We start from the raw sequence: 72,089 nt of genomic DNA on the forward strand, positions 1-72,089 counted from the left end.
CGCCCGACGGTGATACAGCCAGCCCCGTCGCTGCCTCTTTGCGCCCCATCACTCGTGCAATGCCAGCCAGGATTAAATTCTTTACCCAAAGCCAGAAGACAGCTCCGCAGCTGACCTGGGAGTCGTACCTATGTCTTGCAATGCCCAGCGAGGCATTCTCCCCTTCTTTGCATGGGTCCAGTTTGAGAAAGGAGCTCCATATGGTTCAATAGGTGTATAAAATGGTAGAGATTTATGGATTCAGAATTTTATCCAGGCTGTTATGGTGATTTAGAGTTGGGTCAGAACCAAAACCTTTGATCACACACAGAGATTTGGGTGGTATTTGAAATCTGGATCCACTTCTGAAGTCTGCATCTGACTCATCTCTAGCTACAGACATGGTGGTTTATGGTTTTATTTCTATTCCAGGGGGACATTTTCATGCATGCCTTGTAGCAGGCAGAGGAGGTGGGGATCTCTGTATGATTTATATTCAAGGTAATGCATACATAACTACATCTCTATTTCTCTAGCACATAGCGAGATATAAATTTAACTTTATTCATTTGCTGCACTAGGAAACAATGCAGCTCCCTTGGCAACACACCAGCCACAGACAGGAGTTAGGTAGAAGAGAGATTCAAAGCCAGTCTCCTAATTGACTTTTTGAAGTCATAAGCCATTTGTAGCTGTAGCAGTAATAGCAGTAAATAGATCGGTTTAGGAACAGTAGAGAAAAAACCTCCAGCAAGAATCTTTATCTAAGTGAATGCTGGACCACTTCATATGTTTTCTGAAGATGTCCAAGAAGAAGCATTTCTTGTTTTGCTTTGTTTGACTGCTCTGCTAGTGAGACTGTTGAAAGCAAATTCCCAAACTTTTGATATTTTAAAAGGTTAAGACTTCTGTTTTTTTAAACCCAGTAATTTAATCTCTGTGTAACAGAAGATTGTATTACTCTGGAAGAAAAGTAATTTATTTAGCTGGGAATAGATGACCTCGTTGAATATGATTCACTTATCTGTGGTTTTAGGTGAACAGCTTTTTTTAAATTGATCAGGAGCACAAGCTGTTCAGCTGGCTCTGGCAAAAACAAAAGTTATTTTCTGAAAAAAGGTAACGGCTGCTTCTTTTTGTGGAAAATGTGAAGTCTAACAGGTGTAAGGCAGAACAAAATGAATGTGAAAGCAAGAACACATTTCCATATGCTATTTTGAGAACTCTGGGAGGGACTGAATCAGTTTCCACATGGAAAAGTAGCAGCACACACACCCGGTGGGATATTTCTGTTCTCCAACCAAGACACGCATCTTCCCAAGGGGATACAGCGATACCGAACCACCCTTTGAATTGCTGGGGTAAAACACTGAGGATGTATCAGGAGCCTGACATCCATTTCATGCAGGCAGCAGTGCCGGTGTGCACAGTGACAGAGCGAGCTCCCTCTTGGCTGCTCCCTCCTCTCCGTGGCCCAGGGGAGATCCCTCGGACCAGACTTGTTCCTCCTCTAGCTGACACATCCATGAGCAAGGTCAGATTTAGGGTCCTTTTGGGTTGCATTCGCGCATTTCTCAGCTGTGCCACAGGAACCTGCCTACTAGCTACTAACTCTGAGACACCCGGCTAAGCGGTGGATGCAAATTTACAGAAGGACCTACGTCACATATCTTGAGGCAGAAACATGTGGGCGAGCCAAACTTCCAGGAGCCCAGCTCCCACAGTGGAAAATCACTACTGTAGTGGAGGCACATGGTTCCTCACACCATGCACGGGGAGAGCCAGACACCCAGGAGGACAATGCTGGGAAGTCGTCATGCTGAGCGGGGAGCTGTCATCTCTAGCCACGAGGAAATAAGAGGAGAAAAGTGGGACTGCAAAGCTGACTAACTTCTCACACCGCTCTGATGGTGATTCTCAGCCGTACACCTCCTCCCGGAGCTCAGCCTTTCAGCCAGGTCAGTCACAGAGCAGTCACAGCTGTCCAAAAGGAGACATCATCTCATGCATTTCAGATGCCTTGGCATATCCAAGAAGGGGCTGGCAAAAAAAACCCAAACAAACAACATGGACATCCAGGTTACTCTAGAGCATTGCAAATAGAACCAGACATTTTCACTCAGGCAACCGAAGCTGACCCTTGTGCACTCCAGCAAACCAACCAACAGTGCCTTGACTGGTCCTTCAGAAAATCCCTTGAGAGCCGCAGAGCCGTGGCCTCACGAGCCTACCATGCCTTTCAGGATTGCCTCAAAGGCTGGGAGGGTTCCTGCTTAGTTTTGCCCTTCAACACCGAGTGAAGTGCTGTTGGCCTATGTTGATGATGGATTTAATCCCTCTAGAGACTGGGACATGCATTTTGAGCTGGCATTACAATAAAAGTACCTTACTGAAGTTAGGTTTAAGCTAATTCTTTAGTGGCCAACACTGAATCAAAGCAAGCTCAGAACAAACTGTAGCAATTTCCACTCTGTTCTTCTCACGCCTGCTCACACACAGCCTGTAAAACAGCACTGTTAGCTGGACTGGTGAGAACCTCTCGTCAAAACGAGCATTGCTGGACATACAAGCTTAGGTTACTCTGTCAACATGGATGACCAAATTCTGCTCGTTCCACATAATGAGAGAAATGTTACCAGTGTAAGCCTGGAATCGGAGAGCAAAACCTCTCCTCTCTGTATCCAGCAATGCCCTGCACCCCAGAAGTCTCTGCCATGCAAACTGCTGGATTTACAAGGATCAGCATGTTCCTCCAGCCCCCAAGGGTGCCGTTAATAATACAGTTAAGCAAAGATGAGAGCTAGCTGTTGCTAAAAGGCATGATCCCACTTTCCCCTTCTTCCTTACACTTTCCATTTGGCAGTAGCTCTCAACTCACCGAACAGTCTCGGGGCAGACAGGGGAGCGCCAGGAAAGTGGTGTGAGCGCATGCTGAGTGCGGGAAGAGCCACGGGGATGCCACTTTCAGGGACAATTAGCTATTAAATTATCTCAACATCAAGTTGAACCTCCCAGAAATAGCCTCGGACCTTTTTCAGCGCAACTTTCCTTTAACCAAAAACTCTGGTGAAATATCTCATCTCCCCCTTTCTATCCCAGTTGCTGGATGGAGGGTACCAACTTCTGCTGCCGCGGGCAGAATAAACAGCAGGTTTTAAGTGTGATGTAGCTGAAGAGCGCTTGTTTGTGAAGGAGGATTCGGGTGACGTTATTTATCACAGAGGTTTCTCACTCTCTGTTTGAACATCTTTTTAGCTTCCTTGACTTATTTGTGAAGGAATTCCAGAACAATCAGCAGAGGTAAAGCTGATAGCTTATCACCCCGGAACCATAAAGACACACGCATCCTGATATATAACAGAATAGAGAAAGGAAGTGATTTAGTCTGCTCGAGTGTGAATGCTGGTGCTCTACAGCTCACAGAAGCCAGCACATGTAAGAGACTTCCAAAGGCTGGTGAGTAATTCAGTGCTGACTTTTTCAGCTGTGTGGAAAACTACAAACACAGCAGCTCTGCCATACTTGTGAAAGATAAAATGAAAAGATATTGATGGCTGGTATCTGCAGCTGGGTTTGTTCTGCTATTTAGGTCCTGTTTCAAATGGGAAACATTTAGAATAGTATGTTAATGCCTCCATTGACAATATTCGCATGTCAAGGCTTGGACTATCAGCATACAGAGCAATTCTGACTCAGTTATTGTGCTTCTGAAAATGTCCTACAGGAAAGAGAGATGGCAATGCAGCATGTTTGTGTTCAATAGCTTATAGACACTGGAATTCATCCTGGTGTTATTAATCCAGAAAATAATAATAAAAAAGTGATATCAAAGCAAAAATATGGCTGTTCAAATTATCATTTTTAAGAGGATATTTGAAAAATGATAATCTTTCTTGCCTTAATGCCTCACTGGAACTCCTAAGTAATCATTCAGATTTCTAGGCCTTTATACTTTCATCTAATACCTTTTGTCTCTGTTCACTCTTTTTTCCTCTCTCTCTTTAGGTTGTACAGTTTCTTAGTGGATAAACTCAAACCACGCACAAATATTCTGAGTGAGACCAAGTCTGAAAATCATCTAGGACCACAGCAGCCCTGAAACATTAACAAGCAATTGTCTTCTTTCCCCCAAACCCTGTAATACAGCTGACGTGTCAAAATGAAAATGCCTTATGCTGTGAAGGCAGAGACATAAAAGAGGGCCGAGAACCTTCATACCCCCCAAAAGGAACACAGTCTTCCATGCAGGGGGGCTCCCACAGGTTTTAGTTTTATTTCTTCACCCAGTGCTTCCTGACTCAAATCCGTCTGTGCTCATACCAAGACCATCACCTCATCTTTCTTGAAAGGTTGAGATCAGCAATTTGGGAGACAGCTCAACTTGACTTTAATTGAATTTTAGGTTTACATCATTTCACATGAAAACTTGACTTTAAATTTCTTTTTTTCAACTCTGGAGATTGCAGAAGTCTGGGAAGCAAAGCATTATATTGCACTGCAGACTGAAATTTGCTGTTTTCACAGTAAATGAGTATGATGAATTGATGCCTGTGACTGTGGAGCCAGCTCACAGAGACACCATGTCTTCTTGATAAAGAGTTTGCTAATACTATTTGCAAGGCTGAAGCTTAGTCATTAACCATAAGCTTGATACCTTACATAGCCTTTTAGTCTCACATCAGGCTAAAAACACCAGAGGGGGTCAATTCTATCCACTAGATGGAACATTAAAACTTGCATTATAGTGATGCTCTCTTCCATCACTCTGGTCATTACAGGTAATTTTCAACACAACCACTCTGAAGTGCAATGCAACTGTTCATTAGGAAGAACTAAACAAAGCTATACTTTCGAACTGTGGGCATAGTGCCTTGCAGCACAACCCCAATTGCTCCCATAGGCAAAAGAGATTTTTGCCAGCTTTGGCTTGGACCCACAGTAAAATTCCAGCTACTGCATTTCCTGGTCAGTGAGTGGTATCAGCTCTACGTTATGTTGTTAGGAGTGTTGGACATATCGAAAGTTCCCCCATGCCTTTTTTTTCTTTTTTTTTTTTTTAAAGTGCGTGGGGGATTGATTTGGCCAAACACTTGATCTAGGTTTATATTCTCCCATGTGGAATTTCAGCTTCATTTTTAACACAACCTGCAGCTATTGCTCATGGCTCAACACAGACTTAACAAACAAACAGTTTAACAAACAAACTCTCTGTAAGAAGATTCACAGTTGAAATATTCAGAATGAAAGGGAGTGTGTAAGCCCATGAAGCACACTAGCCTTCTTTAAGGCATGTTCCTTTTCTCTCTCCTCCTAAATACACTGACTCTACTTGTCCTTTTCTCTCCTCAGAAGAGTATATCCCCTTGTCAGACTGTTGCAAAATTATCCGACTCAAGAAGAAATGAAAGAAGTGGGATTTGTGAACACTCAAGACTGCCAAGAAATGAGCTGAAGGTAGCACAAAATCTGTTAGGTTCCAAATATTTAATCTTCTTAAGATACTATTGTGTTACAGGCCAACACTTATTTACTGCTTCCATGATACTACAGTAACACCATACACCCTACCTGAGAACCAACTCATTTTGCTTTTAATGGGGACAGCATCCTAAGAAGTGTCTGCAGGCAGATTTAAACCTCAAACCATTGCGAGCATAAGGGAAGATCATCACCTGTTGCTGCTGCTGCTTCGGAGACTGCTCCTGGAGGAACTGCCTGCTGCCATCTATTGATGCACTGGGGGAAGGCACTGGACCAGCAAGTTTCCCACCCAGGTGCTTCAGTGAATATTTTCCCTGTTTGGGTTAGAAATCCCGTAGATCTGAGACGTGGAACTCTGAGAGGAATCCTTACTCGGTGGCTTAAGAGCAGCAGAATTAGCTACCATTGCTCAAGCCAAGAGCTCACTGCAGACAAACCTTAGCTACCTAGCCCAGCATGGCAGGGTTGAGTGATAAGCATGACTAAAAGCAGAGAGGTCACCCTCGCAGGATGGGCTAAACTCCAGAGCCTTAAACGCCATGAATATCCTTATTGCATCCTCTTTCCCTTCCACTGGAATGGGAAGCATTAAGATCTTGACTTTCAAGGGGCCCACCTTACAGAGCGGTCATGGTATCTGTTCACTGCAACTGCAATAAGGAATGGGATGAATTTGTGATCGTCACCTTCCTCCAGCACCCACAGCACTGAGGTTACTTGGCCTGGGTAAAGGTAGGAGCCTCCTAGCCCATGCTGGCAACACACAAAGGTGTGCGCAGCATCCCACGGGAGCAGCAAACTCCCATGGCATCTGCTCTGTGCGACACCGCTGCAGCTGCAATCACTGCGGGGGGAAGCTTTGCCGTTAGAAGAAAGCGAGGTGGTGGTGAGGCAACCCTTCCTAAAAGGCAGCTGCCTTTGTCACTGCAGTTGAGAAGCAGTTTTCTTCCAGGTAAAGGGAGAATTCAGGGTCTGTTGAGCCTGGTACTGGGTGCCTCAGCCCTAAGCAGCTCAGCACCCTTGAGGTGACCTACCCAGAGGCAATGCCCAGAGTGTCAGTCAGCTGTGACCCAAGCCAGTCCCCTCCTGTACGCTTACGGTGTACACTGGGAGAGCAAAAAAGGGTCACGCTCACCAACTGCATGCTGCAAAAATCACAGGGGTCAAAAAAAAAAAAAAAAAAAAGAAGCAAAAGCAGCCTTAGGGATGGAGTTTTAAGTATGGCTGGCACCTGGAAGGCCAGTAACCCTTGGGGTGAATGTAAATGGTGAGGACTTATTGGAGGTAAGTGCATCTTTGCAAGCACAGAGCACACCAAGGAGATTTATATGAGTTTCTTCAATGCTAGGCAGCAAAAGGATGGGAAGGTTTTAGTCTCTGAACAGAGGCTAGAAAAATTATTGCAGAGCATTGTAATGAAAGAAGCAAGTTTTAAAAGGGTATCTTTACTCACGATCTGATCCTAGTTAACCCCGGTAAGAAGAATGACAGGGATGTCTATGAGTTAGTCCCTGTAGATAACAATAGGTTAGAGAGGAAGAAGACAGGCAACCAAAGAGCTCTCATCCCACTGAAATGGCTATTTTACTTACTGTTGGCATCCTGCTGATTCACTGCTGCCATGATTTTCCTAAAACAAAACAGCTCTCCTCCCTCCCTCTCCCCTTATTCAGTTTGATACCGCTTTTATGTGCAGATTCGGACCCTGAAAGCAGGGAAGTACTGGCACCTGAGGTCCCCAGTGGAGATAACAAGACTTGGGTGGGAGTGGAGGGAGAATATGGACTCACACCTATTTTGTTTTGTAATATTTTAATAACTTCCTAATTTTTTTGAAGTGGCAACTAGTGCTTCCTCTGGCTATTGCCAGGGGATAGTTTTCATGAATGTTGTTGTATAGCTTCCACAAGATAGTGGGGCATCAGCAGATGACTCCTCTCTGTCCCTGGTTTTCATGCTATTTTATGAAATAATCACAAGGAAATTTTCAACATTATGAAACCTGGGCTTTGTCTTTTGAGGTGCAAGTCATATATGAGGGGCAGATGAAGCAGATGCAGCGGAGGTGAAACGTTCACGACTCTTGATTTTTGAGCCTAAGGATAGGCTGTAAGAAAGGGCAACTGAAACTATCAAATAACAATTAAAAACCTGCACCCTCTTGTTTGACAGGGGGGCCTAGACTTCATGTACACACTCTTTTTTACTTTGTGATTCACCTATTTCTATTAGATTGCCTTTGGTATGTGAACACAGAGAAAACAGGTTGGCAATCTGTCTGGAGAGACAAATAAATTTGACAGGTTACCTAAGGAGAGTCCTGTATGTTCTAAGTGTCTGCAAGTTTAGGCTCAGTAAAAAGATTTGTTTTACAGATTAATTTCTTGAAGGATGAATTTTGAATTATGGAACCAGCCAAGGCTTTTTTCTTGTGATTTAGGACTAACCACTCAAAGATCTCATCCCATAACTTAGCTCTGCTAGCTGCTATCTGGTGCATCGAGTGACCATTGATTTAGCATTTCATTTTGGATTCTCGTGTTGTGTTGATGTATGCTCAGTATGCCCCTCGCCTCCACGCAGAGAGGTATTGCACTGATGGCTCCTTTGATCAGCGTTACATACGATTTGAAGAACTGCAAAGGAAAAACTGACATAGAGTCAATCTACAGCATGTACTACTTACCAACACTTTCAAAAGCATGACAGTGAGAAATACTGCTTTTACCTCTCCTGTTTTGTTGATTTAGGTGGTTTCAGCTTGTTGTTTGAACAGTGTATGGAAAAGTCCACCATGAATAATTTGGTAACCTTTTTATTTCAAGGATGAAAGAATGGTCATGTAACTCCTAAGTTGCATGGGTGCATTTAAAAACACTACAAGTATTTAGAAAAGTTAGAAGATTAATTTCTATTCAATGTTTCTCTTTTATATGCTTTTGTGAATATTTATGAATTCCACTTTGATAATACAATATTTTTCTAGAGACTCAGTGAGAAATTTGAATGCCTTATACACCGCTAAGGCTTGTAAATCAACTTTCAGGACTCACAGCAGACAAAACTGTGGGTCCTTCAGCTCATATTTTGTCTTAATTGTCAATCTTTCTGTCTCTTCTTGGCAAGTGCTTTCTCTCACAACATTCAGAGGCAGCAACATTTCTTTTTTTGCAGACCTGCAACAGAGCCAGAGGTGTGGAATAGTAAATAGCACACGATAAAGCTATTCCAGGCCCCTGGTAATCTGGTCATGTTCTCTACTGCTCTACCTATTCCCTTGTGAGGTTAGGGCACATTGTGTCTGCAGGTGGATCAGCAAGGACACTTACACATAGAGCAACCTTTAGCAGAGGACTAGATCTCTGAAATGCTCTCTACAGTTTCCTGCAAGGACACAGTATGTGCATCTATGTTACGGAGTATTAGTTTGACGCAGAAGGTCAAAGGGAACAAAAAGCTTATGCCAGCAGATTTTATAACTACAGCTTGTAAATGAAATTTTAGTGTAAACAGAATAAGAGAGTGACTTAATTCCCAAAGATCCAGCCCAGAGACCTCACTAATGTGGTTAAGAGACTTGAGCATAGTTATGTCATGCTCAAAACCAGAAAAATTAAACAAGCTGTGGGTAAAGTATTGCCTGGGACAAGGAAATCTGGAAAGAAACTCTTAAAATTTCTCTAATCATGACTTAGCACCTTCCACTAACAACTCCTTACACCTCGGGTGTACCAAAGATCCTGGGAGCTGCCTGTGCACTCCCATTTCCATCCAGTCACAATACCAGAACAACACCATTATGAGACAGAAAGTAGCTAAAGCCATTTAAAAGCAATAGCTAAGATTAAATTGATTCTGCGTGTTTCCACAAGTATACCACTTCTTAAGCACTAAATTTAACTGTGTCTAACAAATGTTTCAGCAGGTGCCCTGGCCATCTAAGTCCTGTGTGTAAAACAGGCACTGGTGTCATTTGGATTTAGTACTTTGGGTGCCTCTCGATTTACACCCAAATAATGATAAGGGTTTCTGATAACCATCAGCCATTTTTAGACTCCATCAGAAAAAATATATCCGCATCTTCTTTACATGCATTTTGGAGACAATGTAAGGTGCTAGACTGAACTACTGGCCAGCTCAAGCGTTCTAGCCACAAGACAGCACCAGGTGTTATTTTGATTTAATATCCAAAAATGGCCCTGGCACTGGAGGGTCCACCCCAGTGCAAGAGGTAGGTCCTTGCACATTGAAATGCCTGGACTGTCACTGTCATTTCTGCTGACAGCCTCCTGCGGAACAGAGAACTTCAACTGACTTCCTTATAGGTCAAAAACACGTATGGATGTTAATTACATTTGGTAACTATTAGTTGAAGGTGGCTTATATCAGTAACCTAGAGGCTCACTCATTCTTCAGCAGTTCTCTGAACCATTCTGTTCCTTCTCCCACAAATAATTTGCAAATGCGGAAGGCAACACCGAAAGAAATACATTAGCCACAGCTGCAACGAGGGAACTTCGCCATCCTCTGGCCTGGTTGCAGTATGAAGAATAATACAGCATAGATAAACACAGCAACTCTTATGGTTTGATCAGAGCTGTAAGAAGGACTAAAGGCACTGTGCAAGAACAAAAAAAGAAATGTTTCTGCTACATGAGACTTTCCTCATATTTTTTCCATCATTCAAATCAAATATAAGCACAGCACACTTGTGTATGGGTCCTTTTTTAAAACAAATATAACCCTTCTAACCACATACAGCAGGCCAGAGTCAGGAACAACACACTGATGTTGCCTCAAAATGGAAATCAGAGTATTGGCATAAATGTAATTGAGCCAAGCCTTACTATCTGGATTTTCATCTCTGGTCTTGTTGATTGCTAATACATGTAAACAGTGGGAGATGACAAGGTTTGCTGGCAAGTAGAAAGCACAATGTCAGAAGTCCAAATGATGGAGTTGGAGTCATCAGGTAAGAAAAACTGGCTCCAACAGGGTTAAATTTCTTCTTTCCACCCAACTCATAATAACTAGAAGGGGAAATATAGAAAAATCACTACCTTAAAGTTTGTTTAAAAAATGTATTTTTTTTTCTGATGATGTTGGTCTAACCATGAGAGCAGTATTTACGTTATAGCTGTTTATTATCACACAGGTACCAGGATGAACCGTACTTCAAAAAACAGAGAAGACTATTACAGAGGTAACATATGCCTGTTACAATGACTGTGATGAAGATAAACCCCTGGACTTCCAGCAGCACTGGTTACTTGACGTTATCCTGGTTCCACTACTGAAGTAAGATATTTTAAGGCTAGTTGTAAAGTCTTGAGTAGGAGTGGAACTTTGAATATACTCCATATAGTACACAGAAAACGACCTTATGAACAGTGGTTAAAAACATGAGTTAAATCTGTGAATAACCAAGGAACATAACATAACAGCAGTATGGTGTTTACCTGTCTCTACTTGGAGTAGAGACAATGTGTAAACTTCATTTAATAAATCTAACCACAGGTAACCTCCCTTTGTATATGAAAGTTAACAGAAGACTGATTTCTCTCCCCAAAACAAGAAGCATGTTTTGTAAGCATTGGGACACACATTCTGCACAGTCTGAGCAGAACGATTATGGCACTTTTTCCACTTTGCTCATCATCAGTCTGTCCCCCTTCCTTTACAGTGAAATGCCAAAAAAAAGCAGAAAAAGAAGGAACAACAAATGAAACCACTACAGATATTTGTTAAATTTCTGTATTGTAGACACTATCTTTGCTATAAACAGGTATGTTTGATTCCTTTGGGCAAACGCATTTTTTGTTATATCCACAGCCCCTACACTTTTTTTTTAACACCCCCTCCCTCCCCAACTTCATTCTTTTTGACAAAATCTTACTGGATGGCTAGAGGCTTCATGGATAATTTCATCCTACTTCAAGGATCGGTTTATCCCACCCATAATCCCAGATTATGGTATGAAACCCAAGTTTTCCTACCTCAAACAATGGTCGACAGCTTGACATTGAAAAGTCTTGGGCTTCCTGTTCTCTCCTCACATCTCTGAACTTAAAATTGAAAGGATGAAATAGATGAAACTACCTTTTCCATTTCTGTAAGCAAGTGATCTACTGTATGGAAGAATAAACTTCAGAAAGTATTCCAGGGGGGGAAAAAATGTTAAAAAAATACTGTGGGTAAACACTGTCTACTCGATATCGTGGAGCTATAGCTGTGTGATTAGTAACAAAATACTATTGTTAAAGCAAGGACCTGTTGCCTAAAACCCTGCCGTGCGTGAACCCCCAGCACCTTCCACTCAAGCCATACTGTCTGCACCTCTCTGTCCTTGCCTCTCTGATATATTAGGCTCAAGAAGCACCCTCCTGTCTGACTCCAGAAGTAGCTGTCTGTTCATTCAGAGACCTTTAGGAACCTTGCCCTTTCCCCAGGGCTTGTCAAGCACCATCCGCCAGCAGTGGGTAAACTGCTTTGCTCACAGTTATCTCTGCTGCTAATCACACAGCATTATTCATGATGTTGACCTTGGCAGAGTAATTTCTGTTTAAAATAAAGCAGTGGCAAGCATCCCACACCATTCCTCACTAAATGTACTTCAAATTTCTTTGCAGACATCCATCCCATCCTTTTTGGTTCATATATATGTATACACAGGCCCTGTTATGTATCTGCTGAGATGATTCTGTCAAGTGCTGCTCATCCTCCCGTCTATTTTCGAAAGCAAACAAACAGAAAGTCACTTCCCCTCTCCCTCAGAAAAGACAGAATGAAAAACAATGGAATGGATAAACCGCTACATCCTAACAAAGGATTAGAGGTGTTGCATTTTTATTTTCAGAAGATAAAATGCTGTGACTTACTGGAAATTTCCTATTCTGAAGTAATTACTAAGCTAGTAATTTTTTTCAATACTTCAGACAGGATAAAAAATAGCTTATGTAAAACACGGCAAATAGAGCTTATTGTACAATGAAAGAGGAGACTTTGAAGAGAATCGTCTTTAGATTTAATCATTCAAAGCAGGATTAATAATATGCCATTGGCTGCTGAAACTAACTGAATAACAAATGGTAATTAGCAAGCAATCTTTCAGTATTATTCATCAATAACAACTCAGTTTTATAAGGCCCCTGTGCACCTTTTGCCTGATACTGGAAAGCTTCAGTGTCCAAAAAACTCTATAAAACTAAAGGTTTGATGAAATGCCAATAAAAAGCTATGCCAATGACTTCAGTAGGAACTGGATTGGATCACCTTTGTGCAGGAAACACTTGAGCTGGTGTAGAACTACGGTATTAATTGTTACAACTATTGACTGGGAAAGTAATTGGTGCTGAGGGCAATTAACACCTTACAGAGATGACCTATATGTGAAGAAGTATTGAAAAGTGCAATAGAAACATACAGTTAGATACAAGGTTTGGTGAAGGAAAAATGCAGTGGTGATAAAAAAAAAAAAAAAGGCATTTCATAACATACAATTCATTGGTTAATATTCTTTTTATCAGTTTTGGAACAGCCTCTTTTATAAAGTTCTTTAAATATGTCCATTTTCTAAGAGAGGATATCCATCAGTATCATCTGAAAATATATTCTAAGATAAAACGCCTTCTTTATATTTCTCCTCTGCAATTCATAGACTATCTCCAGTAAGAAAAAATCACTCACAACCTATTGCTTCTTCATGATGGAGGAAGGAGCTGGCAATAAATATTGTCAGAATGAGATCATCTGTCCTTTCAAATCCAAATTTACGGTTCACTATCTGTCCAAGTGTAGGTATAACTAAAGATAGAACAGGTCCAAATGTAGCAACATACACGTCTGGAAGAAGAGTTTGCTAAAATGCTGGTAGAGTAAATTTTTACTCAAGAGTCTCATAGTTCACCATGACTTCTATTTAGTCATGGTGCCAATGTAACGCTGCTCTTCAGAGCAGACTGGGATCTCCAGTAGCATCTAAGAAAGATGTTCAGTCATCACGACAGTGCCATCCTTTACCCCTCCACGGCGGCTGTCAGCAAGGCGGCAATTCATCTAACACAAGCCAGGCAGCCAGCAATTGCTGTGGCTTTACTAAAAAATGCCGGTTTTGACGGAAAGTTGAGTTCTGCATTGCATGGCCTCTAGCTCAAGTCAAGGTAAATGCTGAAGAAAACACACAAGGCCCTACTGATTTGCATTTGTTAAAGCTTTCCTGCCAGCCTGGATCCATAACTGCCCCTGAGACTCCTCTTCCCGCTCCCGACAGAAACTCCTCAGCTCTGACACAGACCCTTCGCCTCTCTGTTTCCCCCACCACCTGCTTTTCTTTCTGGACAAACCAGGGCTGGGTATTTCCTGCTCACTCCCAGAGCCAGGGAACTTTTCTCACTGGAAAGTGGAGGAGTTCCCAGTGCCATACACCACTGAACACGTTGGCTCAGGCAAGTGCTACAGCTTCTGACGTAGCTCACATCCTACAGAGCCTACCACTGAAAGAGTCCCAATGCCTCTCCACCATCACATTCTTCTGAAGATAATGGAAGTATCCTGGGTTCAAGTCACTTCTCTAGAGGCATCTAATGCCCTAGGCTGTTCCAACCCACTTCCAGCTGCCTCTCAGTTAAGGTGCAACACTTCCAGAGGTTCTATGTCACATCTGGCAGCCCCACGTGCATCTCTTGCAGAGGTCGCTGGACACCTCTGTTCAGGCAACTGAATTGGGCTGCCCGGCTCCATGCCTTATCCTCTCCCTTTCTACTTCTCACTGTCAGAAAATTATCTCTGGTGGGATTTGTCCTGAGCAGGAGGGGGTTCACCCTCTGGAACTTGCTCTCCATTGTTCTCTGAGCATCTCTGACCACTCAGCTGGGCAGCACACTGTGTAAGAGGTGGGGCAGGTGGGAAAAGCTCCCTGTCAGTATCAGCAATGATCTGGGTTTACAAAAATGCAGCTCAGAAAGCCAAGTGCAGCTCAGTAAATATTTTCTTCCTAACAGGGCCAGTTTGGGTTTGATTAAGTAGGGTTGTACCCAGCAGAAGCACAAGTTACATGAAGGAAGCAGATCTATCCCAAAGAGCCTAAATTCTGTGACAGAGGGTTTGGCCATGCGTGCGTTCATGGAACTGGCTCCCCTCTCTGAGTCTGCATGACGTTCACCAGCACACACCAAAGGCATGTAGAGTAAAAAGCGTGTGCTGGTGAACGTCATGCAGACTCGGGGAGGGGAGACAGTTCCATGAACGCAAGCAAGTTTAATACTGGATGCGTCGCTAATCCTTAAATGTGCTCCCGACTTTTCAAGCTGACTCAGTGTCGATATAGAAAGACACAAATCTGCCAGACTGAAACCCTCCCACTTCACTCAAGCTTTTGCCTTCCTGAAAGAAGGCAGGAATGGAAAGGATGGGACGACATGAAGGCTCTGATGGACATTACTGGGCTGTGTCACACCCAGGTGGTGTACATGTGGTGCCGGGTACAATGTTATTACTCAGAGAATGAAAAATTAAGACTGTTGGGCTTTTCATTGTTTAGCAAGGGTACAGTCAGACTATCACTGGCTTTCGAGTTAACTGCGAACGACTCAGTTGCTGTGGTCTGAGAAGCTGACTCATCATCTGAAGGATTTTAACCAACCATCTGCATGCTTCTGACTCATTGCAACTGAGGAATAAAACCTATATATTTAGCTTAATATGTTTTGCTTTACTGTGGCACCAAGTTAGGAGTGTATACACAGGCCAGGTTAAGGCAATTCAGCTTTCCATCTGCAGATTGATCATCTGTTCAGCCGTTAATACTTTCAGACATTCAGCACAGCCTACAAGGAAAAGTTTATAAAATATTTTGGTCCCTGAGCATTTTGTTTTCATTTTGTGCTCTGAAAATCCCTCTTTAAATCAAAGATATCCCCTAAGCCTCAGACTCCTAGCTGGAGCTCCGAGGAAAGCTGTTCAATTTGCAGAGAGAGGTTTGAGCTTCTACGCTGTTTTCCATTGAATATTTTGCTGGCAAGATTTTGACTGCTGTTTGTAAATCCTCACAAGCTTAATTAGTTTGAGTCAAGCCTAGATTTCTTTGGTTCAGTGAGCGTTCTTGAATAAGAAGCAGAATCCTAGTGAACTGTGGAATTATATAGCACAGCTCCCTCTAGAAATAGATTGAAATTCCATAACTGGCGTAGGGTTACATATGTTTGTCAAATGGCCAGATTTGGGGGTTTTGTTAAAGTTTTCTTGGTAGAAAACACCTCAGATACATTGAAGCTTACTACAAATTTAGATTTTCACATTTCACATTACTAAATGTTCAAAGGTTAGACTCTGTTTTTATTTCCAGAACAGTTATTTTTAGCTTCATTCTTCCTAAAAATATGTTTAGCATTAAAATCAAAGCCAAGACACTGAGAAATATTTTGTTTCCAGGTAAAAGAACATTTTCCTCACAAAACAAACATTCACTCAGGCACAAAGAAAAGAAATTATTGGCTCTTCAGACAAAATGTGCAGCCTTAGGCTATTGTGCCTTTTTGTTCCATTATGTCTGCAGCAAAGCTTAAATTGACCAGTGATAAAAAGACACTTTTTATTTTGTTTATGATCAAGCCAAAGTATTTTTCTACATAAATGGATAAAAAATACTTGCCTAATACAGTTGAAGAGGTATTTGGGAGTTCTGGATTGCTTGAATATGATTGATTTTCCTGTTTTATCCTTATCTTCCTCAATAAAATAGTAATGTGGACATATATCAGCATAATTCATGTCTGGCCATTCTCAAGGCTCTAAAGAGTTCTATAATGTTTCCCCTGAAATCAGTGTATACTTTACCAGATCAGCCGTTTGATGTTTTTATGTATAGCTTAAGGATTCCTTTGCCCAGTAAATCCCTTGATGCTAGCACCTATTTGATAGACTTGTATCACTTTGGCAGGTGTCTAATTCTATTACAGAGACCAAAACCAAAGAATGGTCCCCAAACTTTACAGTGCAGGAAATATAAGAAATGGGAAAATCAGATTAAGCAGCACCTAAGTAACAAATAATAAAATGACATATAAAATGAACTATCTATCTTTTGGATTTTTTTAATGTATAGCTGTTGGTTGGGGATTTTTTCCGCTGTATCGAGGAAAAGCCTAGCTTTTGGAGGTACTCAGGAAAAACAATGATATGGAGCACAGGAAATGTATGTTTTGTGGGCAGAAGGGCCTCACAGCCAGAGGGAACCATGCATGGCAGAACATGAGATCACCACTACCTAGAAGCCAGCAGAGGACAGTCACAGTCCTGTGGCTTCCATTCTGCAAGGGGTCTGGTGAACAGTTTGAAATTATTGCCTACCCTGAAAATGCTGGGCACCTAGCTAGCAGGCTAGGATTCAGTCTGCACTTGAACCACTGGCTTCCTTCAGGGGTTTACCAGAAAGAGAGCTAAACGGGAGCGTCTGAGCACATGGGAGCCCACTGGTATGGAGCTTAGGGCAGCAGTAGTCCATCTCATCCGCGGATGGGTGGAGACAAGGCCCATGTCTTAGCTGCTGTCCAAGGCCCCTTTATGTCTTACACTATTTTATGTAAAAAAACATGTAAAACAGATTCTTCGAATGACACGATGAATGAGCACAAATGTTTCACGGTAATTCATTCTGAGCAATACTTCCCTCAGTTCGAACATGCTCAGCTTGCAGTTCACAACCACAGGCAGGATTTGCAAAGGTCCTCTTGTCCTCAGTGGTGACAGGGGAGAAGGCAATTTTGAAATTTCTGTGCTGAAGGCAAAGCTCAGGATAAGCAACAGGTTGAGAGTCACAATGCTGACATCAAAAATGGCCACCAGATATATCACAAGGTCTGATTTTTCTTTGCATTTTTGCATTGGTAGTTTTAGGATTTGGTTTTTGTGCTTTCTTCTGAAAGATGGAGGCTATCTTTAGAGATGATGAAGATCAAATAATTCCTTGAGCATAGGCTATCACAAAAAAGTTACTCAGGACAAAGACCAAATATTATAGAATCATAGAATCATAGAATCATTTAGGTTGGAAAAGACCTTCAAGTCCAACCATCAACCATGCCCACTAAACCATGTCCTGAAGTGCCTTGTCTACGTGCTTTTTGAATACCTCCAGGGATGGTGACTCAACCACTTCCCTGGGCAGCATGTTCCAATACCTGACAACCCTTTCAGTAAAGAAATTTTTCCTAACATCCAACCTAAACCTCCCCTGCCGCAACTTGAGGCCATTTCCTCTCGTCCTATCTCCACAGCCACCTGACAGAAGAGACCAGCACCCACCTGGCTCCAACCTTCTTTCAGGTAGTTGTAGAGAGCGATAAGGTCTCCCCTCGGCCTCCTTTTCTCCAGGCTAAACAACCCCAGTTCCCTCAGCCGCTCCTCATCAGACTTGTGCTCCAGACCCGTCACCAGCTCCGTTGTCCTTCTGTGGACACACTCCAGCACCTCAGTGTCCTTCTTGTAGTGAGGGGCCCAACACTGAACACGGTACTCAGGGTGCGGCCTCACCAGTGCCGCGTACAGGGGAACAATCACCTCCCTGCTCCTGCTGGCCACACGATTTCTGATACAAGCCAGCATGCCATTGGCCTTCTTGGCCACCTGGGCACACCTCTGGCTCATGTTGACCAACACCCCCAGGTCCTTTTCTGCCGGGCAGCTTTCCAGCCACTCTTCCCCAAGCCTGTAGCGCTGCGTGGGGTTGCTGTGACCCAAGTGCAGGACCCGGCACTTGGCCTTGTTGAACCTCACACAATTGGCCTTGGCCCATTGATCCAGCCTGTCCAGATCCCTCTGTAGAGCCTTCCTACCCTCCAGCAGATCAACGCTCCAGCCCAAATTGGTGTCCTCTGCAAAATCACTGAGGGTGCACTTGATCCCCTCATCCAGATCATTGATAAAGATATTAAACAGAACTGGTCCCAATACTGAGCCCTGGGGAACACCACTTGTGACCTGCCACCAACTGGATTTAACTCCATTCACCACAATCCTCTGGGCTTGTCCATCCAGCCAGGTTTTTACCCAGCAAAGAGTACACTTGTCTAAGCCATGAGCCACCAATTACAGGACTTAATACAAAATCTGAAGGAAATGTCAAAACTGCACCACTTCCTGGAGGGTCCCTCTTGCCTGAGGGAGCCTGACGGACCAGTTGTTGGTCCTTTTGCTCCCTGCTACTTCTTTTGCCAACACCTTCCTCCCAAGGACAGTGTCTTTCTGGATTTAATAAACACTTGAATGGCTTCAGCCGTATACAGTCTATCCTGAGCTGCGGATGACTGCTCCAGCGTGTCAGGCAGGACCTTGAACCACCCACCGCTCCTGCTCAGTGACTTAGCCTCCACAAACTGTTTGGGGCACCCAGCTGGAACAGTCCTTGGGAATCCTTGTCCATATTGCAGTCTCCTGGTAGAGTCCCTGCTTAATCTTAGGAAGGAGACATTAATATTCTGCTCTTTTATTTTTCAGGGCTGTGAATTCTGGTGTGGTGCCTGCAGGGGCTACTTCTCAGCATAAAATATCAGGAGGCTATACAGTACCCTTGAAATTTCCTCTTTAGTGGCAGAAGGGACCCTGCTAGGGAAGTCAGAGATGACCAGCAGGCTGACAGCTACACAGCTCTTCAAGATCCTCCAGGAAAAAAGCTTCCTATCCATGCAAGTCCAATATCTCAGCATAATCTCTTTTGCCAGATGTTAACTAATCAGCCCAGTCAGAGCTGTACCAAGGTATTTTGGCATTTGAGCTCACTCACACCCTCCTCAGGCTCTTTCTAGCTACTGCTACAGTCTCTCTGTCCCTCTCTGTGAACAGCAGCAGCAACAGCCAGGAACTCACAGGCAATGACCGTCCTCTTCCCACATGCATTGGACGGTGCCCTCTTCATGCTGCCCAGCTCTCTTCAGATTAAATGGTTCCTGCTACACAGCATCCATTTCCTCACGGTGGAATATGACCTGGTGTCTAGGAAGGGGAATATAGTACTATGACTTGTTGTGAAGAAGAGAAAAAGATGGTCTGGTGGACTCATATGCTAGCACTGTCCCTCCAGAAGATGAGACCCATACACAGGCAAAAATTTTTTTCTGGACTTTAGAATTTGTTCACTTAAATGTTTATTATAACCTCCCCTGTTTTACTGTCCCTCTCCAATATGCTGCCTTTGCCTCACGTTCGCTGCTTCCCCTTCCATGTCCCATGGGTGGCTGATTGCATGTGCTCACAGGCACATCCAGGGGCTTAAAGATCTTATGACTCTTGGCAAACAAAATCAAATATACATGTTTGCTTCCTGGTTGGACAACCAGGATCCTTACCTGCTCCCAGACACATACCTTCCTCTACTATAACACCTGACATGCAATTAGTAGCTTTTGTAATGCTACAATATTGTGAAGAACTGCATGTGCGAGAGCATATGAAACTTGCAATCTTTTGTTGTAACACCACTTTCTGTGGTCTTTAGGAATGACAAGTAACTAAATCTGTTCGGTTCAGGGTGCCTTTTTGCAACATGCCTCTAAATGGCCCACTGGAACAAAGGTATGAACATTCAGTTTACAAAGATGAAGACACTTTCAGGACTGTGTGTTATATTTCTTGGAATGGCTGTAATTAAATGGAGATGAGGTGCTTTTAAAAAGCTCAGCAGAGAAATTACATTTAGCTGTCTGTGCTTTCCTAAAGCAGTAACCTGATAGACTTTACCCTACTTGTAGCCAGAATTTAGACTACCAGAGACTCATACAACGTTTACACATGGCAAAGATCAGAAACCAGCTAAATTATGTTGTTGGGAGCTGAGCTAAAACACAAATCTATTTAATGAGCTTGAAGAATGGCCTGTACTTGTTCAGAGAAACCTGCTCTTCTGTCTCCTTGAAGGGTTCTCAACTGCCTTGGCAGACTGATCCCTACCCCCACTCCAGACTAGGTTGGATAATTTGAAATGAGCACATTTCTGCCCCATTTACACCATTGTGCACTAGAGCAGGTGAAGGCTGATGGTGGGACATCCTGGGCAAAGAATGCTGCGGGCTGCCCTGGCAAGTGCAACGGCACTGCTGTTTCATCACTTGTGTGATGTTCGCAGTGATTAAGTTAGCAGCAGGTCGGCGCTTTTGGGGGGATCTTCCTTGGGGATGGACTTCATTGCCCATCTCCAACTGCCACTTTTCCATATGAAAAAAAGCACAAGGCCTTGTGAACAGGCGTGCTTTGCCTTTTAAGTGCATAACAGGACTCACTGTCCTCCCTCCATTAATCTTACTCTTTTCTTCTACTTGCTTCTTTTTTTGTGGAACCCCTTGTTCTCTTCTTCTTTCCTGCTTATTTTTTCTCTGTCTTTAACCTTTTGCCTTGCTAATTGATTATTCTTTCTTTGTCTCTCTTTCCTTCCCTCCTTGCCTCCTCTTTGACAGAAGGTGACATGCTGCTCATGCTGGGAGCATCTACCAGATGACTGTGAAAACAAGCTCTGGCTTGTAGACTGCTGGAGGAAATGACAGATGCCCCTTCCAAAGTGACTGCCACACAAGTGCCAAAAAATAGAGAGATGAAAATCAAGTCATTTTCAGGCAGAAAGGTATCATCTTACCAGGACCTGAACAGCTCACAGGAGCCTGTATGCGGTAGAAGTATGAAGCTTTCTGCTCAGGCTGCTCCTCTGGTCTGGCAGCTCTTCTGCAGCAGCCTTCCCAGGTACATTTCCCCTTGACAGACTGAAGATTTTGCTTCAAGGTATCCAAATTTGACCTGTACCAGGTTGTGCAAATAGGGCAATGCATCATTAAGTACTCATATCTTGCTATTTTCATAAACAGATTTCTGAAATGCTTTATCAAGATCAGCATCCTCCTCCCTGCTCTGCAGAGAGAGAGAGACTGACACACAGCACAGTGCAGTGACCACCTCTGTGTCACACAACGAAGCAATGACAGAGTCCATACCTCATGTGTCCCCAGCCAGGGCTCCCCAATAATTATGATGATGATATTTGGTTTTTAAATTCTCTTCTACAGAGGCACCATTTACATACTGCATGATCTAACTAGACATCAATTAACAGCCTAAATGGTCACCCTTTCACAGTCACGTGGCAGCTACATGCCAGTCTGTTTCTGAAAGGGCCAAAGCAAACAATTTTTGCTTCCAACTGGTATTCTTTTGTTGTTTTAATAACATCAGTGCTTTAGAAATGTGAAGGGTCAAAGTCAAGACCTTAAATGCATTTGCTGGATATTAATTTCCATGCACCCTCCATCAGTAAGGGCTGTTTTGACACACCTGACTAGAATGGTGACTAGATTGGTTTGGTTTCAAATGGCTGCCTTGGGAGCCTGAAGAGCTTAAGGCTGATTAGAACTTAAGCAGAAATTTTTAAAGCCGCTAAAACTGCCAACACCTTAGAGATGCTTTTGCCTTAAATGTTTACATGCATTTTTGGTCCAGTAAGTGGTATAATATTAGCTACTTTGTCTACAAGGTATTTATATTAATGTTGGATGGTTTTAATGCTGCATTTAATTTACAACTGAAAGTTGTGGAACAAGGAATGGTTAACAGGAAAGCAAGACCAGTTCTGAGAGCCCTTCCCCTTTTAATAAAGTTTGCTATGGTAGCTATTTTATGCCTTGTGATTATAAAGGAGAATATGAATAAGAGTGAATGAATCTTTCATATAGTCCAACCCTGGAAAGCACCATTCTGCTCATCTAGTTTGACCTCCTTTGTTTGAAAACAAAACAAAAATTGCAACAAAACCCGCAGGCCATAAAATTTCATCAAGATGTTGCTGAATCAAACCCATAATATTGACATACTAGAGACAAGATAAAAGATAAATTCTGTCAAGTCTGCATTTTACAATAGCTAAGGTGTGGGGAAATGTTTTCTTCTTGATAGAAATTGTCTTTAAAAGGTTTGTAACACCAACCCTCTGCCACTTCTTCCTACACATTCAGCCTTGTGTTTGGCCCATCACGCAGGAACGGGCGCTGTGTTACAGCACAGCCTTACCATCTTTCAGTAAGAGGTAGAGAGGACTCCTCTCTAACACAGCAATATCTGAAGATCCTTTCAGGCAGCTCTGTGCTTGTCTGAGCAGTACAAGAAGCTGCATGAAAAGGCCAAATCTCCTTCAGGTTTATAAAAGTTTTGCATATACCAATATCAGCTACATCAGACTAGTGAAGACACATTATAGATATAGTCTGCTATGGAAAAAAGTTGGGCTTATATATAGTGGCTGTGCCTCTGAAGTGGTTAGGCAAGTTACACCTTCCAGATTCAACTGGTCCCTCACCCCCATGCCCCACAGGAGTCTGCAGCTTGCTCAGCTGTGCCAGTTGAAGGGAGAAGGCTTTCTAAGCCAAGTCTTGCCAAAACAAAACCCTAATGCTTTTTCTGTAGGAGATAGTTTGAGCACTATCGTTTTTTTCTTTTGCTGCAAAGCCAATTTAGAAGACTTTTCCTCTCTCTGTCCCTCCTTTCTGGAGTCCAGAAATTATTTCCTTCACTCTTCTCCTATGTTACACTGAGACAACTGCTTAGCATGTCATCCTCTAAACCATATCAGTAGAATGATCCAGATTAAAAATGGATCCAGATTAAAACCATGCCACAAATAGACATTTTTTGAAGTCTGGTATATCTTATGGTCTGGCATACATGGCATCCACAGAAAAAGCTGTATCAGCACATTAAAAGGGTGCTGGTGAACTGCAGAATGGAAATGGGAAGAAGAGGGAGAGCTATGGAAAGATCATCAGTCCCTTGGCAGGCAGAAACAACATCCATGGGATACCAGCCCTGTCCTTGGGCTGCCTGTGGTCTCCTGTAAGAGGCAATCCTGTCCCAAGAAGCTCCTGCTTCTCTCTTCTTCCCACCTTCAGATACTTGGTCCCTCTCCACGGTGTCAAGTGCTCATGGAGCTGCGCTGGGAGCTGGGCCAGGCAACTGCTCCCAGTCAGAAGTAATCCTTTTGTACCCAGGGGCAGGAACTCCTAAACCAGCATGTCTGCTAAAGAAACTATGAAATGACTACAACCTGGATTTGAAAGTGTGTTTTGTTAAGCCAAATCATTCCAGAGATTTAAAGAGGCGTCAGGTAAACAGCTCAGCTCGTAGTGACCTCCAGAAAGGCAAGGGGCAGAAAGACTGGAATGAGCAGCAAGGACAATTACTACACCTCGAGCACAGTCACACCAAACGTTTAATAAATAATCTAACTTCCTTTCCATCTCCATTTTCTTTTCCTGTCACTTCTTTGTCAAGCTGACAAGAAATAGCAAGTATATTTAAAACTAATGTCCCAGCTGAAACAAGTTAGTCATATCCTTTTACTTAATTATGCTACTGACATCCAGCTGATCAAAATCAGATATCCGAATCTGGGCCCAAGACTATATCAAACAACATATTGAGCAGAGAAGTCCAGTTGCTCATAAAAGGCAGTTTCCTGCAAAACACAGTAACACAACACACTCCTTTCTGAGAAAGCCTCTTTAAATACTCTGCAGAAACACATACTGTACTTCCATAAGAAAAGGGAATGTCATTACTTAGAAGAGCTGTGTCAATATTATTGTTCTCAACAATAACACATAGGGCAGATAGACATGAATGACATGAAAAGTTCTCAAACACTTGTCCTGTGCAATGTATCAAATCCCTTGCATCTTTCAGAGTCTCACAGAACAAAAGCCAAGAGTGTCTACTCTGAAATGACAGGTATCTCATCCACCTACTGAAAGGGAAATATTTCCATTATTAAAAATCTGAAAAGGTATGTCATGGGCTTGCTACAAGTAGAGTACAGAACACTGGAAGCCCCAAGAGGGCAAGGAATTTTTGAAGCGGGAAGTGTCTGGAAAAGTCAGCAGGAGAACAAGATCCCATGCTGCAGTAAGGGACAAAAAACCCAACATCATCTCCAAACTCAAATCTGGTGACAGCATAAACCAGCGTGCATGAGCAAGATATACCAGCCAGATATAAGTGCACACTTAAGTCCTCAGAGTTCTTGTCCACAGCATGCTGAATTTATCCTCTTCCTGTGTGACATACATAGTACGAGTCATGGATCTTTCTGTAGGAATAAAAGAGTCACAAGCTGTTTCAGGAGTCTTAAAAGGACTTAAACACAGTAGCTGATTTGTCCTTCTGTCCTTCCCTCTGATTTAATAGGGCCTTTCACACTTTAGTTTGAGTTACCTTATTCAGTTAACAGATGGAATATCAATGCACTTTCATTGAAATTACTTGGCAAACAGAAGGCTGCCCATTGCATTTTTTTTTACCACATCCTATACATCAACTGTTATTTTCACCTCTGAACTATTAACGTGCTTTTTCATTTCAGATGCCAGTGTCACACCTATAAAAATGGCCAGGAAGGACAAATGAGTAGTGACAGGTATGCACTTAGACCTTTTATTCTGTCAAATTCGTTCCAGCAACAGTTGATTTCCAGAATCAATACTGACTGACAGCCAGTCATTCTAAATATGAGCATCCTCATGAATCAAATCTTACTCCATATCACACTACATCTACACAGACATCATAAGAAAAGCAAAACCCTGAGAGCTTCAATTAGGCACATCTGTGATTGATGTGGCTAAGTTCACTGTATGCGCACATGTACTTGCTGAATAATTTGTCCTTAGCACACTTTCCAATTTCCAGGGGAATGCAGAAGCTTTAACTAATCCATCTACATGTTTGCAAGACTGATAATACAAGCCTCTTTACAAGAAAAGAGGTGTTTCCCCATCCTCAGCTAGAGGAGTTATCAAGTCTTGAGCAAAGCAAGGACATTGCATGTCTGTCAATACTTCTTGCCAATGTCTAGCGATAATAACAAGGTTCTGACCTTGAATCAGTGTCGCCAGTCACCAGCCAGTGGCAGCAGAGCCATTTGTTCTGAGTTTTGTACAAAAAGCCAAGGTTTTGTACGAGTCAAATGCTTGAGAATACCTGCTGTTCTTGGACTGAGTGTAACCAAGATGTCCCACAGGAGGTGGCAGTGGGATGCAACTTCCTCTTCCAAATCACTCAGCATGTCCCTCCAGTGCCCTAGGAACCTAAATTTGCTTGATACCTTTCTGTGTGACGCCTCCAAAGCACGTAAGAGTGCCCAGATGCAACATAATTGGGAACGCTCAGCATCTGTGCCTGAACCCCAGCTAGATCTCAATTTGAGGTTGAATTTGGGCATTGCCAGGCTGTGTGTGGAATTCCTAAAGCCAAGGTCCTGCTGCAGAAAGGGCAGAATTAGATATTCAGCACATGATGTGCTGAGCCTGGGACAAGCTTAATCCAGCTGGCCACAGGATGATGTGAAATCCTGCCTCGCCTCTGGGCCTGCAACCAGTACTTCAAGCATCCTTCCATGGCCCTAACCTGGTTGGAAATGCAAGACTGAAAACATCTCCTGGATTTTGGATATCAAGCTGTCCTAGTGGCTGTTAATGATATTTTCCTGAAAGCCACAGAGGTCAGGTCTCAGGGGCAGGTTTGTCTAATCATTATTCCAAGACAACCCAATCGCCCAGGCAGGAATGTGAGCCTCTAACTGTGGACTCCAGAGTCCATTCAGGTGAGTTTCCCAAGCTTTAGACATCCAGGTACTTTATTGGCTCTAGTAATTATTATTTTTTGTTGATGCAGCAATGAAAGGACCATCAAGCCTAATTTGGAACAAAGCCCATTGTAAACAAGGCCAGAATACATCTGCTAACATTTTTTCATTACTACTTTCTTACATATTTGTTGAGCGAGAACAGGCAGTACCTTAACAACCCTCCTGAGCATCTTTAAGTTTCTCATTTGTACTGAACATTTAAAAAAAAAAAAAAAAAGGGACTAACTGAAAAAAAAGAGCAAAAGCAGTCACTGACTTTTCTGGAAATTATTCTGATTCCTGGGTGAGTGAGAAGGGTTAAGTAAAGAGGCTAGATTATTAACAATTTTCACCAAGCAATGAAATTAAGCCCTGAGCTTATATTTAGCCATCCTTGGTGTTCAGCCAAAAAAATTAGCTGTAGCTTCCATTTAAGGTTTGGTGCCAATTCTCTAGGTTAGATACTGCATTCTTCCTTGATAGTGTAGGCAGTACCAGTAAAATCAGTTCTTGCTATTCCATCTAAAAAGACAGTCACTGCACTGAACCTGATTACTTGCATTCCCAGCTACCCAGGACATGTCAGGAGGACACTGGCTATGTTGAATAAGCAATTAATTCAATGCTTGCACTGAAAATGAGTGGCTTTTTAAAGCCGTGTGATTGACTACCTGGTTTTTGCAGCTTTCCAGCCTTTCAAGAGGAAAACAGTGCTGTTACCTATTTTAAGCACTGTGTCATTTCAGACAATTGCAAACTATGTTAGCAAGCTGCAGTGCAGGCATATTCAGAGGTTTCACACAATTACTAGAGGCCACAGAGCTTTGATAATTATTTTCACTTTTCACCTGCTCTACCAGAGTAGCTGAAAGAGATTAATTTCACGCTATAACTGAATTCCCAAAGGAACCAGAAGCCTCTGATTGCACACACTGCAGCTCAAACACAGCAGCTCATTCATACACTCTAGAGGGCTCTGGGGAATAAGACCAGCACTGCCACATAAATACGCCATTTACACCTGCAAATCAACGGGTAGCATTAACACACTTGGAGATCAATCCTATAGTGGGACACCACAGCAGACCTTTCATTTGTTCATTTTTACTGTTTTAACATACAGCTTAATGTAAAGAAAACCTTTATACTCAGTCAGGCAGCATATTTCGAAGCAAAGTACTTTCCACACTGTGTAATTACATCATGGAACTTGTCGCCCCGGAACACTGAGGTGGCCAAAAGTGCAGGAGAGTTCAAAAGGGACTTTGTGCAGGCTAAGTTCAGAGGCGGCCGCTCAACATGACAGTCCAGAGGCGACTGCTTTCTCAGGAGGTTCACTAAAGCGCTGGACCTGGGAGGAATCATCCGGGAAAGGACCATTTGCTGTATATTCTGATTTTATGCACTTTCCTTAAGTGTTTGCTACTGCTTGTTGTGGGACACAGGGCTACTCAGGGCAGACTTCTGACTTAACCCAACATGGCCATTCTTACGTTCCCCTATACTCACCAGCGCTAATAATAATTCTGGGTGGCACGGATGTTGTACAGTTTTGCTCAAGGTAACCTCCCTGCATCTGATATCCTTCCTGTAACCGACAGAATGTCTGTACATGGAAGTGGATATCGAGAGTGTTTACACAAGTTAATTGCAGCCAATAGACCTGACCAGACCCAATCTAAGTGACTTCCTTCTCTGTCCTTCCTCCGATTTCTTGCTATCATCTCCCCCACAGGGCATATGCCAGAGTTATATTTCAGACAAGGTAATGTTATCTCTGCTTCCAAGAGAAGTGTTGTTTGTATTTTTCTAAAAGAATATAAGTAAGTGAGTTTGAGAATCTTTCTAGTAAAGCACTGATCAAAACACACTCCAAAGGCTCTAACAGAAAGTCTTATTCCCCATTTGTTTCATATGAACTGTATCAGGCTTAAGCACCTGGTTGTTAAGTTAAAAAATTTTTAAAAAGAGTTCATTAGGAAATTTGACTGGTTGATGAGAGAGGATATTTTCCCCTGATTTTCCATATAGGGTACTGAAGCAAGAAATGGAAAAAGGGAAACACAAAGAGCAACTGTCTAGAGGGTAGGCAGCCTTTCTGGGCTTGTAAACTAGGTTCATATCCAATCCCTTCTTGCACTGCGACTGACAAGCTGTTGTAGTAAGTCAGGTCTTAAGATGCACCAAATTCCTAGCAGTTCCCCAGCTGATTTGCGAGGCTTGTAGGGCACATCTTGAGCATCAGACAAACGGTACTTGGTTTTTGTTTAAAAGAGACTCACAGCTCCATTCTGTATTGGCATTTTAAACCCTATTAGGTTAGGATTCTAATGTTACTTTATGGCATTGGTTGACCCCTGCCAAATCATCCACATTCATACATTAAAGAAAGAGGAAAATATTACTCTTGGCTTACAAACTTCAGAGAAATGGAAACATATTTAGAGAAATCTTTAAGACACGTTTTGTAATATAGTATATCCTGCAAAACTTACAGGATAACAGTTATCCTGTTCTCTAGTCCTGACAGGATCATTACACATAGGTATTTCAGTTTATTCCACTTCCAAGAGCCTCTTTTCATATCAGGGAGGAAATTTCATTAAATCACAACCTTCATGTGCCAACCATAAGTATCAGCTGGCTTCTATTTTCCTTGAAGTGCATTGTAAGTATAATAGTAAATCCTTACAAATACCAAGGGATTCGGGGGCTGCTCCTGGAAGGTGCTAAATGTCTTCATTCCTTTGCATGTCAAAGAAGCCCCTACCATCTATCAAATGCAATGCTGAAGCATTGCTTTCTTTTAGTGTCATTATTTTTAAAAATGCAGTTGTACGGGACTTCAGATACAGTCAGCTCTGCTCTGTTACTTATTGGCAATTTATCTGGATTACAGACTAACCTCACCGCAGGTGGAGACACATTATATGGCTCTGTGCAGAACCAGCTTAGTGCTAGTTTATTACCCCAGGGACAGCCCTGCTTGAGTACACCTGTATTGCTGCACCTTACAGCCTGGAAGCAATGCTTTTGGGTGGAAGCAGTCCAGCTAGTAAACACCACTGCTCTGCCAGATTGCAATTAGTCCCCTGAAGAACCATGGAGCTGTCTTTGCTCAGAAGTCCAAGAAATAAAATATTGAAAACCAGTAGAGATACCACTGCGTACAAGGCAACACATCTAGGGCAGCTCCAAGCAAACTGGCTAGTGGCCTTGGGGCAAAAAGGAAGAGTTGGGGCAAGGAAGAAAGAAAAGTGACATAAGGAACAGTAGCTCTGACTACTACTCCACCCACGATGGAAGGAAGGAGGCTGAAAACATGACCATAGTGACAAGCTCTTCTGCTCTCCAAAAGGGTTTATTAGCCTGGGTGCAGGGTCAGATGGCACCAGCTTGGGTTCAACATCCAGGCAACACGCTTCTGAAACCAAAACCTCCAGATTATGTGGCATGTATTCACCAGACTGTCTGTGCGATGTACACTTTTGAGTTCAAGACTTCACCCCAAAGTTCAGTTGTTCTGAAGACTGCTGCACCAGGCTCTATCACACAGGATAGACACTTCCAGAAACCCAGGCTTAGGGGCTCAGCCTTGTCCTTATCTCCCATTGTCTGGGCAAAAAGGGCTTCCCACTCAGCACGTCGGGTGTAGGTTTTGGTGTGGCACCTACCTCTGCAAATGCTGAATGTGACTGGCTCTGGGCTTCAGATTCCACTCTGAGGGTGAAGGACCTAAAAGCTGGCATTGACATCCCCTATGTGCCTAAATCGTTTTTTAGCTCTGGCTCCCACTACATAAAGCAAATGCATTGTGCTGTACTGGCTATGCAAATACGTTTGTATCAGTTTAGAGCTAGCTATTGACAGTAGCTACAGCTGATGGTGATGGGGTAGGTAGCCTAGCCTGTTATCTTCCCAGGTGGCAGGAACTGCTCAGGTGGAAAACCCAGGTCTCCTTCTTCCCCAGAAAAGCTGACTTCTGGGGTTTCATGTTTGCTATGCAGAGGCTTTTTTGGCAACCACTTTCTACTCTTCGAGGCTGCAGTCTGCCCTATGTGCTCTTTAACTTCAAGTTTGGATCTGATCAATTCCTTATCAATACCTAAGAGCTTCCTCAGTCCTGCTGGCAGTAGAGATTTTCCCCATTTTTGCTTATTGAAAAGTGATTTTCTTTACCTGTTTTGGTAGCCATGCCTTTAGGAGCTGGCACCAGACAGGCCAGTTTTGTTTAAGCATAGCGCATACATAATGTGAGGGACCAGTGGGAACTGCTCTCCTTTCCATACTAGGTCGATGGGCAGCGAGTCCTGTGACAGTTTCACTGACGCATGGTAGCTTGCCAAAGCAGCAAGCTTTGAAGACATACTGTAAATGGACAGCTCTGCCTGCCTGTCTTCTCGGCAGGTGCAAACTTTAAACAGAGACAAAAATTAAGAGAAGAGTTGTCATATAGGAGATACAGACTGCTTGATGAGAAGAGCCCTTTGAAAATGGAAAACATCTGAACACACTCAAGTTACTCATTTAGGAAGAGGGAATGCATGTCCCTTTGAATAGCTATGGGGCTACACAGCAGTGACTTCAAAAGATCTAGAAACCATAGCAGACAACATTTATTACTGAGCTCTCATTGCAGTGCAGGTATAAGGAGGACTAGTGCAGTCTCTGTATCAGAAGCAAGGAGCAGAGCAATCTGAAAACTTCTGCAACACATTTTTCCACCCTGATTGAAATGCTGAATTTACCAAAATCAAGAGCTTCACGGAAGGATGGCCAGTTGAAGAAATCAAAATACATACTTTGATTGATACATACTTTGTCTGATAATTCGCTTTGTGAAAAATTAAGAACTCCAAAATAGAATGCAATTATAAATCTCCATATTGAGCTTCAAATTTACTTCTGCTGAAGGAGAATCTTTCTGCACGCAGTTTTCTAAGGGAGTGCAGATCAGCAGTGGGCAATGATTTTGCAGCTGCATAAAGCATTAGTGAGACTGGTACAGTAACAAAATATAAAGCTTGAGTATCTGTATTTTGAAAACATGCAAGAAAATTGGAAAAGCTGTTAAAAAAACAGAAGTCATTTGAGAGCATCAGAAGATAGCTTTTAGTGAGAAATGAAGGCTTTTATTCTGAGACTGTTCAAATGAGCAAAAGGTGACTTGCTTATGGTTCCAGTACTGCCATGGGAAAAAGCAATACTTGAAAGGCCCTGCAGTTAGGGTAGAAAAGCATAACAGGAACCAATGGCTTGAAACTGAAGCCAGGCAAAATCCGATTAGAAATAAGGGGAAAAAAATTAATATGGACAATGGGATAATATTTAAACAAATAGTAGTGGAAATGATGGATTCAGTCTTTTGTTGTCTTCAGATCAATACCACATGCTTCTCTGGAACACGAGCTTTAGCCAAGCAGAAGTCCGTAGGATCAATACAAAGGTAATGAATGCAATTTAATGGCCTGCAACACACGGGAGGTCAGACCAGATGATCTAATGGTCCCTCTGGCTTTATAATCTAGGGACAATCATGTAAGATCAAAGTATACAGGGCAGAGTAATGAAATGAGTCAGGAGTGTGTATGGCAGTCTTTGCCAGGACTACTGTGCTTCAAAATTAATAAGTATGGGACTTTCTTTTTTCTTTTGTGCCTGTCCATCTGTTGATTTTGTTCCTCCATCGGAAGATATTTTGTGGATAGATTGCATCACTGACTGTAAACGTTCTTACAGAATTCTCTGGGTGGGGCATCACTGGGGTCATATTGGGACTTCTGTTACATTTATGATCATAATTTCCAGGTAAAAGCCTGCTTTTCAAATTCATATTTTCCATTTTTGGTCTCAAGAGAAATTTTTAAATGATTGAGGGAGGCCCATTGTCCTGGTTTTGGGCTGAAATCAGGAGGCAAACCATTCATCTGTAAGAAGATACTTGGCATTCTATTTCACTGCCAATTCAAAAAGCTAAACTTTCAGGTAGCAGGTCCATGGAGCAAACTAGCACTGCTGAACCATTCTGCATAACAAAATAGGAGCAAATGATCACTAGAGAGTAGTTTTGAATATTTACAGTACAGAGCGCATCCTTCTTTGAATTAAACTACTGACAGTTTTACGGAACACAACAAATCTTTTCTGTGAATTTTAGGCAGAAATGGTTGTGTAGCAGTATTTTCTTGATATTCCACAGAAGAAACAAAGAACTCTAGAATTTAACTTGAATCAATGGAGACTGTGGCTGCGTGGGAGATGTGTGGTCTCATGTCTGAATAGCATCCTATGCTGTGACGTCCTGATTCGTCTTAGGATGAGTCTAAACAAGCTAAGCAGAGGTACTTAAGCACTTTTCATTAAAGGTAACCCGACAAGACAGTTTGCACACTGTGTCTCTATGATATGGAAACCAGCTGAAAGATAGCCATAGCCCCTTATCTTTTAGGTTGAGGGCTGTTCAGGGTAAAGATGCTACACAGTGTGCAGGAAGACAAGGCTTCAACCAGCTATCATCGTGGCCTTCTGGTGTCACCATGTAATACTTTAGTAATTGTTTAAATAATTTTAAAACTGTTTTGCACTAAACACATTGATTATTTGTTCACTTCTTTTTACTGAAAAGTTATTTACCTGAAGCCCTAGTAGAGAAGGTTTATGGTATGGGACATTAAGCAAACTATATCCCACACAGAACAGTAATGAAATTATAACTTTACACAGAGCTGACCATTAATTTCAGTATGCAATAATCACTGGGGGTGTAACACTACCTTTGTGAAGGATTCAGCTTTTTGTAAAAGCACCAGCTGGAAGTGATTTTCAGGTGCAAAGCTGATTAGAGAGACATGTGATTTAGCGAGCTACCTGCTTCCTGATGTGACCTTTGGCAGGTTGCTTGAGATCAGACCCATAAAAGGACAGAGGCATGGCTGTGCCGGTTGCTCAGCTCCCAGAAGGGATTTCTTGAACCAGCTGGAGCGCATGCCTATACTACCCACTAGGCAAACAGTTGGCTGGCTCCTGTCAATCGGCAACCCTGAGCAGGGCTGCACCTGAATTAGGCAATGGGAAATACTGAAGATCTGAAGCTCTTCTACCAACTTGTAGCCTCAGGTTAAATATCATCAGCGCCTGCCTTCATTTGGATGCAGGGAAATCGCCTACTCTTTTTACAGATAAGACAGAGCCAAGGGACAAAGCAATGATACTGATAGAGCAGTCAAGCAACTAGAGCACTCGGAAAACAGGAGACTCATTCAATGCCTTCTTCTACTGGAATGGTTTCCAATGTGTATACCCCACCTGTCATTTACCTGAGCCACCACAAGAGCTGTGGTCTACTTGTGGCCCGTCTCTGTCCCCGCTGTCAGAGCCGGGGCTCTGTATCACAGCGCATGCAAACTTCAAAAGCACACGACCCCACAGCATGGTGAGAGAAGGGCCTTGCTGGGCCCAGGTCCCACTCCCAGCCCTGCTGCTGTATTTTAGCCATGGCTACTGACACTTAATGTCCATAGAATCACTTCTAATGCAACCTCTCCTGGCTGTTCTTGAATGTCAAACGGTCACGACTACTGCCCATGGCAGTGCAGAACACGCCTAGCCCAAGGCAGCCTGAGGACATTGAAGGGGGGGAACTTCCAAGCTGCCCCAGGGAGGAGATGACACCTAAGCCAGCGGCAGCTTGGGAAACGATCGCACCGGGCACGCCACTGCCTTCACTGGTGAGAGCGCTGGTGTCCACAGATCCCCTGATGGCTCAGCAGCTGGGTGACTCAGTCTGGCTTTTAATGGAAATAAAACCTCATAATCTGATCTGTGTGGGGATCTGTCTCTTCCTCACTCACAGCTTTTGAGCTGAACTTTCAAATATGAGCCAAAACAGACAAAGAAATATAATTTTCTAGCATAACTGAGCTCATAAGAAAAGGCAGCTGGGAAGAGGAGAAACAAGAGAGGAACTACTAGGTCTTTGACTGGTCATATTTTTTGCATTACAAGAAGTCATACAGGTTTAAAGGTACTCACGTCTTCAAAACTCTTTCCTATTCTGTGATGGAAAGTACTGTTGGATACATTGATATGATTTGTTTTTATCCATCTCTCTGCCAAAGGTATTGGCTTTCTATCACAAAGAATTGGCACCTTCACCTCAACCTTGCATGAAATACTGTATTTTCAAGTCTGGAAACAAATGGAAGGAAATTAATGGGAATGCTTAATTCTTAATAATATTGATGTTAAATAGAAAAATATATATTTTTGTCCATGTATCACTCATACAAAATTGTAAATAATCAAACAGGTTTTTTTGGTCCTGTAACACAATTATACAACAAAAACATTCAAGAACAGGCATTTGTACTTAAATTTAGTAGTCAATTTGTTAACTCTTTCCTGCCAGTCATAGTAGATTACCTGTGGATATAGAGATAGATATAAAATCATCTTGGAGCGTATTATGATATAAATGTGTATGGCTGCAATAATTCATCTTATCTGATAATCAGCAAGCTTCTTTCAGCTGCTACAGCTAGGAAAGGAAATGTAGTGTCACGGTTTTGTTCTGATTAACTCACAACATGTTTACCAGCTAAGGTTTGCATTTCACTGTCAGAGGAGATTTGGTTGTTTATTTCACTGAACAAAGAATTAGCTTATTAAACGCATTACAATACTGTGTATTGATCTTATGGAAAAGATTAGCATTGATTAACAATATAGTATATTTTTCATGTTATATATGTTCCTCACATTGTGTAACAGTTTAGGATTAATATATTAATTCTGAACATTCTTGTTTCCATATTACAGAAGAGTAATTACCGTATCCAAATCACTGCCAACACCTCCCATGAAAAGGGCTTCTCCAATCTAAATCCGCACCATTTCCTCAGACTAAACCAGCACCCAGTGTCCCTTCACACCCACTGCAGCTCCCACAGCTGCCCATCTGGTGCTGTGTCTCACTTCTCCCACCTTAGTCCGTATACACAACTCATCGCCCTTATTGTACCCCGTGCCAAAGCAGGCTCTAGCAGCCCCCTGAAGCAGAGCAGTGCTGCCTCTTTCCCTCTGACTCTTTTTGGGTTTTTTTCTGCTTCTTGTCCACATGCTGGGCTCCACAACCCCTTCTGGGGCTGAATTTCATCTAGCAAAGGATCTGGGCTTCCAGCCCATCAGAGATCCAACTCACTTGTCTCATGTTCAACAGACCGCGGCTTTTCCAGAACAGAGCCATTACGTAATTCCAGCCAGCTTTCTTCAAGCAGTAAGCAGTTCAGCTGCCAAGAATACTGCGCATGTAAAACGTCAGCAAAATTAAATGAAGGTGTCAAACTTGATTCAAATTAGTTCTCCCTTGATGACTTGTAGAGAGCTTTAGTAGTAACGCAATTTATATTCAGAGACATCCTTAACCTAAAGTAAGAAAAGCCACAAGCCCTGAGTGTCGATTGAGGCCCCAGGTCCATTCCAGCAGCAAAATGATGGTATTACGAGTCAGTAACATCTCGACTAGATGTGTCGCATTCCCTACATAGCCTGTAGTTGATGTTGACAGGTATCTGGACTTAGGCCTCCCGGGTCTCATGCCAACCTACAGATATTCTGCTTAATCACTTATAAATGACCAGATTTCTAAGGCCAGAAGCAATCATTGTAATGATCAAATGACCTTCTACGTGCACAGGCACGTATTGTATTTCAGCAAGTGACCCCCATATTAAGGTCCTGACCACCATTAAGCTCTTAACCAGAACGCCTCTGTACTAGAGCTGCAAGTGCAGTTAGACCTACTAAACTTTCACAGCATGTAATACCTTATCATAGATGTTATGAATTGGCAACGCATACACGATTGCCTGTGGTAGATCTAAGACAAAGATCTGAGAACGTATTTTTCTATGTCATTTTAGTTTAAGTAGACGACTAAAGGGGCCAGATGGCAATTTTGTATCACCGGGTGTGCAGCATACAAGCAGGTTCTCTGCTGCTAAACTCTCTTCTCAACTTCTTTACCTCGGCCTAGAGTTCATGCCTGGGCACGTCAGTCTGCAACGCAAGATTCTTGTTTAGATTTTCCATGACTGACGATTCTCATGAGTCTGTTTTCAGAGTTCCTGTGAGTGAGTGCAGTAGTAATAGTTTCCTCATTAGAAATGTCTCTTTCTACATAACTGCTATAGATGCAAATACATACTGAGAGACATACTTGGCGATTATGGAATTAATTTTCCTCTAGGCAATAGGAAGACCAAGACTTAAAAGCATAAAGGGCTTTTTTTGTAAAGGGCTTTTTTTTTTTTTTTTTTTATTAAAAAGAGGTTCTCTGAGAGTTTATATTTCATTCCCTTCAACAAACTGTGGTGTACTGGAACTTGCTGAAAATTAAAAATCAGTAGGTTAAGAGCAAATAAATTAAAGTAACTTAATGTCCACCCATTATCTACATTCCTATTGAAATAACTGACTTTTTCTGTTCCTCAAAAAGTAACAAATATTTTTAGAAATTATCAGAACTGTGTACTGGAGTTTTTCTTCTGTGACAACTCGTTACTAACTCATGAGTGATTTGAGAAGGAAATCCTCCTACGACAAAACAAGACAGGAATAATGCAGCACCATGTCTATCATTAGCATAACAAAAAAAAAATCTTAAGTACAAACTCAATTTAAAAAGCGAAATTAATTACACTGCACGGAGGAAATTTCTCCAGAAAGGGTCTCGAGCTTAGAGCAATCACTTTCAGCTCTGAAGTAGTTCTGCATAGAAGCAAGCAATTATTTTGACAATTTTTCTATCATTTTTTGGTAGCGTTGTGCCTTCATAGTCAAAAGAGGGCCAACTGAAAACTCGCCACTGAAAACTCGCCCCACAGGCTGCCCGGATTTGACGCGTTAACTTTGGACAAGGCTCTCTTCCCTTACCTCGGTACGCTGTGAGGTACCAAGGGAGGGCAACCCACAGAGCAGCCTGACTCGGGGGTCGTGAAAAGTTTCTCCCCAAAGCCCCCGGCTCCCTTTCTCTCCCCGGCAGCCCGCTCGTTTCAGGGGACGACCGTGAAGAATCACACCCCGTGTTCAGGATGCCCGGGTCTGCGCTGGGGGCTGCCCGCACACACCTCCCGAGGGGAGCTGCCGGCAGCCCGGGCCCCGTACCGACCGCCCCGGGAAGGAGCAGCCGCACGCCGGCGCCCACCCCGCCGCCTGCCCGCCCCCGCTGAGGGGAGCCTCGGCACCGACCCCGCGGCCCGGGGCTGCCGCTCTCCACCCGAGCCGCCACCCAACCCGACGGCGTCTTCCCCGAGCCGCAGAGCCTGCAGCCGCCTCAGCCCTTCCTCCCCCCTCACAGATTTTAAGGACTGATCCAAGAAGGCGCCGGGAAAGACGGTCCCCGTGTGTCCCCCGCGCCACTTTCCTGTCAGGAATTAGCCCCTCAGCCACAGAACCGCCTCCACAGCAGCCCGGGGGGGGAGCCCGCACCCCTCCCTGTCAGAGACGCCCCACCTGCTCCGCCCGCCCGCCCGGCCCCCCTCACCCTCCGGCGGCCCTTTCCCGCCGGCCAACGGCCCGCCTCGCGCTGGCGGCCCGGCGGCGGGAGCCGGGTGAGGGGGAAGAAGGAGGAGGAGGAGGAGAAGGAAGAAGAGGAGGAGGAGGAAGAAGAGGGGGAGGAGGGGGAGGGCCGCCGGCGACCGCGCGAAGAAAAGGAGCGAAGCGGCCCCGCGCGGGCGGGAGCCCCGTCCCGCGCCCCGCTGCCGCGCGCCTCCTGCCCGGCTCTCTGATTGGCCGGCCGCTCGGCCGGGGCTCCCCGGCGGGCAGCGTCTGATTGGCCGGATTGTAAAGCGATGTCTGTAGGGCGCCTGGCGGGAGCGGTAAGAGCCCCCCGCCCGCCCGCCCGCCGGGCCGCCCGCCGAGGTGAGGGCGCGGAGCCTCCCGCCGCCGCAGGGGCCGGGGCAGCCTCCCCGCCCGCCGCCTCCTCCTCCTCCTCCTCGGGAACCTAGCCCCGAGCTGCCGCGCTCCCCTTCACGTCCCGCCGGGGACGGGAGAGCGCTGCCCCGGGGCGGGAGCGGCTCCTCTTTAAGGGCCGGGCTAAAAGGGGTTTTCTCGCTTTGCAGATGGAGGTGAGCGTCCTCGCCCTGAGGGACCTGGCGAGCGGCCGGCCGGGGCGGCGGGGCCGCGCTGAGGCGGCCCAGAAGGTGAGCGGGCGGGCGCGGAGGGCGGGCGGGCGGGACTGGCCCCCTCACACGTTAATCCGGCTCTCCCGGTGCGGAGCACCGCGCCGGCCCGGGGGGGCAGCGGGAAGATCGGGGGGGGCGGCCGGGACCGCAGAGGGTTTGGCCTCCTCCCCCCCCCCGCCGGCTGGAGGTTGTTGGGGTGCGGAACCCTGGCCTGGGGGGGGGGGGGGGCTTGGAGACGGGCCGGGCCGGCGTGTGCCCCCCGGATCGTGTCCCTCTCGGTCCCCACGGCAGCGTTTGGGGTGCTGCCCACGGGACCAGGGCAGCTGGTCTGTCCTGCCATGTGGGTCTGTCCAGCAGCATCTTACCTGTCGGTACCTGGAGCACAGGGGTGTCCGGCGCTACCCTTAAGATAAAAAGACAATCTGCTAGAAGAACCGTGAGTCACACCACCGGTGTCAGTAAGTGAAGTGCTTACACTCTGGCATAATTCTCAGGGAAACAGTTTTTAGCTTTCATGTAACGAGCAAAACTCCCTAGGCGATCTCGAGCATCCCAGTGGCTACCGTTGGGTAAAGTGGAGAAGACTTTTGTACAGACTCACCGTTCAAAAGCTAAGCAGCACCAGGCTTGACATGATGTGAGAATAATATAGTCGTGTTATTTAGCAGCAGTCTGAGCGTGCTGATGCACATGTCCACTATGCTTGCCTTCTGGCCTGGAAAAGTATGCCTGTAACCATACCCTGGTGTTCCCAGGTCAAGAGGCTAGGCAGTGCCACTCAGCAAGGAACAAGCTTATCGTTCCTCTCCTGCCTCACCAGCCAGGAGACAGGATACCTAGCCTCAGGCATACCTTGCTCAGTAACGTCTCCTGAACTAGACCCAGTTCATGACCTGCTGTCCATGCTCAACCTGAGTCCTCCAAAGGTCACATAGTTCTTCTCAGACTCAGTTCCTATTATCTCAGATATTTGTTTCAGTTCTGCTGACACACTAAGTTCATTAAGCCAGTCTTTCCTGTCCTCTTGTATTTGGTAAGCCATCTCTGCTTGGATCAAGGTGAATCTTGTACTTCTACCAACTGCCCGTGTGGTTTTGTGGAATACGGCTAGGAGTTCATAGAGCATTGCAGCTACTGAAAAAAAAAAGGGAAGAGGGGGTAAAAGCATTTCTTAGCTTAGTTGGCAATTATGAAATTCAAGAAATGAAGATCTGAAAGGTTGGTAGTAGACATGTACTTTTCTTGTAGTGCCACCACATTTTTCATTGTGATATTTGCACAAACATGAAAATTTGAGGTAGTGGAACAGCAGGTTGCTTCAGCTGCCCTCACTGCAGTTCCATTAGCACCAGCCGTAGTGAACAGGAACTTGAGGGGAAGGTAGACTTTCTCCATTACAGATGAAGTGTTGATTCACTGCCAGATGTGAAATTGCAAGAATATATTGAGTGCCAACAGTATGTGAACATATATTCCGAGAAGTACCATGGCCTCTAAATTGACCCCTATTTATCACAGTGGAGTTAGTTACAACTGGCTAACCGTTAATTGTAAAAGGAGATATATTTATTACATCCTTTTGGGTAATTCATAGGTGAATGTATGCAGAAGCCTTCACCATTAGTGCTCAGAGCACAATGCTTTCGATGTGCCAAATTCATTTCCAGTTTGAATGCTACAGAACTGCTCCTGGTAAAAGCCAGCCTCAGCTGCTACTAGAACTTCTTTCTGCTTTCTACCTAGGCTGATATTTGGAATTGCCTATTTAAATATCTATATCAGCTAGTGATAGCTGAATTGCTCCAAATAAACAGTAAAACTTAACTTAGGACAGTTCCTACAGCAGACCAACAGTAACATAACATTTTCCTCCAGACTGTATTCCATTTCAGAATTGGACTTCTTGCAGCACAAAATAAAATACATAATAACCATATCTAGCCTCAAAGTTGTCATGTTAGATTTTTAAAACTCATTTTGAAAAAAATGTTAGCCTGAGCAAGAAGACTTGCTCAGTTTGAGACCAACACCAAAAAAGCCACAGCTAGGCTGAAGAACAAACAACTTCAAGCCTGATTTATAGTTTAAAAGCAGTTTGCTGTGGTTCCGAAGGCTTCACTCCCAATTCCAGCAAGTTATAAGCTCTGCTAGCTTTCTGATGATAATCTGTCTGCTTTCTCTCTCTCATTTCACTCAAGGTGAATGCAATCATTTCAAGGGACTAAATCTAGAAACCACTGAGCCATATTAGCTAGAGTTCCAAAAAACCAGAGTGTCCTGTTTGTAGAGTACTAAGGAGCATTAAGTGATAGCTGGACTATCTAAGATCATTGATCTCCCTGGGCAAAAAGCAACAGTACAACTTTCTGCATGGGCCTTTCTGGAAGTCCTGCTCCGTGCCAGGTTTAGGATACCTGGGCCTCAATTTTTTATATCCTGCAAAGAAAGCCAGTATGGCATCCTGTCTACTTCATTCCTTTAATCTTCATTAGGTATTTGCACTAACAGGCAAGAGAGAAGTAGTGTCTCTTGCTACTCAGAAACAGATGTCTCAGCTCAAGGATACCACTGATGCTTTCTTCAGTCAGTCCCTTGTAATTAGTTGGTCTGTGGTGACAATTCTTGCAGTAAAAGGAAGGAGAAAAATTGGACCTGAAGATGAAATACGAAAAAAGTTTGATTGCAGCTAGGGACTGGAGGGAGTTGAGCTTCATTCAAAGAATGATAAAAATCAGCTGATGAATTAGACTTTTCCTTCTAAGCAGCTCTTAGCTGTAGTCAAGGAATGCAGTTATGGAGATTTTCTTCATTGTTTTGAGCAGCAGACAGTGCAGATGCAAAGCTTGCTTTACTTGCACATGAGGTGACATCCACTTGAGTTTGACATTTTATGACAGTCTGAGCTTCATCCCCAGCATGGCATTTCACTGGGGACCTTTCAAGCAGAACACCCTGTTTTGCTAAGTGTAATGTGACCAATGCATTATTTCAGTTTCGATCCAATCTGGTGATTTATGTTCGTGTAAGAACAGTCAGAGTTTAAAAGCCTGAAAGGCCACAAGTTTGACTGGTTGACCTCAGGTTCTGTAATTCAGGGCAGTATCTTATATATACTACCTCCAGTACACTAGCATGCAGAATATTTTACCACTTCCAACAAAGGCAGAAGAACTGTGCTAAATATAGCTATGAGTGCCAAGGCATGAGTCACTACAATTACCTTTGTAAGAACAATGAAATTGATTGTTGAACTGGTTTCTTTCCTGTTGTGTCTAAAGAACTTTTTGTTTTTAATAGGAAAATATATTTGATCGATCCAGGATGGCACCAAAGACTCCCATTAAGAATGAACCAGTTGATTTATCAAAGCAAAAAGGCTGCACCCCAGAAAGAAATCCAATTACACCTGTTAAGCTCATCGACAGACCTCAGCCTGATCCCTGGACCCCCACTGCTAACCTGAAGATGCTTGTTAGTGCTGCTAGCCCTGACATGAGGGACAGGGAAAAGAAGAAAGAGCTCTTCAGACCCATAGAAAACAGTGAGCAGAGTGACACACCTGATTTGTTACAGGTGAGACTCAGAACATGGTTAACTTATGTTCAGTTAGGATTCAGACCTTCCTTAAGTTGTGCCTCAGTTTTCTTCCAACTGGTCCTTTGCTCCTTATGGAAAACTGCAGAATTGTAAAACATTCCCAAGGACAGTTGCCTACACAGCACTGACTGAGTAGCAGGACTTTCAAAGACTAAAAGTAACTGCCTTACTAGTAACTGACCTGAGACCCCTCAACAACCTGAATATTACTTAAAAGGACAGTGAAGGAACTAGAGCTTAAATGTGTCATTTTTCCCAATTTAATTACTTCTGATGCTATTTTCTGAACTGCATTAGAAAGAAAATTGCCAGATCATTATGACAGGCAGCGTTTTCAAAAGCAATTCGACAATGGAAGGGCACGTTTTTCCATATACTTTTGAAATCCTATACCTTGTCCACAACAGCCCATCAGAGTGGTCAGTTGAAACCTTTCTCCCCCTTTCCACCTCAGCCCCCGAGCTAGTAGTCAGACAACATGCTCAAGTGTTAGGAAGATTTTTACTTGTCAAGGCTCAGGCAATGCGGGGGCTGATCTCTGTCCTTGCTTTAGGAAGTCAAGAGGATGATGTCAGGATGTAATAAGCATCATTACAGTTTTCCTCCTTCAGACTTTTTTTTTTGTTGTTCCAACCACTGCTTTCCCTCTCCTGGATTATTTCTTATAGAATATCCTTCCTTGGTGACATCAGTGAGTGAGAAGAAGATAGTTCTGGGGTCCTCCTACTGAGAAGCATCATTTGATAGGTGCAGGTCACTCTCCAAGTGTAGATTTTACAGCATCTACAGTGATGGTAGTCTGAAGAATTCTCCAGCTTAGATAGTCATAAAGGAACAAACAGTTCTCTAAAGATAATTCCTAACATTGCTTCCAGTAAGTAAAAAATAGTCGATGTTAAATGTTAGTTCATTACCACTCCAAGCCTGCTAAGATCATATCGCATTTCTGGGGTGGCTACTATAAAGAGTTCAAATATCTTCTAATTAATAAAACTTATACTTAATATTTTTCTCCACACAGAAAGTTAACTCACAAAAGATGTAAAAGTGTTACTGTAAGAATACTGCTATTTCCATACCATATAAAACTCAAAAGAATTCAATCAGAGCAACAGCCTGCCACAAGGTCACTTAGTCACAACCAGCAAAGGACAGTTAAGATCTCATAAGCAAGGAAACGTGTGTTTCAACAGCTGCCACCACTCTCAGCTTTTCTTTGCCAGAAGGCAAGATTATATTTTTTTCCCTCCTTTTTTTGACACAGAAGCAAAACCCCAAAGTGCAGAAAAAAACCCTCCCTCGTTCTCATTTTGTAATAAATAAACATACCTCTTTATACATTCTTGCCATCACAGTTTTATTATTTTCTTTTTCCCTGCAGGGACAGAAAGACCATATTCAGGTCATCCTACAGAGTTCACTTAAGCTAACAGCTTGACTGAGGTTAAGGTTCAGAGACTGGGTGGTGCCTTTTATAGTTTCTTAGCATCGTCCGCCTCCCTCCCCAACTCCCAGTTTCTTAAAGTTATAGAGGCACTGTAAAGGGCAGTAAAATCTCTTGAAAGAGGTGTTGCAGGAACTCTTTGATGGCTTGTATATCTTCTGGTTTATTAGATCCAGAGGTGTTTGAAGGAATATTCCTCCTCCTCTCAAAAAGAAATATTTCTGCCAAGTAGGATCTTACCATCTGATAGTCTTGGGTGGTTGGTCTTACTGTTTTGTTTCCTTATGCGTAACCATTGTTGTATGATCACGCAGATAAGAGTTTTTCTGTGTGATGAACTAAAAAGAGCTTGCAAGCAAAAGTGTGTCACCCAAGTACTCTGGTGCTTGCAAGGAGTCCATGGTTTTTTTTCCTTATTAGAAAGTCTGAGCTTAAATGTTGCTAACATTTGACATATGCCTCACTTGGCTATGCCTTGCTTCTAAAGCTCTGCACTAAAGGGTTAACATTTATTTTTTAACAGTATGATATGGTAGACGACTGCACGGTTGATGAATTTGAAAAGCAGAGGCCCAGCAGAAAACAGAAAAGCTTAGGACTCTTGTGCCAAAAGTTTCTAGCTCGCTATCCAAGTTATCCATTGTCAACTGAAAAAACTACTATTTCTTTGGATGAAGTGGCTTCAATCCTTGGTATGTATACCTGCAAAAATGGGGTAACTGATCACCTGGAGTAACCCAACAGGAGGGCCTTCAAAAGATCATCCTTCTTACAGAGTACATTCACAGTCTGCCTTTCCCTGGGTCTGGATGTTCTTCTAATCATACTAATCAAGAGTTGGAAATGCCTAATATTCCTAAGTGTCTTTACTGCTTGGTAGTGCTACCATTTTGAAATCTGCTTTCTGACTTTTTACGAGACAGATCTGTCTATCAACTCTGTTGCTTTCTTAAATTTTCAATTTGCTGAACACTGAAGGAGTTATGAGTTACAAACCCTCTGAAGGAGGACTTACAAACAACAAATTTTGTCAAAATGGAATGTCTGGGGAAACAATTGCAAACTAGTAGGTGTAGGAAATCAGTTGGGTTCACTGCCTGACTTCAGTAATGTGCCTGACATTATATCTTCCAAGATCTCATGGTTCATCAAGGTTATCGTAGCTTTAAATATTGTCTTGTGAGGGGAGGTTACCAGGAGACCTGCAAGAGTAGAATGAGAAAATGCGTTATATTGAGGTGGCAAGAAGGTATCGAGTAGGCTATTTGCTGGGTCTGCTGTTAGGTTTGGTCTTAGCTAAAAGATTAATGAAATATCTGAGAGAAGTATTAAAACTTGTGAGAGAGGACTTAGCCAGGTCACACCAATAACAAAAAGATCCAGGTCCTTGGTGAGGTTGTCTCTTAGCTAGGAAGGGCTTTACAAAATTAGACTTAAACTAAATAAATATTGTATCTACTTTTAGAACTCAGGTATTTTACAGAAAAGAGGTAGCAAAAATGAAATGTGTCTGTTTTCGAAAGAAAGAGAACAGAAGAGTGATGTCCTCTGTGACTCTGGTAAGAAAGTCCTTGAAATACTCATTTATTTGCTTTGGTAATGGGAAGTGGAAATAGGAGAGAATTCAGATGAAGTAAATAGTTAAATAAATTACTTTTTAAACAAATTGTTCTTTTAGCTTTTGCAGTTACTCCTTTCTGTGTTTGCATGTGATGCTCGTTCTCCAACCTTGTACAGCTGAACATGAGTAGAGCTTTATTCTGTGTTGGGAGTGGCGTTACCTTGCTTTACTAAATACTAGAAACTTTGTTTTAAAACTTACTGTTGGGGATTTTACCTCCCAGAAGAGGGTGCATTTGTTCTTGTCCCTTTGGTTTTCGCTTCCTTGCTTGCCTCTATCCAGTTGCTTCAGGGACCACTAAACTTTTCACTGATGATGTTGCTGCTCTCTGTGTAACAAATGACGGTTGCAATACAGCTTTTGCTGCTAATGTATATTGCTTTGTTCACTGAAGACCTATGGAAAGACCACAAAGGGGGCTATGCTGCTGGTGCCTGACAGACACCAGGATATGTGTAGCACTCTTGTTTTTCTGGCGTATGTTTCACTCCAAGATCTCCACATGCTTGGAAATACTCATTAATTTTTTATCCCAATATCCGTTTGAGGCTGGTAGGTATTATCCATATTCTCCAGATGGGTAAACAGATGCATCAAGGCCTTGCCTTCCACAGGGAAGTCTTTCAAAACTTTTCCCCTTGGCTAGCACTTGTTCTGCTCAGCTGATGTTAACCGTTATGGGATTTCTGGTGCAGATGATGTCACCAGTGTATAGTGCACTGTGTTATATATAACAGCCATGCTTCAAACAGTGCTGGACACGAGCACTTGGGACAGTGAGCAGAGCCACCAGCCTGTTCATATTCAGTCCCCAACCTTGCTCATGTCAGTCAGGCTGAACCCAAGTTGGACATATTTCATAGATTTCCTGTTGGTGCAGACCCAGCCAGCAAAAAGGACTCGTTTCTGCTGCATTTGGGAACAGTGGGTCTCATTCTCCACTGCTTTGCACCTTGTGAATCCTTTGATGCTCCTTTGCTTGGTACATGCTTAGCAAGTAATTGCGCCATGGGAAATGCAGGTGGAGGACCATGCTCCCACTGGTTCCCGTGGGAGTGGGCTTTTGTGTCTACCCTGTGTCAGTGCCAGGCTCAGACCCTTTCCTGCCCTCTTTTACACACAAGCTTGTGTACAGGTATGTGTCTGAGCTCTGAAGCTCTCTGACAAAAAGAGCCAAAGTGCTCTTAAAACCTCAGAGCAGTCTGGGTAGGTCTGAGTGAGTGGGGCTTGGCAGACTACAATCAGTTCTTCTAAACACAGTGTAGGTGCTTTAAGCTGAAGCTATGGCTGGGCCGGCAGTTAAGAAAACAGACGAAGATTATCACACGATGGGGCTGGCCATACATAAGTCAGTTCTTAATTGTGCAAATTTGGATGGATCTAATGTAATGTGTCCAGATGAACAGTGAAAAATGTGTTGTGAACACTCAGTATTAGAGAACAGCCTAGCCTGTTCTCTGTTCCGCTTCTGCTGAAGAGCACATTAAAACTAGATGAGCATCTATGTCTTTTTTATTTCCCCCCCTTAAAACAGGAGTTGAGCGGAGACGAATTTATGATATAGTGAACGTCTTGGAGTCATTGCACTTGGTTAGCCGTGTGGCCAAGAACCAGTACTGTTGGCATGGCCGGCACAACCTCAGTCAAACTCTGAAAACACTTCAGGAAGCAGGAGAGCTGCAGTATGGAGAGCTAATGACCTTCTTCCAGCACAAGGAGCAGGACTTGGAGTACAAATTTGGAGAACGGAAAAAGGAAACTATTCCAGATTCTCAAGACAGACCGTTACTGGACTTTTCAGAATCAGATTGCACCTCTGGTAAGATAACTGATGTGTGTGATGCGATACACAGACACAAGTCTCTTTCTCCAGTTTACTATGTGACTTTTCCCCTTGCTTCGCTTTTAAATTAAATAATAAAAAAATACTCTTTTCAAAAAGCTGCTGAATTCACCACGGAGTTGACAGAATCCTTCCTTCTATCCTGTCCCTAGCATAGTTCTCAGCATGGATTTTTCTCTCTGTCCTACAGACTGGCAGGAACTTATGCCAGACACTTCAGTTCTTCATTTCCGACCTGTATCTGACAGTAAATGCTTTATCCTGACAGAAGGTGCCATCTTCCATTTGTCTACTCTTTGCATGCTGCCTATGTAATACAGTGTTTTAAGTTACAAAGTCCTTTGGAGTCACAAAATTATAGTGGCACAAAACTGTGTAATGTAACATAGAATCAGCTTTGGAATCTGACTTTCTAAAAGCTATTTCTCCAAGCTTTAATTTTTATTGCTTTTTGAAGAGAGACTTCTGTTTGCATTACTCAGTTATTTGCTGCCTTTCAAAAGATTTCTGCTTCCTGACAAGGAAATACTTTACCCCTTTTGTGTGTGAGAAACCTACTTGCTAGTTTTCTGGCTGTGATGGATGACATATGCTAAGAGGCTTGGATATTATTTGTAACACAGCATCTGCAAACAGCAGAAAGGACAAGTCGTTGCGGATTATGAGCCAAAAGTTTGTCATGCTGTTCCTTGTCTCCAAGACCAAGATAGTCACTCTGGACATCGCAGCAAAGATACTGATAGAAGAGACCCAGGATACAGTGGACCACAGCAAATTTAAAAGTAAGCTGGCTATTGGAAGGCGAATCAATCAGTCAGTGAGTAAAGAAAACGGGCATGTTTGGACTGACACCAGTAGGTAACAGCAAGAGCAGGTCAAGAATCTTTCGCTGAAGTACGGTTTGGGGTTTTTTTTTAATTGTAAATGCCAGTTTGTGAAAACAGAGCTTGGGGTGGGGAAGAGTCAGTTTGACTATTATCTCCAAGTTTTAGATTCAGAATGAAGAAAAATCTTTTTTTTTGTTTGAATTTTTTTTCATACTTTAACCCTGTTTCCTGTACCATTCTGAATGACATTTCAAAACTTACTGAAATGAAACATGTTGTTTAATTTAATGGAATTCATTTTCTTCTCTGCAGAAATGTGTTACTTCTCCTTTTTACTCCAGAAATCTTTCACAGCTGGATGGCACAGTTTGCTTTTCAGTTAGTGAGGATTATTACTTTGATCCCTTGGACAACATGGAAAAACTCAGCATTAGTAAATAATTCTTCTAAAATAAAGACTTTTATTTTAAGTCTTTAAAGTACTTTTAAAATAAAGTACTTGCACTTCAGTCTTAAAATTCTCTGCCAAATACCAGGAGGGATGTAAGGAGTTTAGCTGGACAATCTGTGGGTATCATATTCAGCTCAAGCATATTATTTACCAGAGTCACAGAGATTTTTCTAAGACTGTTACATTTTTAGATGATAAATATGGGTCCTCTTGTGATCAGCTGTGCACTCATGTGCCTCTTGCCCCGATGTGCTTGTCTTTACCTCATGTGGAGGTAGCCGCCCTTTCTGGGCAAGCTCATGATGTAATCACTCCCTAACCCTTTTCCATCAAAATGAGGTAAGTGTGCTTGAAGCTGAGCAGCTAAGATGGATAAGAACCTAAGATACGAAGAAGCAGTGACAAGTAGATGGGAGCTGGCATGGCAGGCTTCATAGGAGGTGGCTTAAGTCCATCCCAATTTGATTTTACCCACCTCATCTATGAAAGCTGTGGTGATATCCTGGAAAGAAATTACCATGTAAATATGTACTGTGTGCATTGTAAACATGACTGTCTTGACTATTTCTGCCCTTTCTTGTTAGCAAAGGTACGAAGACTGTATGATATTGCCAATGTTCTCACCAGCCTAGGCTTGATCAAGAAAGTTCATGTCACAGAGGAACGAGGACGCAAACCAGCCTTCAAGTGGATTGGGCCTGTGGAGTTCCCTGGAAAGACCGGTAACTTGTATAACTCGCATCTCTTTTCTTTTTGGTTTGACAGTCACTTACCAACTGGTAAAAGGTTGTTTTCCATGTGTAAAGAATGGCTTAGCATTCATCGTCCGCCCTGTGATTAATAACTGCTGGCCAGCTCCACATTTGCCCTTGTTAGACTTTACGTTCAAGGGCTGGAGCTGTGGACAGATGTTGAAAGATACTGTGTCTTGCTGGTATTTTTACACTGACTTACATAACCATATGAATAACTGTATGAATTGTAGAATAATGGCAGATAATGCCTACATCTCCAAATCTGCGTCCACAGCTTTTCTGGGTTGCAAAATCTCAGTAATTCTGTCATAATTAGACAGTGAATTATTTTCTTTGTAAGTGGACTTACCAAGGTAGAGCAGGGCTGTTTCTTGCACGTGTCCTCTCGCACAAAAGGTTTGTCTGCAAAGAAGGAGGCGGTGGGCCAAAGCATCTCTAAGCTGCTGATTTTGGGCTAGAAGCCAGAGCAAAAGGAAGCCTTTTGGTAATGTATTTGGGTCAAGCCAGTGCCAGGACCAAGTAGAAGTGAAGGATAGTGTTAATGCCCTCTTAGTACCCTTTCTTCTGGCTACGCACACTAGAGTGCAGCTGCTGCTGCAGCTGGCATGGAATGGAAAGGAGGGAAGCCCTTATCTTGTCTACTGGTGCTTACTGAGCTTAGGTCTGCTTCAGTGTTGTGGGGTTTGAGATGATATAGAGGTTACCTCCTCTCTTATGGCCAAGTTCAGTAACATGGCAGAAGCCTAAATGATGAGCTGTGTTCCCTGAAGGACTGTTGTACAAAATTATGTTCTTACAGATGAGCCGAGAGGGCATAGCCCAACATCTGATCCTCTGCCAGGGACACAGAGAGGAGCCTGTGCCCCATATCAGATCTGTGCTACTGGAAAACAAAGATTTACACGTCACGCTTCATTTAACGGTGCACAGCCTTGTGAAGGGACCAGAAGAAAAGTCAGTTCTGAGCCCAACAGCCCACGTCAAGAGAGGCAAGGTAACTACTAATGAAGCATGTTCTTTTGTATCCTGCTAGATCTGCCCAATTGTGGGCCCACCAATTTAAGGCTCTTGATTGGGTGAATCAGCCTAATTAAATATGTGAATTACCCTTGGGAGGTGCCTGTATTTCTACTGTCCATATGGGAGACATGAGACTTCTGAGAAGTCACAGGAAGTATGAGACTTCTGTTTTGTCATGTGCTTTGACCTCCAGTCAAGCAACTAAAGTTAGATGAGATGAATCTGGGTCATACTGCCTTGAAGCTGCAGTTTGTTTTCCGGTAAATGTTTCTGTTCTCCACTAACTGCAACTATACTACAGTTGCTTCTGTGAAAATTTGGTATAGATAAAAGAAAGATTCTTTAGCCACAAAAGCTTGCTTTATTTTATGGTTCCTAGTATAGTGGAATTTACTGTAACAATCTAATGGATAGCTGTTAAAAAAGATAAAGCAATTACAGGGCTTTTCACAGTTCCCTCTTATAGGAAATGATGATTTGGAGCACCTCTCCAGTGGGACTGAGAGTTCTGAGTGTCTTGCACATTCTGGCTCTAGGTGATTAGTGGATGTTATAAAAATGTGCCAGGATAGAAAAATTATACCAATTATTTTATATGGCCAGTATCAAAATACGCTTGGTAAACCTACCTGTTATTAATTGAATGCTCCTTTGTTCTTTCAGCCTGTATTGTGAATTCAGATGAATATTGCTCCAAAATGATAAATCTAGCAGCTGTCTGCAGGCAGAAAATAGAGGAAGATAGTAGGTAGGTTGGTCTTAACTCCTGTCCAGTTTCAGCTTCGTGCTTGTCATGTTTAGTTCAAGGCTAGATTCCATTGATGAGACTGAGATAGAAAATTGCTGCAGAGTCTCATTATTACTATTTTAATGCTGATAGGTCTCAGCGTGGGTTGTTTTTTTTTTCCATGGCCAATTTACAGCCACCTGTACTTGTACCACTGTTGTCCTTTAAATCATGATTCCATGGAAGAGCCTCTCTGTTGTATCAGTGGGTCTTCTCTACACCCATGGTAATTTGAATTCATTTGTGAATGATTGACTCTAGTCAAGTGCAACTGAAAGCGTTATTGTTCTGCCAAAACCCTGATAAGTCTGTTTCTGTGCAATTAGAAATAATAAAAGGTGACCCTCCTTGTAAACTGTGTAAAAGTAGTGGTTTGGGGGGTAGAATTTTTCCACATTTATGTCCAACAATGTACCTGTTTGCTTTTAAGCAAAAAATAGGGGTTTAATTTTGGACTAAATGTTTTTCCTCTTTTCATTACTTTTTTTTTCAGGAATAAAGCTTGTGCCACAGAAACGATATTCAGTTCGGCAAGGAAGCCAAGCATAACCTCACCTCTCTCCCTTCTTCCAGTTCCGGGGGACTCTGAATTTTGTGTTAACCCTTTGCCTCAGGCAGTTTTCCCTGTCGTTCAGGCAGATGTGCCAAACCTCTCGCTGCCAAATGGGGTCAGCAGCCAAGCTCTACAACCTTGCACACCAACAGCCTCCAAAACAGAAAATGGAAAACCTACCCTGCTCCCCAACCAACCCTTCCTGTGCTTCCCATCTTCATCCCTTTTTATGTTGTGTGGCGGTCTTCAGGAAAATAACTTGAGGGAGACCCTGCCCACCACAGGAGACGTGGGAAAGAGAAGTGTAGAAGCTCAGGCTGCTGTACCTCCAGCTGCCTGCCAGAAACGCAGCTCCCACAAGTGTGCATCGCCCTCTGCACCTGTAGATGATGAAGAGCCAGCTGCTAAAAAGCAGACCATGGAACAGAGTGATGTGCCCCTCTCACTTGTAGTACCCAAGGTAAAGAAGTGAATTTCGTTATTGCTTAGGCTTCCTGTTAGGGACGAAAGACTTTTGCCCAAGATAGTGTTTTCAGAAGCAAAAATTCACTACACCACTCCTGTTACAGGTACAGATACAATGCTGCCTCCCACATATTAATAAAATTGTAAGGGTGCTGTGCCAGGAAGTATAGGCATTAACTGGGAGATGTTTTCACGTTACCAGGGGAAAATGGACTGTGATTGCTTTGCATAGTGAAGTGATGGTCAGCTGTTCTTTGTAATCAGTGTCCTGATCATTGCCTTCAACAAAACAGCCTGCCAGAGGGGAAGAAATCAATGTGACTATTACTCCTCATCTTCCCCTGTTAGCTTGGGCTTTCCCTGACAGCAGCAGCGTTGCTTACTCCACCAAGCTACAGCAAATGTGATTTGTACTTTCCCCCTACTCTCCAGCCTGAGTCCCTCCCTCTCATGCCCAGTGTTGCCCACAGCAGGCTGGTGAGAGAAGAGATGATGGTGAAGGTGAAGTGCATCTATATCACAGGTTTTTTTAACTACTGAAAATGGGGGTCAGGCTCAAGGTCCTGTCAGGTGGTTTTCCTTATCAATAAAGAGAAATGAATCCCCAAATTCAGGTATTTCTTATCTAGTGTCTCCAAGTACTGAAAGTGAGCTACAGCACGGGGCTTAGGCATCACTAATATTGTTCTTCAAACCTCAAACAAAATTTTTAACTTGGTGACTTGCTAATGAGTTTTGTGCTGCCCCTTTGCATAGATGCACATTTTACTCTGTAGCTGAGGAAACTGCATGAGAAACATTGTACTGTGTTATTTCAGTTTGGACTCATCATTTCCTCTTTTTGTTTTTGCTTAGAAGCCTTTTGAGTCACCCAAGGCAGAATCTACCCCAGGAAGTGGCTGTACATCTGCTGAACATCTAGAAGCTTTTCATCTTGACCACGCAAGTCCTGCTGCTCCAGAGGCTGCACACAAGGAGTCTACTAAGCCTTTAGATTCTCAGGAGCAAGAAAGATGGTCTCAGAATAAAGACCCTGATGAGCCCTCTCCAGGAAAAGAGCAGATCTCTAAAGAAAATGCCAATCAACCTTTCCTACCACAGTATCTTTTTGTTCAGCCTACTGCTGGTAAGGAGCGCCAGGAGATCTAGAGGCACTCAAACTTCTGCCTCTGTTCACTGAGCTGTTCAAATAGGGAGACCTACAGATAGGTGAATAAGTCTATATTTGGCACAAAAACTGTCAGCAGTTCTCTGTAGTAGTTTAATAGCTCTGAACTCTCTTGACTCCGCATGAACTGTTGCTTCTGTGAAAATACAGGCATTTTTCTGAGGTACCCAAACATTAATAGAGATGAATAATGTGGTGCTTGCATGCTTGAATTATGTGCAGCAAAAAAGACACCTATCCAGCATTCAAAACTTGGAGAAGTTGGAAGTCTAGGTTTGGCAGTAAGGCGGCCAGAATAGTGCAACAGCATCCCCCTGAGTGGGTGAATTTAGTCATCTATGACCTTTGTACTGTCTTGTCACGTGCATCATCGGGATAGCCCTACAAAAACTGAGGCACTGGGAGTGTAGCCAGGCCTGTTCGTACTACACGGTAGGGATGGGGAGGAAGTGGCTGAAAATACTACAAGAGGATTTCATGTCCACCATTTTCCATGCCTGTGTTTGTGTGGAGTGGAAGAGTGTTTTGTGGGAACAGGATACATGTGGCAGATTTCCATGACTACTGCTTTAGTATTTGATTCACTTGTGGCACAGAGCGAGGTCTATGGGATTTCACTTATAGGATGGAGACGCTCAGTTTGAAAATGTTGAACCTGTTGTATTGCAAGGTCAGACAAACCGGGAACTGGAGCAGCTTCTGTTTCAAAACAGTATTTCAGCCATTGTCAGGAAAATTAGCGCCTTTGGGGTATATCTTTGTGGGTGTTTTCCTTTTTTTTTTTTTTTTTCTTATTAAAAGCAATGCATATGTTGTCATATAGCAGAGGATGTGATTCCTGTTAGTGAAAAAATTGTTTAGCCAAGATGTTGCTTGTAACTGAAGTTAGAAGTGGAAAACAGCAAGGTGTGTGTTTGATGCTTAATATGAACAAAGTAAATGGATGCAGATATAGTGAACAGGCAGTAGGGGGGGAGATGGAGGAAGGTAAGGAAAGGGAGCTTGACAGAAGAGTCACAGGTTTGTGACAGTTTTCTTCTTTTTGTCACAGTTTTCTTCCTGGGCAGCCTGTCTCTTTCTTTGGTGTCATCTCTCTTTCCTGTTCTAGACGAAGTTATAATAGCTTAATTCCAATTTGTCAACTGTATTAATGCCTTGCTTTTTCTCTCTTTGGTTTAGGATTAAGCAGTTTTAATTTCCTGTTCTCTGCAAACCAAGCCCCTGGTGCTATCAGCCTGGCTGCGAGCCAGTTACCTTCTCTGAGCGTCCCCTGTGTCGTGGTGCCGTCAGCAGCCGTGGCTTCCTTCCCTCTCGTCTGTTCTCCCACAATCACCGGTCCTCTTTCCCCAGTTCCCGATGGCTCCTTCTCAGCTGCCACCTCCATGAATTTCAGTATGTCTGGCTTGGCATCAACAACGCCTGTTTTCATAGGCACCACGGCCGTGGTTACCCCCAAGGTCTCACCCGTGCCTTCGGTGGATCCCCAGCAACCAGCTCACCCCACTCTGCACCTGAGTCCTGTGCTTGCAAGGTCTTGCGGTGCTGTTAAACTGGACTCCCCCGTGTGTATGGGGCATCCAGTGACCCTTCTGAAGCTGCAGCAGGTAAGAGTCAAAGCTGGTTGAGTGACGATGAAACAGCGGTGCCAGGTCACTGGGCCTGAAGGCAGCTTGTGCTGCAGGCTAGTGCTGGTGTGTCAGAGTGGTAAGCTGGCACGCTGGGAGCTGGTGTCTTCCACTTAGTTTCCATGTCCATCTGTAGTAGTGGTGGGGCTTGGGACAGTGTTAAAGATATAGCCCAGCATAGCACATCTAGCCCTGAATGGTGAAGTGGTGAGTTTTAAAAATCTTACAAGAATTTTAAAATCATAAAAATCTTAATCTTTAAAAATCTTATAGGAATAGAGAAAAAAATGAGTTACAGGGTTTTTTCCCTAGAAATCTGAGTCAATATTTTTTCCGCATTTGACACTATCATTGTAAGTGTGTTGTGCAATGGCTACAGAAACACATTAGGTGGACAGGAGGACGGATTGTCATAATTCAGGAGTCAAGTGGCTGCAACACTTCTTAGGTAGTAGGGTCCTGGGTTACTTCCTCACCCCGTTCTGATCTCTGTTCAGCATCAGAACTGGGGGAAAACAACAATTCTTGTGGGTTTTGTTGGTCTTCTTTATAAATATATTTTTTAAAAATCTACCATAGAAACAGAATTTGTGAGTTAGAGAAAAAGAGAAATTTAGAAGTGAAGGACTCATTATTTTTTTTGAAGTACAATGAGTGACATGAAACAGTCATGTCACACTGCGTTACCTGGGTCTTTACAACTATTAGCAATGACAGTTTGGCACTGCTTTAGCTTATATTCTTAAATCTGTGATTTGTTTTTCTATTGTCTAATGCAGTGACTAATAGATTGAACTTTTGGAAGCTTTATGAATGTTACTTTATATTTCTCTTGCTCGAGCTTTAGAAAAAGTCTGTAATAGAGACTGGTTGGCAGCCAGTCTTATTACAGATACTAACATTAGAGGTCACGGTACAGTGACACTCACAACAGAAGTGGCCAGGGCTTAGGAGACTAATTTTAGATCTGTTTTGATCCTAACAAATAAAGAAAGCAAGTAAAACACCGAGGAAGGGAAAGAGCCATTTAAGCTAAAGGACAAGATTGGCATAAGAATGAATGAGTGTGAACTAGTCATGAATACATTTAAGTTGGAAATGAGATAGAGGCCTTCAGCTTCCAGCAATGATGTACTGGCAGACAGCTCCAGAACAGAAAGGGGCAAAGCCTGTAGCTTTTCATGTGTAGCTTCTGAAAGGATGTGTGACGTGGTTCCTGATAGTGGCAGGGTACAGGGCTTAGTGTCTACAAGCTGTCTTCTGTTTGCATGCTTGCATGTAGACTCTGAGAACACCCTCCTGAATCGCTTCGGTTTTGTTTCACAAATAGCCTTCGTCAACTCCCCTCACTCCCAAGAGCATTCGTCCGGCACATCATGAGGCATTTTTCAAAACTCCTGGAAGTCTTGGAGACCCTGTTGCATGGAAGAAAAATGAAGGCAACCAGACCAGAAATGCCAGCTCTGTGCAGAGGAGACTCGAAATCTCTAGTACCAGCCCTGACTAACTCCACTCATTGCAAAGGGTGGGCAGATTGTCTTAGGCCCCTGTATTGATTACAAGAGAACAATCTCTTACATGACAAGAGGAGTACGTCAGAATGTCATCCCTTTTGGCATGCTTCCCCGCTACCTATTCACCCACTGGTTCTGTTAACCACATTCTTCACAAATCATCCTTGATACTGAAAACCTTTTACTGAATTGTTCCTTCAGTACTGATTTGAATTCAGATGCTGTCCTTCACACAGCCTTGTGGGCATCAAATTGTATTTGTGGTTTTAATTTGGAAAACTCTCTTTATTGCCGTGAGGAGATGCAAACAGATTTTCTTGGAGTCCCCAGGGGTTCTTTTTTCATGGTTTTAAGTGAGATGTCTAGCACTTATCTGGGGTAAGCATTTTTTTTGCATGTACTCTACTTACCCTGAGTAAATCTGTGGTGAAAATGATAAACTTTTCCAGTTGTGAGAGCAACTGCTTCCTTGGCTCCAATCTGTCAAATCCTGCCTCTGCAGTGCAGCCTTTTGCTATTTATTTTGTACGTCAGAGTGGGATTTAGTGCAAAAAAGTTTTTTTGCAGCTTCAGAATAACAGATTTTCTCAGGGTAGGATTACTTGAATGTCAGTTGGTGGTTGTACAATTTGCCCAGCACTTGTTATTAGAAAAACCTAATAATAACACAGTATGATTGAATGTATACATGTGAAAAATATTAAGACCAAAATAACTGTGAATGTTAACATTTTTATAATTGTGTTAATGAACTGTATTATTCCTTGGTTGTTTTTTTTCTTTGACTCTGAGCAAAATGTACAATTTAGATGTAAAGAATACAAAACCTGATTCCTTAAATAAGTTTGACAAAATAATTTGAGAGTGACAAGCCACTGAGAGGTCTGTGCTAAGACTTCATCTCCCATTTAAATATATATTCTAGTCTTTGTGACCAAGGAATACTAGTAAGTCATTAACCACATGATTAGATTCAGTCTTACCTGAGTCTACTTAAGTGCCTACTTAACGGTTTACTTAAGTCTACTTAAGGGGTATGTACTTAAGTGCCTAACTCTTCACTTGCAAGAATTTCATAACTAGTTAATAGTGCATTTGAGCATACTTGGAAGACAAGGGAGATCTTATCTTTTGGCATGTTATCTATCTAAACCATAAAAAAGAAGCTGAAAAGAGCAGGAGCCATGAATTTTGGAAGTGGGAAAAAAATTAATCTGTATTCCTTAAGAGAAGATAAAGAAGAAGAAAAGTCTAACGGTTAACATTCAGAGTTCTCAAATAATGCATGGTGCTATTAATAACACAGGACATAATTTTAAGAGTTAATGCTCTTATGCTTGGGTATGTTTTCACTGGTATAGCAATCTGCAATTAAATTCATGCCATTTCCTGTTTAAAAGACAGAAAGTGTTGCTGGTGACATCATGTTACTCTGGACTTTTAGTAAACATAAGGCCAGCGTTATCAGCTCTTCTCATTGGTATTGGTACTGGTTTTCCAAGGGTAGATACACTGTCGGATGTGGTACTTCGTTGGTTGAGGGAGGCTAGGACTTTGGGGGTTGGGGATTTGATGAGGTTTTTTATTTTTATAATGAAATGTATTATGGAAATGGAGTTTAAGAAAGAATTTTAGTGAAGCTGGGAGTTTGAGTAATGTGGCCTTATCTTAGAATAGACCAATAACAGCCTTATAAGGAGGGCTGGTTAGCCCTCGTTGAAAGAAAATCTATAGTAGAATTATCATAGGAAATTTCAGGGGTGGTAAAGAGAAATCTTCAGACTGCTAAATTTTAAGTTTGGTTTTGGTTTTTTTTTTTAAATTACACTACAGTTGTGAAAGTTTACAGTTTTTGCTATTTCTTCTTATACGCCCACTTAAATTAATTTCACATTGAAAAGCAATGTGTAATTAGCATGGTGCTGCCCCTGCACTTCCACTAGTGTGCATTTGTTGCTGTTGGGGTTGGAAACAGGCTGCTAGGGTTCAGGATGAAGTGGTTGATGTTGATTCTCCAAATCTTGTCTTTTCCCCTCTAGTACAGTGCAGCCTTTTAGTGAAATGGCAGCTGGGAGCGGAGAGGAGGATCAGAGCTAGTATTGGCTCTTCGCTCCAGTTGAAGCGTCATCACAAAAATTGCCTTGCTTTGTCAGTAATGTTATTCTGTGCCATAACTAACTTAACTATACTTGAAAATGCAGGGAGTGAAAACGGATCTTCAGTTTCCAATTTCTGCTTCCACTTTTGAGTTTCCATACAGCAGGTCTAGAAATGAGGATCGACTCCCTCAGGATCAAAGCAGTTCGATGGGTCACGGTTGCAAAAGCAGATTTGGGCCTGGGAGAAGAAGGGGGTTGATATGCTGTCTTGTTTTTGTCAATGCAAACTTCCCACTAAAATAGGGGTGGGACCACCGAAGCAGTCGGGCGGCAAAGGGATCAATGCTACTTGCAGTACCTGAGCTGCTGAACTAGACCGGTGGGGAGGAAGGGTTGGTTGTCAGAGGGGGAATGAGTTTACCTTTCCTATCTTTGCCTTCACTGAAAGCTAAGAACTAAAATAAACTAGGAACAACTCATCAGCGAAGTAGCTTTGGAAAAGCAGAATTTGTATTTGCACTGAGGTGAAGTGCGTACCCAGGATGTTCTGCAGGGTTTGTGAAACCTTTCTGTCCCAAGACCGTTGCTGAGGAGGGTGAGCGTATAACTTATACTTGAATCTACCTGCCACGTTTACATTTCTGATTGTCTTTTGTAAATTGGTGCTATTTCTGTATTTAAAAAGCTGTATTTTTAATGTAAAGCTGCTTCCAGTTTGTATCTTTGCACTGCTAGTTTAATATAGATATTAATTTTATTGCTGTTTATAACTGTTATTCAGTGATTAGACGTCCTGCTTTTCCTGCTCTCTAGCCATCTTTTTAGCTGTCTGCATATAGCTTTACTCCAATCACACTGTTTGGTTGAATATTTTTTTTTTATACTATCTCTTAGCAAAATATTAAACTTTTACAGAATAAAAATGGAATTAAAACCGAGGCTGAGGCTGTGATTTCAGTATGGAGAGCACCCTTGAAAAGAAATATCCATCCACCGCACATCTAGGTGAGCAGTACCTGTTGGATCTGAGCACTGAATAAGTAGCAGAGGATGACAGCTCGCCCCAGCGGCTCTCGCCTCCGGCTATTTTACGCAGCACGGACACATTTCCCACTCCAGCTGTTGCAGGCACAAGGACCAGTGCAATACAAACTGGCTCTTAAAAGTCCTGGAGCTGGCCAGGACAACACCCGATGGCCCCGGCCCAAAATCATGCAAGGTGATCCCCAGCCCTACCACGGCCGTGGGGCTGCCCCGTGGCCCCACAGCCGTCCCTCGGCCTGGTTTTCCACAGGATGGCAGCAACGCCTGCCCAACCGCCGGCCGCAGACACCCAAGAGTGAGGCAGGCCCTGATGCAGAGGCCGGTTTCCCACAAGCAGAAGCCGGCATTGGCTTGTGCGTGTTTATTAACCACCAACCGCTCGTAAAAATACAGAAGTGGAGAATGCGGCCGTAGCCCCGTTTCCCTTTCTCTTCCCCTTCCCTAATCACACACACACATAAGACAGCTTGACCCAAACCCAGGTTTGCTCCCATTAAAATAAATAGCAAGTTCACTATCGATTTCAGCAGGCCCAGTATTCCCCCGTCCCCGGAATTAGAGATGTGAGTTAATGTCCCATGTCACCAACAACAGCTGCAAAACGCCTGTGAGTTGCAACTGGCCGAGTTCCTCAAAACTCATTTCTAAAAGGAAAACTCAGCAGCTCACTCAATATTGTTTTGGGGTTTTTTTGACCTGTGACTCCACCAATAAAAATTTTCCCTTTCAACTGGCAGAGGAAGGATGACAAGTTTAATAAGATTAACTATGGTATGAGAAGCACTATCAAGCCCTGACCCTGCTCCAGCTCCACTGGCAGGACCATGGCCATCGTTTCCTTATGGAGGAGCGGGGCTGTAGCTTCTAGCAGTTCTCGTCCTCACTGGTACACTTAAACCTCCCCCTTCTGAAGTAAAAAAAATAATTAGAGGGGAATATCGAACTCCCTCTGATTTGGTTCTCTCTATAAAAAGGGAAAATCAGAAGCAGTGCCATTGTGGATGAACACCTTAGTGCTCCACAGCACTGGGCAGCCCAGAGCCAGCTGGGAGACAAAAATAACCCCCTGGTGCTGGAAGGTGTTGAATTCTGCTGGCAAACCCAGTCAGAGGCAGAAGCAAGAGGGAAGTCTCCGACGGGCGGCAAAGCAGAGCCTGGTCCCACCACGTCCAGGAAAGCAGGTATTCACCAGCCCTCTTGGTCAACAAGGAGGATTTCCTGAGAGGTGCTTGGGTCATGGCAACGCTTTCTCCTTCCAGCCCAGGGAGTTCCTGAGCAAGGCTCCCTGGCCTGCGTAATAATTTAAAATTTAATAGCTCAGGACGTAAAGGGGTATAAAAAGAAAGGCTTCATACACAAACGAGGCAAATTTAAGCCATGCTGACTGTGATCCTCTGAGAAGATCCATGTGGGCAGTAAGCACTAACATCCAGATTCTTTCAAAATTCATTTATTGCACCAGAAATGCAATGACAGTTTAGGAAATTTTTTCAAGTGCTTTCTCCAAGGCCTCCTGGAGTGATGAAATGAATCCTAATGGTGTCACTCAACACCAGCTTAAGGTCCGAGAGCCCGAAGCCTTCCCCGCTCCCTTTGGAGACCACGGCGACTTTGCTGGTGAGTGGGCGAAAGGCTGCATTGCTTGTTTGCAAAATGCCGTGACCTTAAAGTCTGATATCGCAGGACCTCCTAGGGGACAAAAAGCTCTGCCTTAGTCAGAGCTTCTCCATTTTACTCCATTTTCCAAATAAATGAAGTTCTTAATTTTCACCCTGAACATGAGACGTCAGACTTCATGCCTTTCCCCCATCTCTGGCTGGGTATTTTTCACTCTGGATGTGACAGCAGTTTGATTTCATAGATGACATACCAAATTTGGGTGGGAGGGGAGCATGAAACTTGTTTTTCCAACTATTGCTTTCTTGTCTCAAAACTGACAGCTGTGAACCAGCAGTTTACAGACTTACCCCCTAGGTGTGGTGTGGTAGTGAAGGCGCTGCAGGGAAATCAAACAAATCTGCAATACATCTAAAATACTGCAACTTGGTATGTGCCTGTAACAACAGCTGAAACAGGTCAATTTGGAACAGTTTTAATCTTTTGGGAAGAAAAGGGAAACAATTTAAAGCCTAGAAAATAAGATGCAGGTATAAAGATTTCACTTCACAACAATAAATTGTCCAGAAGGAACCATCTCCCTTACCTTGCTAGCCAATTCTTCGATGCTGAGAAAAACACTTTGCCTCTTCACAGTCTCTGCATCTCACTGATAGCCAGCCAACATGTGATTTAATGACCCTACACCCCTTTAAAATCTTGATTAACTGGTAACAATTAGTGCCGTGCCTGAAACGCACCGGGAATTTAATGAACAAAAGGTAGAAGAAGATGTTAGGGAGGAGGTGGCTGGACCTCTGCTCTAAGGCTTGCCTGGGGTCGTGACAAAACCAGCCGCTGGCACCTCACCTACCTTAGGGTTCCCATCGTTACTGCACTGAAACTAGGACATTTGGAAGAGGCTGCTGAAAAATGTCTCTGCAGACACTCTAGGGCTCAGTGGCAAACGCCCAAACACTTCTGTTCCTTTCTGCCTTTATATTAACACAATGCCAGCGGCTCCGGTGGACTCTCTTGATTTACATTGGCTCGAAGGGGAGCAGGATCCGTCTCCTGGTTCTAGGCTTAATTCTACTCATCATCTACTGCACCACACTGAGCAGCGCAGTCTTTGACTTCTCTAAAACCAGAGCAATGACAGTCAAGAAGGAATATGGCCTCACGAGAGCTGAGGATCTAGCTTGTGGAGGTGGTGTGCGGGCGAAAAGGGAGGTGGGGAGAGGGCAGGGGGCAGCCCCCTTGAGCAGGCGTTAAGAAACGGTCGGACGAGTACATTCACTGCTTTGAAAATAATTTAGGGCTCTTCTGCTCAGCCTTACTTGGGACTTCACATTACTTGAGGTTGCCCCTGAGGCCATGTCAGAGCCTGCTAACTTGGGATAGCATCAAAACCTGCCCTTGTGCTCCTGCAGTACAAGCCTGATGTCTTGGAGTGACCTTCCCTTGCTGTCTGACCATTGATTTTTAATGTAAGATTCTACTTCATAAGTGTGAAGCTGAAATCACATAGGTTGGAGCCCATTCCCTCTATAAGGTATTTACAAAAACACTTCAAAATGCATTAGATAAAAGATTATTTTAAGAGGCTGAGAAAGCAAAAGGTTTTTCAGTCTTCCCAGCATACACAATTAAAGACGAAAGAACATTTCAGATGCAGTCAGGGAATATATTTTGCTATAATCAGATAACTACGCAATGCCCTGCCAGAGTAGCTAGGGCTGAGCTCCAGGAGCCTCTGCAGAGGATAAAAGGATTCACTCAGGCGCCAGCCTCCCTCCTCCCCCAGTTAAGAAGTCTGTCCAGATATTTCTTCAGGCTAGTGCAAGCTGCAAAGTCCTGCACGGCCCTAGTGAGTTGTTATCTCTGGGAGAAATCAGAGGACAGAAAGTACGTACCAGCCCACCAGCTTTTTCCTAGCAAAGTCCCCGCCATTTGTTATGCCAGGTAAACATGCCTGTAGCCTCCGTTTGGCTTTCTCAAGATACCCAGAATTTGATTAAGGAGAGCAAAATGAATCTCAGAGGTTCATAAACCTTTTAAGTCTGTTGAAGCCCCAGAAATCTTGGTCTGGGTTATGATTTGGCATAGAAAAATGTTATTTTTGTAATTCTATGCAAAACCAGGTCATACTTATTTCATCTGTTTCATTTTCAAGGAGGGATTCTGCCTGGCCAAAATTAAAAAGAAAACCAGAGATGCAATGACAAGAAGCAGAAATCCCTCCCTGAGATACCTCCCCGTGTGGGGCTATGGGGCAGCATTGAGATGCGTTCAAGTGCAGTGTTGGAGCCAGTCACCAGCAGGCAGCCGGTTAGCAAGGGGAGGTCTTTCCAAGCCCTACGGCAAAAAAACCCAACATTTCAGCATTTTCAGCACAACAGAGAGAGGGTGAAGAATGCCTGAATGGATTGAAGTGGAGAGCCAGGCCAGCCCCCGGACGAGGTACGCTGACCGCCGCAGGGTTGTGAGGTCTGATGCACGACACAGCCCTGGATCCTTCCCGGTGTTGAGGCACTGCTGGGAATTCTTGCACAGCTCTTGGGGCCACACAGCTCCCAGGGTCAACTGGGGTCGGGGGGGAAAGTCCTTGGATCCATATCTCCAGAAGCAAGCTATCATTTTATAAAGTGCGGGCAACTGGGAGCAAACCAGCCCAATTCATGCGTCTCCCAGCTGGCATGGTGCAGCCTGTCCTCTGCCTTTGGCTCTGCAAACTCCGACTGCCTGTGCTCAGCACCGTTGCCTATTCTCTGCACCACCTCTTACCTCTGAACTCCTCCGTGAGGGCGGAGGAAACAGAATATCAGCCTTTCCTAGAGGAGGTCCACATCCCAGTTTCTTCTGCCGTTGTTCCTGCTACCTGCAGCTCAGGGTGCCTGCTCCTCCGATGTGCCCGATGGCATGCTATGGTCCCTCCTTGCTCAGAGCCGCTGGGATTTCTCTCCAGCTCAAAGAACTCACCTGCAGCCTTGGCTTCTCTCTGCTACCAGTCCAGCACAGGGCTCGGAGGCTCAGGGCCATTGCAGGGTGAGGCTGCAACAGGGCATCCACGTACGTCTGACCCTCCTGGTATGCCCTGTCCTACCCAGCACAGCCACCAACTTACAGCCTGGCTCTGGTCTCAAGAAGCGGTCAGAATACCCCACAAGAGATACAGGATTCAGTCCCGCATCTTGCTGAGCTCTGTCCCCCACGGGGCTTTTGCATTTGTGAAGTAAGCAGAAGCTGCTCTGAGGGAAGCCCTTAAACCTGGATGCTGGCTGCCTCTTGCACTGGTGTGCATTTTGCACCCAGCCGGTGCTACTCCCTGCGACCCACTCACCAACGCGGGATTCTCCATGCCACTCAAGATGTTTCTGGATTGGGTGAAATGGAGAGGACTTTGTTTTTTCCAGTCCAGCTATAAATGACTGGGTACCGGAGAGCCCGCAAATGAGTGTGTTACTGGTTTGTGGAACCTGGGAGGGGTGGAGGTCTATGTTTTGGCAGGGATTCCTCCATACCACATGGTCCCTGTGTTACCACAGCGGTCTGACTGGGATTAAGTGAGGCCTGCAGGAGCCTGATATCAAAACCCAAACCACTGCAAAGCCTGAGCCCATCCCCACTGCGGGATATAAACTGCAGCAAAATTACACAAAAGTCTCTGCCTTGCATCGCAATTGTTCTGCCTTATGAATAACATCAATCATGAAACCAGCTTCCCTGTGAGGTTTTGTGATGTTATGGGTCCCCCTCGCTGCAGTAGACCTAGGCTGCTCTTCCCATGGCTCTGCTGTTCCCTCCGTGGCCAGCTTCCCTGACCGTAACCTAATGCCCACCACAACTGACAGCACAGCACAAATTTGGCAGGAATGGGGTAACGGATGCCAAACGCCCGGGGGGATCAATTGACAAGCAGGAGGGTAGGTGCTGTGACTCGATAAATCTTGATTTGTTGAAACGAAACACATTGGGCTGTGTCAGCTTACGGCTTTCAGGGCTGCCCATCACTCGGGTGAAGCTGCTTTCAGAACTGGACCGTGGAGAGGAGACACGGGGAAGATCTTCCGATTGTTAGTCGAGTTAGGGGAGTCCCAAAAACCTGCGTCAGGGTGCAGCAGCAAGGGCTTGCTGCTCCCCAGGAAAGGAGAGCTGGGAGCCGAGCGTGGTAGCAAGGCTGGCAGAGGCAGCGGCCCCAGCAGCAGGGACCCGGGATGCAGAGTGGCACGTGAAGGTCTGGATTGGGCCCCGAGACAGCCACCAGGACCAGAAACAGCCCGGCGATCGCCCAGCTGGGCAACCAAGCTGCTGTGAGGCCGAGCCAGCGGGTCTGGGTCCAGGCCAAGATGACAGCCGGAGGTGTGAGCCCAGGCACAGCTGGTACCCAGGTGGGACCGGTGGGAAAGAGCTGGAAAGCAGCTCCCAAGGGGGAGGAGAGGCAGACCCCGCGGCCCTCATCAGCAAAGGAGCCGACCTTGGGCTCAGCCAGCTAAGCTCCTCAGCTTATAGCCGGCGAGACGCCCCGAGGAGGGGGATGCTCTCCAAGGCGATGACTTTAACACGCTCTTCAAGTTCAGGTGATTGATGAAAAGGCTAAAGTCGGCTTAATACTAGAAGCTCTCTGCAGAGCCACGTCCACACAGATACAAAAACTCCATCACTTTTTCCGAAGGAAATTGGCTTCTGTTGTGCCAGAGTGGGTTCCAAGATGGGGAGGAAGGTTAAAATGACTCTATTTAATCCAATAGTGTGATAATGAGACAAAGTGATTAATTGTACCTCTATAATGAGAAAGACATTGTGTACAGGCTTGAATCAGCTTTAACATATCACCTTGTAAACTGACTCCATGTTCACACATTCCTACTGGCATTTTTGTACTCTAATCATTAGTGTTTCTGTGTTAAACCAAAGGGTAAAGGCTGTAATTAAGAGGAAGAGAGAGCGTTCTTGTCCTGGGCCCCTCCTTGGCCAAGGGGAGCCTGGCTGAGAAGATTAGTCATAACCAGATGGGAGTAAAAAAGAACTTTCCCCTTCAGCGGTACGTCAAACAGAGGACATTTGGATCAACAGCTAGCAGCAGGATGAGCTGGATTAAACATCTTTCCAACCAGAGGATCTGTGGTCACTCTCTATATCATACCCACACAGCAGCAGGTGAACACAGCCATTCCTGGGATGGCCGCAGCGGCCACTGCTCACTGAACCCCCCCTTGGGGTACAGGGGGAATTCTGCCCAACCACAGCTGGCTAAAGCTCTCTTCTAGCAAACAGATTCAGAGTATACCTAGCATTTGCCAGAACTGATGGGGTTTTGTTCTTAGTAGCTTATCAGAAAGCTGTATTATAAGAAGTTTGCATATCCCCTCTGACAGCCCAACACTGAAGGGTCTAATTGCCACACCAGAAGTGCAATACCTGCCTAAACACAGCTGATGGTACTCCAGCTCTCTTCTGATGGGAACTCATTTTTTGATGTTCTTCCTATCCTTTCAAGCTGTCTCCTGTCTGCTCACCAGCAATACAGCTTGTTTACGGCAGCTTGAAAATGTCTGTGAAAGGGGGAAAAAAAAGACATTGAAAACAATTTGCAGGACAAGGTGCTAAACTAAAACCGATGCTATGGAGGAGGAGAATAATAAAAGAAAATCAGAAACCTTTACAGTAATGACAGGCAGCCAGCTGGTCAACTACAGCTGAACCAGAATAGAAGCTAGGTCGTTTCCATTTCAACCTAGGAAAATGTGAAGCAACTGTAATCACAGCGTTGGAAACAATTCCGCAGAGAGCGAACAATGTCAGCAAATCCAAGCATTCAATTACTGAGTATTGCACTGAGATGCTTTTTCACGACAGTCCCCTGAAACTGTTCACCTGGTCTTCTATGGGATTGCAATAGCTGGCACAGCTCTGCCATTCATACAGCGCTGTACAACAGCTGGAGACAGTGCTGCCTCTGCCCGTTTATATTAACTGAGGGTGAAAACCTTCGTGTCAAAGAGCCTGCATTTCCAAAAGATAGCCTCTTGCATGAACATCTGCTCTCCTCCCATGTTTTCCTGTTATATCACTGCGTTATGACATATCCTGATGGGTTCCATCCTTCTCCCCACTGCAAACCAGATGAACATCGTAATTAAGTTCTGTAAAATGGGAAAGATGTTCCAACTTGAGGCAAACCCATACACGTACTGCCTGGAAGGTGGTGCAACTGTTCAGGCACAGCCCTCTGGGGCACAACCACTCTCACCCACCCGTTTTGTTTCAGGGGGTAATTTGCTCTAGGACTACCCACCCTGTACCAGCGTGTTGGGGAGTGGAGAAGCTTGTCTCCAATGTCCTGTTCGCATCCTTTGAGACAGGACTAAAAGGGACACATAACTGTGTTGCTTCTATAGGGATGGTCCCTGCTTTCTTGTCCCAAGCTGACATTTAGAAATCAGCAATTCTAATAAACAGAAAATACAGAGAAGCTCTTGGAAGAGAGGAGAACGAATTACCCTCATTGCAGCAGTTCTTGAAAAAAGCAATAGAGAATTCATCTTAAAATGAGAGTTTTCAGTCCTGTCCTTCTGGTAACAGAGGACTGTTCTGCACAGTACTTTCTCCAGAAGAACATTTGTATGCCAGGTAGGTACTTTTTAAGGAATCAAATGAATCTGTGTCAGTCTGCTCTCAGGAGCTTTTCTGCTACATTTTAGTTGAGTCCTTGTTGCAGTGTGGTTGAGCTTCCATAAATAAAGGGTAACAATCCTTTTTCTTTTCTTTTTTCCTGTATTATTGAGTCATTGATTCTACTGGAATTGCAGCATAAAACTTCTGCTAGTTTAGATGAAGTCATGAGTTCTGTCAGCAGAAATCCATAGATCAATTTGAATCCATAAAGCACATTTGTGATTTCTGTTTGAGGAGTCAAATCTTTTTGTGCTTCCTCTCAAGATAGTAAAAGTTATACCATGAGTAAAATATCTATATATATCTATATATAAAACACCGGAGGTAATTTTTAAACTCTCTATTTAATGGATCCATCATTCAGCCTTACCACAATCACCTCCTATTTTTATGAGCCTGTAACCCAACAGTGCAATTTTGGTTTGTTGTTCAGGGGTAGATTTTTTTCAATGAATATCCTGTTGCATAGTGACAGAAATCCAGGACGTTTTAGGGATGAGTGTCACTTGTATGGGACATCCATCGTGCCATAGTGTAGACAAAAAAAATATCCCAATTGGGACCCGGATTAAATATCACTAGAAAGACATCAGAATTCATATTATGACATACTACAAGGAGAGAATTTGTTGCATAAACAGCAAAACTATAAAAGGAGCTTGCTTTGATCTCTGCTTCCTAAGGCTTTCAATTTTGTGAGGCTACCACTTACACCACCCTGAAGGCATTTAACCATCTAAGAGTGCCTAAGTCACTTCATGCCATTTTTAGACTATGAAAACAGTGGACCTCAAGGTAAGGAAGACCCAGGCTGTTTGTTGATTGTCAGTTATATCTGACTAAATGGAATGATCTTCTCTTAAGGATTGGTGAGCAGAGCAAGCTAATCCTCGGTGAGAGTGTGCTGAAGTTAATGAAGTTGCATCAGGAACTCATTCGGTGCAGTTTGGTTAAGGAAATGAAGTAAACAGGAGTTAACTTTGTACTTCTGGAGGAAAGGTAAGGCAAAAGAGGAGAAAAGGACTGACTAAGTAAATTCAGGATGACGGATTTATCTGGAGATGCTAAGAAAATTAATGCCTAAGAAAAATATCTTGGTAGCATGCTAGTTAGGCTAAGGTGTCTCATTGCAAGCCATTTTTTAATGCCTGCAGTAAGGTCTTGTGATGTAATATTTTTTTCTCATTGCATTTCTCTCAGTGAAATTCTGTCCTGTCAACAGTTTGGTCCTGGAGCCAAGTATGACTAGGGGTATCTACTTGTTCATAGCTTCTGAATTTAAACCATTGAAATGCACATCTGGAGTGGGAGCCATACACATTGAAACTATTGCAGTTGATATAAAAGTGAGCAACATTTCTGCTTAGCAACAAATTGTTGTGAGCACATCACTGCCATGCCCAAACCCCTATTTGCTGTGGCCAGGAAAATCACATTAATATCCATAGTTATATCTGAAGAGCTGAGAAAAGTGCTAAATGGGTTTTCTAGCTAACACAGACAGATGAAGTCCACTACCCTATAAAACTACTATTTGACTATGTAGGGCTTGATATTTTTTTCAGGAAGGGAGGCTTGGGGAGGTAGAAGTGGTATGGTCTCCAGGAGCTCTTAACAGCACAGCTAGCAGTGTTCCTCATCGTCTGTTCAACACCATTCTGTCACGGTTCTTAGTGCACTTGCAGTTGGTTCCCCTTCCAAACACCTTCTTCAGACAGAACATTAAAAAGGTTTATTTTGGCCCTAAGAAACCTACAATTTCCATAAAGTCCTAGACACAGGTGCGTCTCAATAATGGGGATCTCAGAGGACAGACAAGTGGGAGCATCCTTCACTAAAGAAGTACTGACAAGCTCGAGATCTGCAAAACTTTGTCCACGTGAATAGCTTGCTTATTTCTAAGTAAATACCAACTGTGAGGCTGAGCAAGAAGCTTTCTTAGCTCCACTTTAACCACCCACAAGTCCTCCTCAGCAGCAGCAAAACTACAGCCACTCAGTTTTGCATCACAAGAGGTCTCACCAGGTGACCTCAAACTGATGGTGGCCTTAGATAACCAAATCTGTAGCGCTGCACTCGAGACCCAAATATACTTTAACCAAAATTGGGGTTTTTTTACACGTGTATGTGACATATTGCCCCATGTAGGAGGGGTGTAGAAGAACCCTGAGCAAGTCAATGCATTGATCTGGGGTTCTGGCAAGCACTAGCACTGTCCCACGCTGAAATGAATGCAGTATCTGCTCCTAGAAACGCAGCCCTGTTGACTTTAGCTCGGCTGCAAGAATGAAACAGGCCTCTGGGTCCAGCCAACTTGCCAGTGCCTGCCCTAATTTTCCTCTTTGTAGCCAGGTTCATATATTTCTTCAGGTTATGGACTATGATGCAGTGTATAACCTGTGTACTGGGCATTTATGCTGCTAGATGGGCATTTCAAACAACTGTTAAGGTGCATAACTGCTGCCTCTTCATGAAAAGCTAATAGCTACTAACCCGACAGTCTTTGGTCTCAGATGATGTCAAAGACACTGGCTGTGCCAAGGATCAAATGATGCTACTGCCTCCAGGGACAGTCTCTGTCATGCAAGCCCCCCTATTCTTTTCCCCAGCATTACAGAGTGATCATATGGCACTCATATTCCAAAAAGCAGTGAGTAATCCTGGCTTTCCTTACTGAGCAAGAAACTAAATCTATGCATGATAAAAACAGAGGGTTTTTTTTCCAGTTTCTAAACAAACAGTTTAAATAACATAGATGATGGTGTCTTGGCATCTCTTTCCATTTTCCTTACGTTTATCGAGGTCCTACCCAAATAGGAGCTTTTCCAAGTAGCCACAAATATTCTGAGAGTGGAAATATCTCAATGGCAGGGGTACACAGACAATGATTTCTATTTCTGCTCATAGTTTCCACCTTGGAGAGAAAGATGCTATTCCTCACATTTTCTACAAAATTTAAAATTCTCTCTCTCTGTTTTTAAAAGCTTTCAGCTTTTGAGAATTTTCAGAGAGCATTTTCCTTGATAGCTCTTGACATTTCTTCCACAAAGCTATCGGCCTCCACACGACAGAATAAATAGTTTCAGTGTGTGTAACTTCATGCTTCAAAACTGCGGTTCCTGTAGCATCATTCCACAACTATGCCTAACTGACATCTGCTCAACCTGTAAGTCACTGCTGGAAGCAAAATTGACCATTCACTTATTTGCACACAAAGAACTGTTGGTATGAGTGAGGGAGCGAAAATCTTACAGAGAGGACATAAAAAATTCCACCTTTTCCTCCTCTGTGAGAAACAGACATTATGTTAAAAGGAATGAATAAAACACACTGAACAGTAAATGAATACTAGCAATGTATCTTAAAAGACATAAAACCACATTTATAAGAGACGGTGGTGGTTTAGGAAGCTTTGCTATTTCTTGCTTTTGGTCACTTATCAGTAGCCCATAAATCCATCACCCAGTACTGGATTTTTGTAAACCTGCATTAGCTAACTCTGTGTTGGTTGGACAAACTGTCCTTTTCTGGGCAATACCATATGCCCTCTATAAAAGGAAGGACACAACTCTCTGTCTCCTCTAATTAGCTGCATTTATTGCTTGCGTAAAAAACATCCTGGGACCCTGTACTGGAAGAGAGCCCCATTACCTGACACACACATCCGAAAACATAATTCCTGACCTGAAAATGTAATTCAAGTTAAAGTATACGCAGAGGGTCACCAATAACATCCTACAGTTAAGAAGACTGTGCTGGCATAGACATGCTCCGTTCCAATCACTAGACCAACTGTAAGTAAATTGTCACAAAAAGTGCTTACAGGGCCTTGAGTTATTTAATATCAGAAGAAGCAGTAAGTGAGAATAATATAAGGAGCATGCTCATAACTCTACCTTCTTTGATATGTGATTGGCACATCGTTTCACAGACCCTTTGCTTTCAGAGGGCAGGTTTGGCTAGCAGGTACGACCCTCACTTCAAAACAACACTAATTCACCCAGACTTGAGCTGGTGAACATAAAAGAGGAATGTTCCCTAGAGTTTCTAGGAGTTCCCAGTCCATAAAGGAAACATGCATCAAGGTGGACTTCAGAAAGACTGAAATTACTGTAAACGCACCAGTAGGTTGATGCAAAAATCAATTTATTTTAATCTGGTTTTAAATCATAATTGTACTGCCACAATAGTATTGTTTGGATGGCTTAAATGCACATTTCTGCAGCATGAGATAGTCTCATTTTTACAAAATACTCTATCTGATTTAACTTTATTGGATTAAAAAAATTATTTGGGTGACACTGACAACATGCTTTGAAAGCTATTTTGGTTTAAAGCTTAAGTTATTCTCTCATTTTCTCTCTTGGTTCAGGTAATTTATTTTACCTAAGCATACCTGAACGTTTCCCTTCTTAATTAGGTGCAGAGGCTAACCATGAAATTCAGCTAGGCTGAGCCCGACAAGGAGCACGCGCAGTCCACGTCACCGCACTAGAGGGGACGAGCTCTTCAGGGCTGGTTGCTGGTGCACAGCTGAGCAGAGACACCATTCCCTCCTGGTCTACTGGGCCTGACGACAAGAAATAGTTGAAGGAGGCTTGTGCAATAAAATATTTTAAGAATATCCGTACTGCAAACTTGAGAAGAGGCTAAGAGAAGGAGAACCCAGCACCCGCAGTGAATAGGGCAGGGTCCCACAGCACCCAGGCTTTT

At 43.6% G+C, this 72,089-nt stretch overlaps 1 protein-coding gene across 1 annotated transcript; it reads left to right on the forward strand.

Moving 5' to 3' along the window:
- Window positions 1-38,006: 38,006 nt before the first annotated feature.
- E2F7 (E2F transcription factor 7) lies at window positions 38,007-58,954 on the forward strand. The gene is made up of 13 exons (XM_030003210.2): window positions 38,007-38,026; window positions 38,227-38,307; window positions 41,587-41,862; window positions 43,854-44,022; window positions 46,486-46,770; window positions 47,418-47,576; window positions 48,657-48,794; window positions 49,627-49,821; window positions 50,511-50,595; window positions 51,128-51,647; window positions 52,508-52,778; window positions 54,000-54,424; window positions 55,776-58,954. Exons 2-13 carry the CDS (start codon window positions 38,227-38,229, stop codon window positions 55,950-55,952), a joined length of 2,781 nt encoding a protein of 926 aa, XP_029859070.1. The 5' UTR covers window positions 38,007-38,026; the 3' UTR covers window positions 55,953-58,954.
- The last annotated feature ends 13,135 nt before the right edge of the window (window positions 58,955-72,089 follow it).

This window comes from Aquila chrysaetos, chromosome 26 (genome assembly GCF_900496995.4).
Source record: "Aquila chrysaetos chrysaetos chromosome 26, bAquChr1.4, whole genome shotgun sequence".
NCBI lineage: Eukaryota > Metazoa > Chordata > Aves > Accipitriformes > Accipitridae > Aquila > Aquila chrysaetos.

Excerpts from the sequence above, each read along its gene's own strand:
- E2F7 (XM_030003210.2), top strand. The coding sequence starts at position 38,227 with ATGGAGGTGAGCGTCCTCGCCCTGAGGGACCTGGCGAGCGGCCGGCCG. Across the intron at positions 46,771-47,417 it reads AGAATCAGATTGCACCTCTG|CATCTGCAAACAGCAGAAAG; the intron begins GTAAGATAACTG and ends TTTGTAACACAG. Across the intron at positions 51,648-52,507 it reads TCTCACTTGTAGTACCCAAG|AAGCCTTTTGAGTCACCCAA; the intron begins GTAAAGAAGTGA and ends GTTTTTGCTTAG.